Source organism: Dermacentor silvarum, chromosome 9 (assembly GCF_013339745.2).
Source record: "Dermacentor silvarum isolate Dsil-2018 chromosome 9, BIME_Dsil_1.4, whole genome shotgun sequence".
Lineage (NCBI taxonomy): Eukaryota > Metazoa > Arthropoda > Arachnida > Ixodida > Ixodidae > Dermacentor > Dermacentor silvarum.
The window spans coordinates 36,688,228-36,758,032 of NC_051162.1; the positions used below are offsets into that span (position 1 = coordinate 36,688,228).

The 69,805-nt window shown below is 46.8% G+C and overlaps 1 protein-coding gene across 1 annotated transcript; it reads left to right on the top strand.

Annotated features, from left to right (window-relative positions):
• Positions 1-17,644: 17,644 nt before the first annotated feature.
• LOC119463533 (solute carrier family 22 member 7) lies at positions 17,645-43,249 on the top strand. The gene is made up of 6 exons (XM_037724369.1): positions 17,645-17,923; positions 23,492-23,909; positions 31,341-31,648; positions 34,116-34,438; positions 39,308-39,632; positions 43,004-43,249. Exons 1-6 carry the CDS (start codon positions 17,645-17,647, stop codon positions 43,247-43,249), a joined length of 1,899 nt encoding a protein of 632 aa, XP_037580297.1.
• Positions 43,250-69,805: the final 26,556 nt, after the last annotated feature.

The following is a 69,805-nucleotide window of genomic DNA, read 5'->3' on the forward strand; positions in this document are numbered from 1 at the left end:
ACTACAACCTCGACCGGCATCTCTTCTAGGTAGCGTAGCGCTGCCGGCAGGCTGTAGGCGTCCGGTAGATCATGGCGACCAGGCAGGGCGAGACGATTTTAAGTGCGAAACTTGCACGGTTTATTTCATGTTGAAGGATTGCAAAGAAGAGAATGAATGAATAAAATACATGGCGGGGCCGCTTAAATGGGCCCTCTAACAATGAGGCGGGGTTTCGCTCCAGTCACGTGACAGGCAATTCCAGTTGGGGGGGTGCGGCAGCATCTCCCTCTCGCCTAGGTGACGTTTCCCTGGCTTGTCCCCGCTGGTGGCAACCCGAAGTTCCCGAAGAACGTCATTCGCGGAAGGTGGACAGCTCCCCTAGGCGACGTTTCCCGGGCTTGCCTCCGCTGGCGGCAACCCGAGGCTCCAGGAAGACGTTATTCGTGGAAGGCGGGCCTATTCGCCTCCCACGCACATGCACACAAAAGGATCTACAACTCGGGCGTCCCAGTCCCCGTACCTGTACACAAAGGGATCAGACTACTGCGTTCCAGATGCTCCGGAAGAACGTTTCGTAGAAGGCGGGCTTAATCTCCTCCCCGCACCTGCGCACAAAAGGATCGGGACGTCCCGCCTGCGACAACCAAGCACGATGGGGAGACCTCCTCCGTTAATCCTTTTAAACGGGCTGTCGTACGTCAACCGTAACATGGTACGGACGAGAGAGAAAAAGAGCGCACGTTGGGAACGAACGCCATTGTGCACCGCGGCGCCCCTATCTATACTCGGCGACAGCTTTTCTTGACATTGGAGCGAAGGCTACGGAGGCGGGGCCTTCGCACATTTGTGTTACTACGCAAGTAGTCCGGCAGCTTGCAGCCGATTTCAGTTCCAGTTTCGGTTTTCGCTAGCTCGCAGCTCTAGTGTGTTTAGCAAAACATATGCATGCAAAATGGGAACGTTAGAGGTAAACTTTGATGAGTGTGCATACATGCAGCTAATTATTGTCCTGTATATATACTGGTACACAGAAAACTTTCCGCTGTACAGAAGGTTTTCCCAGCATTATTCAACCTTCATAACAGTGAAGCTTAGGTTCCGTGTTCAGTCAACAAAAAGTGTGGCAGCCCAGGATATACGGGTAAGCGCCACACGTGATCGAATGTTAACGTTTACAGTATTAAGCCCTGGTACCGGTGAGAAGGACGGCCGGTTGCGGCACGATCCTGCCACGCGCGTGTCTTGTTTCAGTTTTGCTGTATTCGGTTTACGCCCACAAAAATTGTCAGCAATGATCGGCGCAAACTGCGCCTCAGTGTTCGAGAAGCTTCACAAGTGTAGTACATCGTTTTGTTAAGATTGCGCGCAAGACGCGAACAGTCAAGCTTATTTCAGAGTTTGCGTGACCACCAGTAATAAGGCTGGAAAGTTCGATGCGTGATGTATAAAATACGGCGCGTCCCAACGATGATCAGCTTTTCCACGACCGATGCTGTACTCGCCGCTATCAGTGCCAGTGTGTATTGCTGTAATCTGACTTTCCGTTTACCGGCCGACTGCTGCCTTCGTCAGCGTCACGACCCCGTGACAATATAATAGCTATGCAAACTATGAAAGGTGACGAATGTCGCAAAGCACACACCGCAGCTAAAATACGCAAGTACCATGATGCCGCTGAATTGGAAGATTTTAAGAGAGTGTACGATTAATTGAATAGAGACTGATACAGATTCTTTTATCGAGCTTCGCTGGTCAAGCACCTTCATGTGTGTGATGGCCGTCGATGTTTTTTCCATCCCTGTGCATGCAGTATGTAACAGGTATTGTCCATAATACCAATTGTTATTAGTAGAAAAAAATAATGCATAAAAACAGTTCATATCTTTTATTGCATCACAGCTATACGCGAAAATTTTCCAGGCCCGTGTATTTAGATTTAGGTGCACGTTAAAAAAACCCAGGTGGTCAAAATTTCTGGAGCCCTTCACTACGACCTCTCTCATAATTATATCGTGGTTTTGGGACGGTAAACCCCATCAATTATTATTAACACAACATTTCGCACTTGTGGCACAGAACGTGATAGCCATAACTTTTTGCTGGCACTCTATGTCAACATAACATTTTTGTACTTGTGGCACAGAATGTGATACCCATAACTCGTTGCTAGCATTGCTTGCCATAAGAACCATTTATAATAAACAAATTAAAATCGGTAAGAGCAGGAACACATTGATAACGAAGAATGAGATGGTAGAATACATTAGGAAATGAGTAAATGAAAAACAAAACAATGACAAGAAGCGGTATCACACTTTCGGGTCCCATTGAGACAGCAATGAAACAAGGCATCAAAAACAATTGCCATGAGATCACACAGAAAAATGAACACAATTTTTAACACTTCAATGCTCAACTAAGAAATGTGCTTCTCGCTGATGCAGCGTATAATGTAATAATAACGGCTGCGATACATCATCACATCACAGCCGCCGTGACAGTACAGTGCACAGTACACGGCCGCTGACACAAAAAGCACAGGTTTGAGTCTGTCTCATTTCAATGGATCAGAAATGCCAGACGCCCGTGTACATATGTTTCGGTGCATGTTAAACAACACCTGGTGGTCAAAACTTGTGCAACCCTCTAGCACGGCATGTCGCATAATCACATCGTCGTTTTGGCACACAATATCCCAACAATTATTATCACATCACATCACAGTAACGTAACCAGAACATAAACGAAGTGTAACGAAACATAGAGAGATCAGCAGATTAAATTAAAATGAACTCAATAAGCAATAAAAGTGTAAATAAATAGCAGTGACTGACGCACCTCAAGAGCAATATCACAGTTTCTGGTTAAGCACGCGTGTAATCGTTTGCTCATGGCAGTTCATCAATTCGCTCATGTCAGAGCTGCTCGACTCATCAGAAGTACTCGAATCTGTGCCCAAAGAAATTATGAGACTTTCTCTTTGGCTGTCTATAATGCCATCCCGCTCCCATGCCTCATACTCAAGCCTTATCAAATGAGTGTAGTCTCGGAACCAGTTCTGCGGGGTCACACCTGCGATTCCTTCCAGCAGCAGCTTCTCGACTGAATCGATCTTGAAGTCAGTGTTCTTCGAAGCAACATAGCTTTTGACCTGGCTCCACACGAGCTCTATTGGATTGAGCTCGCAGTGGTAAGGAGGCAAGCGCACAACCTCATGACCGGCAGCGCTGGCAAGTGTGTCAATCTGGTAAGCAAGGAACATGTGCTTATGCTGCTTAAAGAGCTGCAGCAGTGCGCTCTTCAGTTCGTCATCCGAAAAAGGGATACTTTTCGATTTCAACCAGCACTGGATGCCGGCTTTTCTTGATGATGAACTTCGCACCTTTTAAACTTGAGCACTGTGATACGACGCATTATCCATCACAATCACACTGCGTGGCTTGATGCTCGGTAGCAACTGTTCAACAAACCATTTTTGAAAACGCGGGGCATCCATTTCTGTGTGGTAATCATCAGCGCCCTTCTTGGCACAAAACACTAGGGCGGCTCCATCAACAAAGCCTTCCGCACTGCCGGTCTCTTAGTGTGGCCAGCGTTTACCCAGGTCTCATCAAGGTAGTATATAGTAGAGCACTGCACGGGCTCGGGCTTACCCGAAAGCCCGAGCCCGGCCCGGCCCGTGGGCCGGGCCGGGCCGGGTAGAGGAGTTTTTTCACGGGCTCGGGCCGGGCTCGGGCATGGCGTGTGCTTTTTGACCCGGGCCCGGGCCGGGCTCGAGTTTTTTGACGCGGGCCCGGGCCGGGCTCGGGCTTTCTGCGAGTTATTCTCGGGCTTCTCAACTCTGAAAAACCTGTATTTTTCTGTCTCGGGCCGGGTTCGAGCCGGTTTCGAGTCGGGCTTGGGCCGGGCTCGGGCTTAAGGTAAAGGGGTGGCGGGCCGGGCCGGGCGGGTAACGTAGATTATTTCCGGGCCCGGGCCGGGCCCGGGTCTCGCCATAAATGTTTTGATCGGGCTCGGGCGGGCCGCCCAATGTAAAAACGGGCCCGGGCCGGGCCCGGGCCGCAAAAATCGGCCCGTGCAGTGCTCTAGTATATAGTCCTGTAAAAGAAAAGAAATCGGTCGTATAGTTAAGAGCTTACCTTTACTGGCAACAGCCCATTAATAAACCAGCGGCCTTGATTCAAAGTTGTGCCTGTGTTACAGCGCGAAGAATCCACTGACAAAACCCATGTGAATACATATAACGAAGATGAGCAGGCAAAACTTCCCCTGAGAAAAACTGAAGCGCATGTTTAAAAAAACAAGTTTCAGGCTGCTCATAAAAGCTAATGAAACCACATCCCCAATTATGTGCACAGCATATTCGCTGAATAAAATTAGCTATTCTTTTCTTCAAGTCATTTAGACTCCTTGCTCCTACGCGGAAAAAAAGCAGTAAATCTTCCCAAACAATGCGACGAGAAATTCTGCAATAGCGAAACGCTCAGTTACATCTTCGGCACAGATCATCGCATCCTCGGCTGATAATATTTTCCACCGTGCAAGCGCAAACATGAAGAGCTACCTTATTTTTACTGCGGAATTTCGATGCGACTTAAGTTAGGACTATGTAAGGCTTTCGATCACTCGCGTAAACAGCACACGTTTGGCGATCACTGATGCAAAGCATACCTCTCGTTTTCGCTCACCGTTAGGTGCACACGCATGCTCAACATTCGCGTCTACACTTTTACCAACAAGCACGCGCAACGAAAGTTTGCAGAAATTAAAAGAACGCAAGAACTTACCGCTGCTGCCTCCGCATTTCTGGGATAGTTCGGAGGTACTTTCGACGCCAAGCAACGATGTCGTCTCTTTCGAGCAATGCGGAATTCCTTTTTCTCTTTCGGTAGACGAACCCCAAGTCGTTCAGCATTCATTGCATCGTGCGAGTGCTGATCGTCGGCATGTCCATGTCAGGGTCGTTGATTACCTCCTTGCGTAGCTTCTCGGACGTTGGCATTTCATGCGCATGAAATGGTGCGCATGCTGTGCATGAAATGCGCATGCTGTGCACTTTGCGCGGCAATGCTGCCAACGCAAACGTGTCCTAACGCAGCAGCCTCGTCTTAGCGGTCATGCGCTTCCCAGCTTCGCCCGAGAAATCTATTTTCTTACGCTTTGGAGAGGAGAGTGGGGCCCGCAGAGCTTCAGCCTTAATTCGAGTTACCGTTCGTAACTCACTCTGGTGAGCTCCGCGACAGTCCGGCACACAGAATTCGTCGACAGCTCGGGCTGACGGCGCTTTACTCCAGCGTAGACATTGCAGATAACCTGGTTGGTCTGTTTGGAGACACACTTCTTGTCACATTTAGAGTATAGCCTCCTCGGAGAACAAAAAGGAGAGTTTGCGGCCACACACGGTACCGCCGGCACCGGGGACGCCATGTTTACTCTGAGAGCAACCAGCAGGCGGCGCGAAAAACGTGGTGCCGTCCAAGAAATAAAAAAGAAAAAAAAATTAATGCGCACGATAACTTTTCTTTCATGAACAGCTTCCCATACTCGTTCTATATTTATAATTAGGAAAGTTTTATTTATTCGGGCCAAGTAACTCTAAGAATCAGAAAATAAAATAGGTACTATTTCGTGGCACGCGCGCATGCAGGCGGTTCGGCTCTGTAGCTTCCACAGTGCTACAGTGGCTAGAATAGGGAAGTGTGACGAAGGCCCCGCCGCTCGCGTGAGCGTTTGAGATGCAGCCGCAACGCGGCGCTCACGCTTGCATTCACGTCGCCCGTCCAGGCCCGACGATCGACTAGCCGGATAAGCGCCTCGATTCGCGATGCAAATTTCCTTTCTTTACCTCGAATGGTACATCTTGCTCAGCCGCTCGTGTTCGCGAAGATCACAGCAGCATAATAGCGACATATGCGCCCTATATATTCGCCTGTAACACGTTTTTTGCTCGCGAGATCTTGGCCGTCTTGGCTTGTTTACCACGGAGGCCGCGCAGACGCACCTCGAGTTTTGCTTCACTGCGGTCTTATTTTACGCGCAACTTACTGTCTATAAACGCACGCTTGAACGAAAACAACTGTTATTGCTTGAAAATATGAATTTAGTCCCCGAGTTGTTCGTTAAAGAAAGATGCAATTGGATTTCACTTAATATATGTAACTGCCCTTACTTGGAATGCACCGATAATTATGTTACATAGAAAGTTGCCTTGACTCGCTCAATATTTTCACGTTTACACGATTTCTTGGAAACTTGGATGTTATAAGCGAAATATGGTGCAATTATTGATAATTTTTATCAATCACTGTGTTGCCGTGTACTCTAAAGTGTCGCTTCAATAAATGTTACGAGTTAACATAATTAGTTTCGAGCTCGTCGCTCATAACAAACTTTTAATTTCAATGCGTTTCGAACAAACAGAACTCCATATACTTGACAAGAATAAAAAAAATGTGGTTGATCCCTCTTATATAGGAATCGGTATAGAACACGAAAGTGAAACGTGTCTTCACAGAAGTAGTGTAATGTTTATTGCACATTGATATATAATGTCTATTGGTGTTTTGTGGCTAAAGCGCCCTTAGGCGTTGATGCACCCACGCTGACGCCTGGTGGCACGTCTCCTCCATCACGACTACCAACGTCGATGACCATGAGCAACCGTCGTGCATATGGAAGCTGCACTACGCTGCACACGCTAGGACAACGCGAAAGACGAAGCACGTAACTGACACACTAATACAACGCGCAAGACAAAGCACGTAACTGAATCGTCACCGAGTCAAATCAGCGCGTACAGCGCGTCGTAATTGCAGCCTCCGCGATCAACTTCAGAAACATTTTCAGAGCTAATTGCGGAGGCCACGATCCGCTGTGCTGAGTACGGTGAACGCCGCCACCTAGGTGGCGTTGGTAGTGCTTCTTGATGCTAGCGTCCCTTCGAATGCTGGCATCGAGGCGTCGTAGTGCTGAGACCACCGAAGCGTTCACTGTCGGTGCGCGTTAGTGTCATAATGCAGTACTTCTCTTTTCTGCTCGTAGGCGGCGGCACCGCCCCGAGCAAGAGCGCGGGTACACGGAGGAGTGTTAGATATATAAGGCGCGTCTGTGTAGCTCTCTGCAAATGCGTTTGTGGCGCAATGGGTTAAACGCTCGGCGATCTATCGTCGCGGACCGAGAGGTCGTGGGTTCGATTTCCAAATTTTGCATGTTTGTGGAACTTTTTCTTCTGGTTTCTTTCTTTGTATTATGTTCTATGACGTATTTCCGTGACGGAAATACGTCAGTGAAGTCTTGGTGGACCCCGGCATAAAACACTTTCGTGTTAAAAAAACAGGTTAGGTTAAAGGAACATAAATAAACAAAACACATTTGACGAAATCACCGACAAAGGCTGATGGTGCGTTTAAAATAATGATGAGAACATTAGAATTCTTGTTTCCTTTGCTTGCCCAGTTTCAATGGGGATAACACAGGAACAAAAATTAAGCTAGTTATGGGGTTTTACGTGCCAAAACTACGATCAGATTATGAGGCCCGCCGTAGTGGGGGACTTCGGAAATTTGGACCACCTGGGGTTCTTTAACGTGTACCTAAATCTAAGTACACGGGTGTTTTCGCATGTCGCCCCCGTCGAAATGCGGCCGCCGTGGCCGGGATTCGATCCCGCGACCAGGGACAAAAATTAAGTGCTCAAGTTAATAGGTTCTTGCCCCATGCAAAGCAGCAGCATGGGGCATCAACAAATAATACAGACAAAATTACTGCAGCCCTCATATAATGGTAATGCGCATGAAGCAAAGGTAGAAATACCAGTTTCGACGCAGCGCATACACAAAAGAGAACCAATAATTAACAACTGTGCACAACCGAGAGAAAACATGAGTGAAGAACCAAGAATAAAATATTTTAAGCAACATTCTTGCAACGCAAGGAAAGCAATCATAGTAAGTCGATTAACACACTTAAAACTACTAAAATCAAAAAAAGGATGGCTGACTAATGGAGTAGCACACGAGGAATAAGGATTATAAACAGGGATAAGGTGCCTCAGAAAGGCTGGCCAACGTTTCGATAGGAGGACCTATCTTCGTCAAAGGCGGCCTCGTCATCCTCGGCGGGTTAGTTTTAAAGGGTTAGTGGAGTGACGTCACGTCGATGTCCGCTGTGGCTGTCTGTAAAGGGAGAGACTGAAAAGAAAATGAGCGCCGGCGCTTGACTGGCTAGGCGCGGTTTCTAAGACGAGGGGACAAGAGCGGGAGAGCGAGAAAGTGGCAAAAAAATTATATAAAAAAAAACCATCAGAGGGGGTTGGGGGAGCGAGAGGCGAGTGAGCGTTCGGAGGAGTCGTGGTCGGCGTGCGTTTGGGGTCCTTGAAGAGCCGGTCAGTGTGCAGGTCACAATACGAGTTGAAAGCATGACTTGAGTAGCGTAGCACCAAGGCATCGGGTAATTTTGTGGTTGACAGGGAGCAGCTTGGCCCGTCAAGGGACGTTAGCTTCACTAGTTCGCCCTAGGCGTCGTCGCGGCGGTATACAGAATTGGCGAGACCTAGTGTGGTCAAGGCGCCGAAAAAGGTATCCTGGCGTCTGGGATTTTGGACTGTCTCGGTGTGGATCTCGTGTGGAGAAGAAAAAAAAGAAAAAAAAAGAAAACGCGCGTTTGAGGGAAAAAAAAACCCCAGCGCAGGAGGGTGACAGTGTAGAAAAAATATAATTAGAAATTTAAACCTGGGGGGGAGACAGGTGTACCTGGAAAAGCGCTCGTATGGTTGATCAATGCGTAAAAGCATGGAGAACGATAATCAATTGAGTGGTAGGGGAGATGCAGGGAAGAACTGGAAATGGAAGAATAGGTGAGGTTGAGGGAAAAAAAAAAGAAAAAAAAGAAAAAAAACCGGCACAGGTGAGGGACTACGGAAGAAATATAACTTGAAACATGAACACTGAGGGGACAGGTGTACCTGGAAAAGCGTTCGTATGGTTTATCAATGAGTAAAAGCATGGAGGAGGATAATAAATTGAGTGGTAGGGGAGATACAGTGAAGAACTGGAAATGGAAGAATAGGTGAGGTTGAGCATCGAGATTAGCTGGAGGTTTAACTTGTTTTGCGCCTTGTTAATGGTATAACAATTTAAGGTTTATGTTACTGCTTTTAGCGATTCTAAGTTGCCACGCGATAAATTCATCCCGTGGGGTGCAGGCATTTAAACTTGTGTATGAGGTATGATTCTGTATATTTTCTCTCGCGAGGTGAACGAAAATTTGTTTGTAGTATATAGAGTCTTGCTTCATCAAATATATGGCCGTGCTCATTGAAGTGGCTGGCTACTGCTTTAGGTAAATTGTGTTTTGTATCTGCGCGATGGCCGTTGAGTCTCGTGTGCATTTCTTGTCCAGTCTCACCTATGTATTGCTTGTTACAAGTGGCACATTCTAGACAGTAGACTACGTTGCTTGACGTGCAGGTGAAATTCGCAGTTACCTTGTGAATGTAATCTGACGCTGTACTTTTTACTGTAGTAGTAGATTGAATATGTTTGCATGTGGAACACCTGGAGCGGCCACAGGGACCGGATTTTGGCTTCGTCTTTGTCCTTAGTTGGGCGTGTACAAGAATGTCCTTGAAATTACTGTTCCGTCTGTAGGCTACTCTGGGCGGGTCGGGAAAGATCTTATTAAGTTTCTGGTTGCTGGTGAGAATTGGGTGGTATTTCCTGAGGATATTGTTCACGTTGGGGAGTGCGTTTGAGAATTTAGTAGTAAGAAGAGGCGTTGTTGTCCTTGTGAGCTTAGGGCGGGGTTGAGGACAAGGTCCTCAAACCCCTCAGGAAATATCCTCAGGAAATACCACCCAATTCTCACCAGCAACCAGAAACTTAATAAGATCTTTCCCGACCCGCCCAGAGTAGCCTACAGACGGAACAGTAATTTCAAGGACATTCTTGTACACGCCCAACTAAGGACAAAGACGAAGCCAGAATCCGGTCCCTGTGGCCGCTCCAGGTGTTCCACATGCAAACATATTCAATCTACTACTACAGTAAAAAGTACAGCGTCAGATTACATTCACAAGGTAACTGCGAATTTCACCTGCACGTCAAGCAACGTAGTCTACTGTCTAGAATGTGCCACTTGTAACAAGCAATACATAGGTGAGACTGGACAAGAAATGCACACGAGACTCAACGGCCATCGCGCAGATACAAAACACAATTTACCTAAAGCAGTAGCCAGCCACTTCAATGAGCACGGCCATATATTTGATGAAGCAAGACTCTATATACTACAAACAAATTTTCGTTCACCTCGCGAGAGAAAATATACAGAATCATACCTCATACACAAGTTTAAATGCCTGCACCCCACGGGGATGAATTTATCGCGTGGCAACTTAGAATCGCTAAAAGCAGTAACATAAACCTTAAATTGTTATACCATTAACAAAGGCGCAAAACAAGTTAAACCTCCAGCTAATCTCGATGCTCAACCTCACCTATTCTTCCATTTCCAGTTCTTCACTGTATCTCCCCTACCACTCAATTTATTATCCTCCTCCATGCTTTTACTCATTGATAAACCATACGAACGCTTTTCCAGGTACACCTGTCCCCTCAGTGTTCATGTTTCAAGTTATATTTCTTCCGCAGTCACTCACCTGTGCCGGTTTTTTTTTTCTTTTTTTTTCTTTTTTTCCCTCAACCTCACCTATTCTTCCATTTCCAGTTCTTCCCTGCATCTCCCCTACCACTCAATTGATTATCGTTCTCCATGCTTTTACGCATTGATCAACCATACGAGCGCTTTTCCAGGTACACCTGTCTCCCCCCCAGGTTTAAATTTCTAATTATATTTTTTCTACACTGTCACCCTCCTGCGCTGGGGTTTTTCTTTTCCCCCTCAAACGCGCGTTTTCTTTTTTTTTTCTTTTTTTTCTTCTCCACACGAGATCCACACCGAGACAGTCCAAAATCCCAGACGCCAGGATACCTTTTTCGGCGCCTTGACCACACTAGGTCTCGCCAATTCTGTATACCGCCGCGACGACGCCTAGGGCGAACTAGTGAAGCTAACGTCCCTTGACGGGCCAAGCTGCTCCCTGTCAACCACAAAATTACCCGATGCCTTGGTGCTACGCTACTCAAGTCATGCTTTCAACTCGTATTGTGACCTGCACACTGACCGGCTCTTCAGGGACCCCAAACGCACGCCGACCACGACTCCTCCGAACGCTCACTCGCCTCTCGCTCCCCCAACCCCCTCTGATGGTTTTTTTTATATATATAATTTTTTTGCCACTTTCTCGCTCTCCCGCTCTTTTCCTCTCGTCTTAGAAACCGCGCCTAGCCAGTCAAGCGCCGGCGCTCATTTTCTTTTCAGTCTCTCCCTTTACAGACAGCCACAGCGGACATCGACGTGACGTCACTCCACTAACCCTTTAAAACTAACCCGCCGAGGATGACGAGGCCGCCTTTGACGAAGATAGGTCCTCCTATCGAAACGTTGGCCAGCTTTTCTGAGGCACCTTATCCCTGTTTATAATCCTTAAAACTACTAAAGCCACTGTATTTAATATTTACCATGATGGGGTGTAACTGAACACAATGCACATTCACTTTCATGGTTCTCATGATCGTCCTGCGAAGTTTCAAGTGCTTTTTTTCCTCTCTCTTTTTTGGATGCTCGCTGTTCGTTTTGCACGATTTGTAACCATGTAGTCATACAGCCAAGCACGAAACAGTGACTTTGACGGCGGCTCATCCCTGAGCACTTGTCAGCACCGCACGAAACATCACTTCGCACAAGAATTTCCAACGAAAAGCGAGAGGAACTCGCGTATCGGGCGCTCAGCTCGACGTATAAACGAGTGCGAGCGCCCCCCGGCGGATGCATCACAAGACGGCGACGGCAGTTGCCATAGCAGCCGCCGGGCGGTTATCACACTTCCCCTATTCTAGCCACTGTAACAGTGCTGTCAAGAAAAGCTGTCGCCGAGTATAGCTACGGACGAGAGAGAGAGAGCGCGCGCGCGTCGGGAACGAGAGAGAAGGAGAAAGAGAAACGAACGCCCTTGTACACAGCAACGCCCCTAGCTACGGACGAGAAAGAGAGAGCGAGTGTCGGGAACGAGAGAGAAAGAGAGCACAGCTACGCCTCTAGCGGGAGCGGCGAAGACTAGCGTGGCTACGACGGCGCGACGAGCGAGAAGGATCGACCCTAAGAAGCTTCGCCCCTAAAGCATTTTGTGAGAAAAGGGAGATCGCGAGGTACCTTTCTCGTTATGTTCCTACTCCGCGTAGAAGAAAGGATAATGAACGCAGTGAAAATTTCGTTTGGTTTAGTGCCTATGGGGTGTAGCTCAACGCACTACGGGGGATCGGCGATGAATCGGGCGGTGGTAGTGTTGTATAGGAAAGAAGATGAGGATGGTTGCGGGGGACAAGAAATAAAGAAGATGATGTTCAGGCATCGGATGGAGCCATTTATAATTTTATTTGTGACAGAAAAAATTGCCTTATTATTATTTTTACATTTTTGTATGATTGATTTATTTATCCTTCAATAAATTATTGATTGAGCAAATTCAAAAAGTAGTCAGAAAACGACAATTATATTATTATTAATATTATTATTATTCAAAATCTACGTATTTCCTTTGCTGTATTTTCTTGTTGAATTCATATCACTATTCCTATTCAGGCAAGGCTGACTAACTTTTTATAGACTACTTAATTCTTTTATTATTGCTTTATTTCTCATTTTCAATTAGTCATTTATTTTCATTTTTATACTTATGTATTTTAAATTAATTTATTTTAAGTTTCTATCATAATACCGCCCGGTTCATGGCCTATCCCCCTCAGTGGGTTGTGCCAAGTGTTGAGGCATCATCATCATCATCATCGTTCCTCTGTGTTCTAAATACAACATATTGGCGACGAGATTCCAACCCATGCAAGAGCAAGAGTCCTGGTGATTTCTGCTGCATCACCACAATGAGCATTCCGGGATTGCAACCAACACCGCCTTTCCTGCCTTCGCCTGGTCCTCCGGCTGTCCCATGAGACCAGTGGAAGCAGGGCTTTCAGACGTACATGGTGGCTTCTGGAGGTTCAGAGCTTCCAGCCGAACGGCGAAAAGCTATCCTGCTCACATGTCTTGGTATGGAGGGGCAGCGGATCTACTCTACACTGAAGCCAGCGGACTTGCAGTCTGGCTCTGCTGTCGCTACTAGTGCTTCGAGCACAGGTGACACCGGATCGACGAATGACGCGTATGACTCTGCAATCGCCCTGCTTTCGGATCATTTCAAGCGTTCAGTCAACGTCATCGTGGCTCGACAACGGTTCAGTCACTGTGCTCAGCATGTAGGTGAGACAGCGGAAGAATACGTCTCTGCTTTATGGATCTGCTTTACAAATCCTCATTGCAGACTGTAATTTTGGAAGCCTCGCTGATGAGATGCTACGTGATCAGTTTGTCTCGAAAACGACGAATCATCATTTACGTGAGCGGTTACTTTTGAGGGCTCATCACTAACGCTCTCACGAGCTATAACAATTGATAATCAGTACGAAGAAGCCGTGAATCATGCTAAGGAATTTTTCGACGATGCTTCAGTTCGTCACGTTAAAACAGCGCAAGCTCTTCTCGGTCTTCTCGGTCAACCAAATGAATGCACAACTTGTAATAAGTGCAAAGCCAAAGCATCTGAGGATCCCGTACAAGGTACCACGAACCTTCGAGCTTGCTTTCGTTGTGGAGCGACTGATCATCTTGCAAATAGTCCTGCATGTAAGGCCCGCAAGCGCAGATGTCGCTGCGAGAAGATTGGCTACTTAGATTTTATCTGTACGTCGTCTGGATATTCAGCTAAACTTCGACAAGTTGATGACGACGACGACGCAAGCTCCCCGAGAGTAGCGGAAAAACAGTTTGTGTTGTCAATGGAAACAAGCATGGCATTTACGCATCCGTCGCTGTGGAAGGTCGCCCTATCTCATTTCTAGTTGATACGGGATCGTCTGTCACTATCTGGCTGAAGAACTCAATCCTCAGTTTTTTTGCAAGTACATACCCTTTGAAACCTACCTCATTGCAGCTTTTCGACTACTGCAAGTCAAAGATAAGAGTTCGAGGATGTTTTGTCGCTTGAGCTGCGTTCCAAGACAGAACTGCTTGTATTCTTCTGTATGTTGTATCTGAAGGCACCACTGTACTGGGCTTAGACGCCATTGCGGCAATACAAAGGAATATTGAAGGTAAATCGTTTCAGTGTCTTGCATTGGCCTCCAGCATTCCTACATTGCCAGCTGAGCTACGTTCAGAGTATGAACACCTCTTTGACAAACAGCCCTGACTTGCCAAAGGATTCAAACACAAAGTTAAGGTTCGTGATTCCGTTCCACCCGTTGCCAGCAAGCTCCGATGGCTGCCGTTTACCCTTCGTGAACAAGTGTCGGCTGAGCTGCAGAAACTGAAAGCCCAACACATAATCGAGCGCGTTGATGCCTCTCAGTGGGTTTCACCTATAGTGGTTGTTCGCAAGCAGGATGGTTCAATACGAATGTGTGTTGATCTGCGAGAGCCCAATAAAGCTATAATTGTTGACAGCTTTCCACTACCACAGACAGACGAGCTGCTGCACAGCTTAGCTGGCGCCAAGCGATTCTCGAAGCTGGATGTGGCGTCTGCCTACCATCAACTAGAGCTCGATCCTGAGAGTCGTGATCTGACAACCTTCATCACGCACGACGGGCTTTTTCGTTTTAAGAGAGTATGTTTCGGCTTGGCTTCAGCCCGGTCAGCATTTCAGAAGATGATGCATCTCATACTGAAAGGGTGCAAACGTGTACTTTTGTACATCGACGACATTATCGTATGTGGTCGTTCTCGAGAAGACCATCTTTCAAATCTTCGCATCGTTTTGCAAAGACTTTCTAAAGTGGGCCTGAAACTCAACCAGAAGTGCGTTTTTGACGTCACGGAACTAACGTTTCTGGGACATGTGAACGGCAAAGGACTTTTTCCACTAGCGTCATCTATCCAAGCGATGAAAGAAGCTCCGGCGCCTTCAAACATCAATGAACTTCGTTCTCTGCTTGGTCTGGAGGGATTTTATTCCAAGTTCGTTCCCCATTTTTCGGATGTTGTGGAACCTTAACGGGCATTGCTTCTAGGCAACGAGCCATTTGCTTGGACGCCAGCTGCCGAAGAGAGTTTCTTCCGTTTGAAATCACTGCTGACAACTTGTAAGGTTCTACATTTCTTTGACCCGAACCTAACCGCCATCGCCACGACCGATGCCTCCGGGTATGGACTGGGCGCTACGCTGCAACGACATAACAAGGGAATTCTACAGACGGTTGCCTTTGCCTCCCGTACCTTGAGCCCGAAAGAGAGGAAGTACACTGCAGGCGAATGTGAAGTCTTAGCATGTGTTTGGGCCCGTGAACATTGGCACGTGTACCTTTGGGGTCGCCCCTTTGTCTTGCGAACCGACCACAGTGCTCTTGTCACCTTGCTGTCAACCAAAGGTGTTGAACATCGGCCATTGCGAATTTCACGGTGGTCAGCGCGACTTCTTTGTTACAACTACATTGTAGAGTACCGTAAGGGAATCGATAATGTGGCGGATGATGCGCTCTCTCGACTGCCTTTGCAAGGAGAAACCAATGAGATTGCCGAAGATGAGTTTGTTTGCCTTCTTTCCCCGATGTTAACTATTGCAGAATTACAAGCGGAGAGTGCATCTGACAGTACAATCGCAAAAGTCAGGGACTTTGTTTTGTCCTCTTGGCCTGATACAAAATCTCTGGAAGCGGAGCTAATGCCATATTTTCATGTACGTACAGAACTATCTATTGTACACGACTTGCTTTACCGTGGTGACAGGATCGTAATTCCAAGTATCCTTACTCGTCGTTTGTTGGAAGTCGCACACGAATCATATACGGGGATCAGTCGTACGAAAACCCGTTTGCGAGAGTTCTACTGGTGGCCTCGAATGGATAACCACGTAGAACAACTGGTTAAAACATGTGTTGTTTGCCAGTCATGTGACGAATCAGCACGGCCAACCGTAGCACCGATGCAGCCAGTAGCTTTCCCTGACAACCCTTGGGAGAAGATTGCCATTGATATTATTGGCCCATTTGAGCAAGCTACCATCAAATACCGTTATGCAGTGACGCTTATTGATTATCACAGCAAATGGCCAGAAGTTTTTTTTTTTCAAGACAAGTTTCTACGGCGACGGTCAAGAACTTTCTGCTACAAGGGTTTTCCCGTGAAGGCTACCCGAGTGAAATAGTTTCCAACCACGGACCGCAGTTCAGCTCGGCTGAATTTGAAGAATTCCTTCAGGAACGTGGCATACGCCATTGCTTTTCTTCTGTTTACCACCCGCAAGCAAACGGGCTTGTAGAAAGGTTCAACAGAGTCCTCAAATCTGTTGTCCAGATGGCAGTATACGAGCGGCGTGAATCCGTGTCGCCGTGACAGACTATTTGGGGGTCTACCGGGGCCCACCTCATGCCACAACGGGAGTTGCACCCACCGTTTTGCTGCACGGACGACGGCCAGGAACATGCTTAAGCATTGTTGGATTACCAGATTATTCATTTCACGAAAATCCAGCACAGGCGATTAAATTTCTGCGCCAGCGTGTCAGACAAAACCAAGCTTCTTCCAAACTTTACACAGACTGCCGTCGCGGAGCCCAGACAAGACACTTTGCCATCGGCGACTACGTCCGCGTGAGAAAGTCGTCAGTTCACGGGAATATATCTTCGCGCTTTTCGGAACCGAATCAGATTATTGAGCAACGAGGGCCAGCTTCATTTCATTTAGATGACGGTCGAGTGTCGAACGCCTCCAAATTTCAAGCGATACACCCAGAAGCTGCGGAGAAGTTCACAGGCAATCCACCTTGTATTCTAGAATGGACTCTACCACTACCTAACGAGTCTCTTCAAGTTAGTGCATTTACTGCGAGTGAACAAGATGCTGACTGTCTATCTACGTCACGGCAAGAAATAGCAGCACAAGCCAGCAGAGAATCAAGTACTCGGTCGTCTTCACTGCCGGACAAATTGACCAGCCAACCTCCACGGAAGAGCGCACGAGTTAAAAAAACTCCGTTGAAGCGCAGGGACTATGCGTTACGCAAGCGATAGTTTTTTTTTTATCAACCGGGTAAATGTTGTATAGGAAAGAAGATGAGGATGGTTGCGGGGGACATGAAATAAAGAAGATGATGTTCAGGCCTCGGATGCATCGTTCCTCTGTTTAAATACAACAGGTAGGAGGTAAAAAGGGAAGAAGTTAATAATGTTTTGTGCAATGAGAATGACATAATCAATTAATATTAATCGTTAATATCTATTTTAAGGCGAGTGAGGACAGACTACCGTCGTTTTTGTAGTCATTGTGTGCTGGTGCGCTTACACCCAGCAGCTGAGGAAATTGTCGTAATTATACAGTGAAAGTTTGAACCAGCTGCAACTTTTTATCAGTGGTTAGTTGATTCCATTGAAGCGGCGATGCCTTAACTCATCTTACACATTCTTTCAGTTGCTTCTTTTACATTCCAGCGTCTGTCTACTGAGTAACAAGAAGCTGCACGCACGAAGAAGAAGCAGAAGAAGAACAATCCTCAGTGATGGCGAAGCCCCCTGCAGCTCTTCCCGGGTCAGTTTCCCGATCAACGAAGATGAGCAAAACTGCCGCCAAAAGCGATGTGCCCAAGTCATCAGAGCCAGAATCGGTAGGGCGGAGCCAATGGCCGGGCAGTGCCGGTTCCGTCATCACGTCGTCACGTCTGACTGCGACACGGCTTGCGGACGACACCGGCAACCCGACGCCATCAGAGACCCCGGTGGAGAGCAAGTCCGCGTTTGGGCACGGCCGATTCCAGAAGACGATGCTCCTCTGCGCCCAGGTGAGGCTGGAAGAACGTATTCGAATCTTCCAGAGTAAGCAGGTGTAGGTAGCGGGCAATTGCATTCGCTCCGGAAAAAGCACACCTATATACAAAAACTATTCCCCTTGACCTACCGCATTCAACTGCTAGTCAGGGTATTTGAAATTGAGTCCACTGTTGGGAACGGTTTTCGGCATACGCTGCCCATGTAAGCACAGATGTGTGCTTTCTATGGTGTTTCATACGAACGGCACTCGGCGGAATGCCATGTGTAACCATAAAGGTTCGCTGGCAATGTGCAAGTAGCAATTTCGGAGACTGAATTGAATACAAACAAATAATTGCCAGAAGTGCAGAATGAAGATATAAATGTCCTTGTGAATAAATAGATCTGCTTACCTACACAACCTTACGAAACGTTTCTTACTAATGGGTCACAGTAAAATGGTCAGAAAAGCACATGTCACATTCACTGTCACAAGTGTTCTTTGTTTTCAGATACTTTCTTAACAAAACGTCTTTTTTTTTCATTGGAGCCCAAAACTATCTGGAACGCCAATGGATTTGTCCGCAACGTTTGGGAATTAATATCCCGAAACTGGTGTCATACTGTGAATTCGTTCTAAATAGATCCAACTTCCGATCTTCACGATTGTAAATCTGACATGGGCTATAAGGTAATTAGTTAAAAAAATGTCGCAGTTTCACCCGAAAAGCGAATCATCAATTGCGATAGCAAATTAATAAGGATAGTACTTTTAGCAGCCGTATTAACTTGGGCATATAGCAAAACCAGCAACGCGTAGAACTGTTGTCGACGCCGTCGGAGTTTTTCCCGCGTTCGCAAGGAACGCACGCGGCTTTGCTTACTGTTGCCGGTGCCTCTGACGGCGGCTCGGATGTTTTCGACCAAATCAGAACAGGACACTCGTCGAGCAGCGCTGGAAGTCTTTACCACCTCCTCGCCTCGCAACGTTTTATTGCGATAGCAATTATATGGACACTCAAAAGCAGATTTCTGCCGTCGGCGTCGCCGTCGCCGTGAGGTTCCGTATGACGTCAATGGAGATGAAATCGTCGCCGCGCGCCGCCGAACGCTGTATGTGCGAGTGAAACGGTGCGAGGGGCGCGCGCTTTCACGGGGAGTGAACGCACGGCGGAGAACAAACGCGCGTTCTGCGCCGTGCTCCCTTAAGGGCTGCAGAAGTAGGCGTCTCTTTCCTCCTTTACAATCCCCATATATGTAGAGCAAACGCGCCTTCTTCCGGCGGACGAGCCCCCTGAACTATCTCTCTTCTCTTTTTCTTTATCTCCTACTCCCCCTATCCCCTACGACGCTGCGCCGTGCTCCCTTATGGGCTGCAGAATTAAGCGTTTCTTCCTTATGTATAATAAACACCTCCTCCTTCTTCCGACGCGCGAGAGGCCGTGGGGGAGGGGGGGGGAGGCGGAGGGAAGGGAGGCGACGTTTAGCTGCGGCACCAAGTGCCTATTTATATCAGAGGCTCCGGCAACAGTCACCAACGCCGCACGCATTTTGAGCGAACGCGGGCAAAACGCCGACGGCGTCGACAACAGTTCTGCGAGTTGCCGGTGCTGCTGCATGTCCAAGTTTATACAGCTGATAAAGCTAATATCATTACTCCGTATAGCTCTCTACAAATTTGCTATCGCAATTGATGCTTCGCCTTTCAGGTGAAACTGCGACAACTTTTTTATATAAATGCGCATTTAGTGCCGCAGCTAAACGTGCGTGGTCTATCAAAAGTTGCTGTAACTTCAAACAAAGAAAACTAAATATCCGTCAAGCACTCGCGGCCCTCCGCATGCCCAATGCTAATATGTACCCTCTATCCACAGCATTCCACAAGGCGCCTTTCCATTATATCTCTCGCTCCTCTTTCTCTATGTGGGCGCGACTGAATGCACTAGCGCTTGTGTTCATGTACGGCCAACTTTTTTTAAGTAGGAATAAGGGGACACACCTAATGTTAACCGATGTATACTACATTTTGCCTTTCTGTAGGTAGTTGTAGGAAACTGGTAGTAGCTCCCTGTATGTTTTTCTGGCCACTTTCTCTTGGAATTGTCACCCATGTGGTGTTTGAAATTTCGGCTCAGCTCTCTGGCCTCTGTATAGATGCACACAAGGTTCCCGGTATTTTAGTAGTAGCAGCGCCGTTAGTGCGGTTCTTAAAATGGTGTGTTGGGAAACAGGCATGTTTTTAAGGCACTGAAATCATTTGTCAGCTAAACAATTTCGGAAATGAAACGCGTTTCCTAGAGAGGTGGTCGCCTTCGAGCACTGTTTTGACTGCAGTAGCTGCAGTAGCAGACTGCAGTAGCTGCAATTGAAGTGTATTGTTTGTGAGGTGCGCCTCCGAAATGTGATTTTACCTGCTTGGTGCGTGAAAGCCACGCGTACCTTTCGCAACATTAGGGACTTTGCGGCGTGTCTGTGTCTAACCTCTTTCACCCAGTGACTCTTTCTCTCAACAAATTTGTGCTGCTAGGGATGTGCTGGCTGGTGTCGGGCATAGTAGACAACTTGGGTCACAGCGTAGGTGCCCCTGACTATGTCACTAAACTGGTAAATTCGGTAATCCATACGTGAAATTGGTGTGTGCCCATTTCTGGCCAATTCGCTAGAATTGATTTGGAAAGTTTACACAAGGAGTATGTCGCTGAATTATGGTGAAGTGATAGCACGGCATCCACAACAGACAACACTGTGTCCAGTGCGGCCGCTTGATGAATAACCATTGCATCGAAGTTGCTGCCAGGATATTAGAAATACTATGGAGATGCAAATAGGGTGCAGTGATTAAAACAATATATACTCTGTCGTTGTGTTATTGGCATTTCGGGGCGCAGCCAGATTCTCACATCGAGAATTAGTGGTGGCGATAGGGTGTGTTACTAAATTACTTTAAAGGGACGCTAAAGAGAAACAGGATGACCAGCTGGAATAAAAGAGGGACCTTCAGGAACCCATGCAGTTTTGGTTGGGTGCAAAAATATAATTAGTTATTCACGGAGAAATTTGTAAACAAAGACCAAATATCTCTTCCTCAATTTCTCTCACCCCAGATTGAGCGCTGAAGCAGTGTCGTCACGGATTTCATTGCTCTCAGCGAATCAGAGGGCGCCATGATACGTCACCGCTTGTATAAATGGCCGAGGCGCTCGCCCCATCAAAGGCTGCATGGCCGCTGCGTTTGCGTTCGCTGCGACTTTTGCTCAGGTGTTCTGTGGCCGCGATGGATACCGTTGCTGACGCCGAACCTTGCAACGAAGAGCTCGCCAGGGAAGCAGGACTGCATTTGAGCGACTTCAGTGAAACGAAGCACGAAATGATCCTCCGTGCTCACGCAGTAGGTGTTTTCGCGTACGATGGCGGTGAGCAGCCGAGCGCGCCGACGAAAAGCGAAGCCTCGTTTTCGTCGACGGAAGGTAAGGCGGTCGGTCCGCCAGGCGACGATGTTCCCGACAGAACAAGCGTAGAAAGTTGCGCGCGTACTCGGTATGGTTTTTTCGTGTCTTTTTAGCGACATTCAGCACTCCCCGAGCCGCCAGTTTGCTGCTGCAGGGGCATCAGTAGGGGATTTGATGAAGGCGACATTGACGAAACAGCTGCTCGAGAAAGGATTGGCATCTGGGGCACGCCAATATACTTTCCGAAAGCAGGATTATATACATAATCCGAGGGCGAGAAATGCAGAGAGCACATCATTGGTTTCTCTGGCTTGTTTGCCGCTTTATCATTGGCAGAGCACTGAGCCATTGCGAACGCCGGGGCTCATCGCGCGGCACCACATGTAAGGACACAGTCGGGTCAAAACAGCCGCTGCCACTGAGCAAGCGCCTTGGGTCATTTATACAGCCCTCAACACTACATACACGAGGCATTTTCTGGCTGTTTCCCGCGAAATCGACGTTTTTCGAGCTACGCAACAAGACACTGCAACACTGTAGAGCGGAACAGGCGTGCGCGTTGATGCATAGAGCAAAATCAAAACTACGAAACTATCACTACCAGATGTAGCGCCACGCTATTTTTCTTATTATTTAAATTTGCGCAAATCTTGTACGTCCTCGCTTGAAACTGCTTAGAAAGATGACGAATGGTGTTTATGTACATTTAAGGTGTATTTTATTTTGCGTTTTATTAACAGCGATAAATCGCTCTCGACCAGTCACTGCCGGGCTGCGTTTATGATCTCCGAAGTCACGAACGTGTAGTGCGGGAAATTCGAAGTGGCATCAGCACCTATCCTTCAGTTTTCCCCTTTTTTTCTCGCCTATTAAACCTCTGTTCGCAGTAAGAATGGTATGTCTGTGATCGTGATAGGATAATCTACCATTTAAGTACTACTTCCGGTTTCTCAGTGTCCCTTTCAAGCTTATCTAACTAAGGAGATGGGTGCTAATGGACTTTGTTATTATAAGTCTCATGAGTTCTGGCCATCGCACTCTTTCTGTTAGCTCAGGAGCACCACCAAGAAGTATTGCTAAGGATTCCTATATTTCCTCTCGGCGGTATGTGGTAGGGAGATTTCTGTCCCTCCTATGTGACGCATCTTCAATTAAAAAAAGCTGCGTATCCAACGGTACAATTTGAACATGAGTTCCCCAGCGCATTAGCCCATTGCTCTATCCATTCGGCAACGGACATTATGCGTGGCGCAAGTCCACACCAACCATAACACTTTGTTTCGCTTTTTCAAGCCAGTGACCGTAGACGGCAGCACGTGTGTCACGTTTCACTGAAACAATTTGCCAAAAGAGCGACCAATGCGATGGCGCGACAGTTTCTACATCCTTCTTGTGTGGCCTTTAATACTGTATGCGGCACCGTGTCGCCTTAGAAGTTGGCCTTGTTTATCCAATTCTCAATCTCCTAAATCGGTTCACGTCGTAACGGATCAGCTTGTAATATTTAAAAATAGCATTTCGAAATAAAAGAACGGTTGCTTCGGATCCGACATGCCGTCGGTGGTGTTTACCACGGATTCAGGAGTGACATGTGTTGATTAGTAGCTAATTAACAAAATCTATTAACTTTGAACTTTTAATGTCAGCGGGCTCATCGCAAGTGTGAAATGGAAGCCATCTTTCCACACTAGCCATATGAACTTTCGGAACCAATTGAACAGTGGCACGACGAATTTTGACTATCAGACGGTGCGAAACCGAAGCTCTAAGGCAGCCGCGGTCGCATTACCGCGCCCCTCGATACGACGTATATTCAAGTCGCCCAGCAACGTGCAGCCAACGCGCTGCGACAGCGAGGAGTAGGGAGCCACAACGTACTAGTTGCCCGCTGCCCGGTGTTTGGTGACGTAAGGAGAACGTCAGCTCGAGGGGCGTGGCTCCACGCCCGCTGTGGCCTCCCAGTTTCGGTTTCGCGTTGGGTGATAGCCGAAATTCGTTGTCGCAGTTAAGCGGATGACAATGGCTCCCCCCCCCCCCCCCCCAGAAGAAGTAAGCAAGCCTAACAAGGCTGACACTCCTAATTGTGCGACATTCTCATGCTTCAAGCTTACCACGTATGCTTCAATTCTCGTTTCTTTCTCTACAACGCAGCTGGCAACCATGCTCGCCTACTCCTACAGCTTCGCACTATTCATCGATTTCGAGCCTGTAGAGTACTGGTGCTCTCCTCCGGAGCATTTCGCCAACGTATCTGAGGAACAGTGGAAGAACGCCTCCATACCACGTGACACAAAAGGCGGCTTCAAACAGTGCCAGCGTTACGACCCACTTGTTGCACCTGTTTCCCAACTAGCGACAACGCCGTTTCACTCTGGAAACCACGTGGGGGACCACCTCGAAGCCAGCGCGCAGCCCCCCGTGGCGGCAGACAGAACCAACGCCAGCGAGGTGCCTTGCGAGAGTTTCGTCTACGCACTTGGCACTCCGGGCAGGAACGCTGTGGCCCGCTGGGACATGGTCTGCAACAAGTCGTGGTACAAGACTCTGGTGAAAGCGGCGTACACGGGAGGTGCGCTTCCTTTTATTTACATTCGCTCAGATGAGATAACATTTTCGGGCCGTGTTGAGTGGCCCACCATGTGCTTTCTAGGGCGAAGGCGACGCAAATGTCAACAATTCAGAGGAAGACGATGCGATTGCTAAGGAAATACATATAAAGTGATACGCGAAAAACAACAAAAAATAGGATAAGGGCACTGCGAGCGAACTAGATATTAGCAGTATTCAAGGACTCGGATATTATGGAGGCGCGCGCGCTGCAGCGGGTTCAGTGGGCGGGTGTCTCTGTCCCTAAGGCTGGTATAACGTAAAACTATTTCAATCTGTAAAACTATTTCAATAGGTGCGAGGCCTGAGCCATTTTCACGTACCACGAAGGGCTAATGCCGGATTTGGAATAAAACGTCGCAGTTACGCCCGAAAGGCGAAGCATCTAATGTGGTAGCAAATTAGTAGACAGCTATACAAAATAAGGATAGTAGTGTTATCGGCCATATAAACATGAAAACATTGGCTTACTAACTTCATTAACCAGCATGGTGTCACGCGCGCACAAGCAAACGTGAACACATCTCGCTCGATGACTGAGGAAACTCGCTGTATAAACGCTGGAGTGAGGAAGCGCGGCGGCAGCAGCGAGCGAATTGGCCATTGTTCTGCCTCTCGCTTCAACGCGAACTAAGCGGCGAAAACACAGCGCGCATGAATCTATGAGCACTCGCAATTTGTCTCCATCGCAGACCACTTTCAAGATAGGGCCCACGCGGCATCACCATACCCAGCAGCCGCCGGAGAGCGCCCCCCTCCCTCCCTAAATTCCCCACGTGGTGCCTTGCGCGTGGCAGAAGACTGTGCACTTCCCCCACGCTTTCCTCCCTTCCGCGCGCGAAATTCAGCCGCCATCGTCAGCTCACCTTCGCGCGATTTCACTCGCACATACAGCATACGGCGCGGCGACGATGTTATCGCCCCCTGGAGTTTATACGGAACATCACGCCGACGACGAAGGCACGGATGCGTCTGGAGTGTCCATATGATTGATATCGCAATAAAGACAGATTGGAATAGTTTTAAGTTGTACCAGCGCAGGGTTAATTGCGGTTCTCTGGCTCTGCGGTGACATATCGTCACCCAGAAATTATGTTAGCGCGTCGATTGGACCGCATAATTTGAGAACATTTTCCGCTATCATCTTGAGCATCGGCGCGGGAATATATCGTTCGATAGTAGTTCCACTGATGTTTTCCGCTTTATAGGAAAACATGCGCCTCGACGCTGCTCCACCCACTCTTGCATATTCTATAGTACGCTGTAGCTATAAGCAATACGTGCTTCTACTACGCGCTTTGTCTTGGTTTATTCTCAGTGTCGTCGTGATTTCGCGAAGTGTGCTGCCATGTTCCATTATACCACCAAAATTCAGATTGAGTTTTCAAACAGGCAAAACCGGCAATAGCAAAGTCGCTGAAAAACTCCCTGTGATCTAAAGACAGTGCGCTTTCTGTCAGTTTGTGCCATTTAAAGTTTGCTGCGTCTAGCAGTAAATTATCAGTAATAAAGTGTGTATGTACCCCCTTCCTCTTTTCCCACCACCAAGGTGTACGCTCAGAGCAAACTTAAGAAAATGCCTATTACTCCTCTCTTCCTTTCCGGTGTTGTGTCTGTGGGAATATTACGAATGTTAAATTTCCCAGGTTGGCAGGTATGCTTGCCTGTCTCGTTGTGTTTTTACTTCGATTTGTGTCTTTGCTTTTTTCATACTTGACATCTTGTACAATTTTATCGTAAAATGCCGGATTTTTAGAGCTTCTTTACCATTGTTGTAATGGCACCAATAACCTTAAGATTTTATTGCTTTCGCATCATGCAAGAAAAAGCATGTCCGAAATACTCTAAATGTTTGCTTCCTACTACAGAGGAAGTGATAATTGTTTTGTGGAGAATCTATGTCCCCTGACCAGACGGGAAAATTCGTCACTTTGAGCAAGCAGATGCATTTCGCTTCACTTAGTGCCATTTTGTTGGCTTGGTGCCACATGGAAAGACGGACATTTGAAATAGAGGCAGTGATAGTTGGGTGCTTTAAGAAGCACTTGTAATGAATGAGTGAATTAGTGATTGCAAGCAGTGTCTTATACTTGCTTTTTGTAATATGAAAAACGCATCTTAGTTACAATCGAGACCTCATTGATAATTTTTTATGCTCATAAAATGACTTTGCTTGGTTTAGTACATGAAAAAAAGAGTGCATACAACATGGCATTTTCAAACCTTAACACCTTGCCTGTGGAGAAATCCTCTCGGCACCACTGCTGTCAGCGCTCTTCTTCCGTTGCTGACTGAAGGCAACATCAGTCCATGCTTCTGTTGCTTCAACAGCAGCTCAATTCAGTGGTGAGAAGCACAAAAGAAAAGCACATTAGATTTTTTTTAAACAGACAAGTAACAATGCCAACTGTTGTATTGAATGATGCAAACCATAAAAAGCAACCTTGCTGCAATATCTTGCAATACCACTGGTAGGGAACAATTGAGAAAATATACGGGTGCCATGATAAGCCGGTTAAGGGCAATATCACAAGTATGGAACAATGGAGAAAATATTAGGGTGAAATGATAAGCCAGTTAAGGTAGGCTTCAACCAATTCAACTAGCTGCACACTCGAAACAATCTTCAATAGCTTTGATGGTATCAGTGAATGAGGTAATGTACAGTCAACGTCAGATTTTTTTTACTTCCTAAGGCCGCAAGGACATCCGAAAAATCGGGCAGACCAAAATAATGAATGCAGGCCTTTCACTGCCCCCATGGGCTCAAATCTCCACAGGCATGTCCGAAATAGCTCTGAAGTGCTCGTACTGCGACAGGAGACAGTGCACAGTTACAGGTGCACGCTTGTGTTAAGGTACACATATTGTGCTGCAATGGTTACCCCTTTTCCACTCTTAGTATGCTTCACCGCAATACATCGTGTATGCTTCATCGCAGCGAGGCTGACTTTTGAGAACCAGCATTATGCAACACGCCCTACTTTCCCGTACTCTGAAGTCATCGTCGAGGATTACAAAGGTGCCATTGCCGAGAGCAGCAAATTCTTTCAACTAAAAACACTGGAGCGAATAGTAGGAAGCTTGGTAGCGAACGGCAAAGCAGCCAGGCCTAGCGTTGCTGCAGTGGTGGCTAAGGCTGCCAGTGGATCGGTGTGTGAGAGCCCCGGTTCGAGGCTGCGAGATAAGGAAAATTGCGGCAGTGGTGGCTTCGATTAATGCCATTTCGGACCTGTAGTCACCGCAGAAAAGCTGGAAAATTGGACGGAAAAGCGTTTCTGCAACTAAAATTTCAGATGTTGTTAAACATTGAATCTATGGGTTACGTGGCGGGGCTGCGAAGGTGCTCAAATTGCGGGGCGTGTCCGAAAAATCGGTAGTTGACTGTATCCCAAATTACTGGCACATACCCAAGTTTTGATCAAACTAGTGTAGAGATAGAGAAGATAGGTATAGGGAAGCGAGATATACGACCCGACCGGCTGCTTGGTGAGCAGGCTCCTCAAACTTAACAATGCGGTAATAACTATCAAAGTAGAATCCCAGTTAAACAGGGGAACTACACCAAGTAATAGTTTGCAGTAAGGAGCATCGATTAATCGGTACGATCGAAGAAAAAACGACCCCACGAATGTAAAGAAAGGAAGCCATTTATTGATTGAGTGAATAACCCCACTCAGAATCTGTTATCATCAGCCATTTTAAGCGCTATTAGCACATGAGTATAGTATCACCGTATTTCTCAGACAACGTACATTCAAACGATATCCATATTTTTCGCCTAAATGCCGTAAGTATTATTATTTTTGCGATTGAATACGGCCATAACGCAGAATCACATTGGGGATTTGTTTACAGTCGAAATCGAAATCTAAATGAATGTTCAGCACTAAGCCTCCTTCAGCGTTAAAATTAGGTCACTTTATTCTCGGAACGTCAGACTATCTTGTCCGATAGTTACTTTCCTTGAATGCCGCAGATAAAATAAGTTATTAACGTTTAAAGTTAGCCTGAGGCGTGGACAGATGTAGCTTCATGGGTGCCGCCATTTTGATATAAATACCTCTATGAGAGCATGGACAACTTCTTTCTGAAAGCAAAACTCAGTCACTTTACCCGCTAGATTTGGCGGAGGACCGAAAACTTTTGTTTTTTTATCAAACTTTGAGCCATTTCAAGCGCCTAGCTTGACAATAACGCCGTTTTATAACAAATACTTCAATTTACATCAATTGTGTGCTATTTTAGAGAAGTTGACGCCGGGTTGCTAAGTCATCTAGGGCGATGCGCTGCTGAGCACGAGGTCGCAAGATCGAATCCTGGGCGCGGCGGCCAGATCTCGATGGAGGCGAAATGCGAAAAAAAAAAAAAACGCCCGCGTGCTTGCGTTGTAGTGCACGTTAAAGAACCCCAGCTGGACAAAATTAAGCTGGAACACTCCACTACGGCATGCCTCATAATTAAGAATTGGTTTTGGCACGTAAAAGCCCAGAAATATGACGCGTTGCTGTGACTGACTACCGTAGCCGCTGCCTATCGACACTTAAAATTGCCTGAAACGCTAGAGACGGAAAGGTAACATGGACAGCACGAGTGCAAACTTCCAAATGAAGTTACGAAAAATATATCCGCCCCCTCAGCGTATGGTTGTGCATGCACGAGAAACCATGATTACTGAATTTTTTTTGACCGTAAATGCAGACAAAACACGAGTCTATAATAACAAAAAAATAACAATGACCTGGGTAAAGTAAACATAGAAAGAACCGCGAACGTCACAGAAGGATCGTTTTAAGGCGAACAACCTCTTGCTTCGCGCACACCCATAAAAGCCTATCTGAAAAAGGTTATAAGTTAACAATCGTGTTGCCGGGGTCTTCTTTTCATTCCTTAAGTTTCGTCTTAGTTGAACTTTTTAAGTGATCTAAGAACTAGCCTGTGCATGTCACCTTTCTAAACATAATATTTTATATGCTTTGTAAGTTGTTATCCGTTTGAGTCAGTTTCATTATATGTATCAAAAAGCTTATAATAATCTTTACTAAACCCGCTTTATTAGACTAGTTCTTCTTCTTTCTGGGATTTTATGTGCCAAAGTCAGTTCTGATTATGAGGCACGCCGTAATGGAGGGCTCCGGATGAATTTCAACCACCTGGGGTTCGATCACACGGGCGTTTTTTTGCAATTCGCCTCCATAGAATTTATTGGACAAGTTAACTGCAACGGCGCACTATGGCTCTAGAGAGGAAGCTTCTCTCAACGCTCAATTTTGAGAATAGGTTGCTGTACACAAGCTGCGGTCGCCTACACCTACAGTACACATCCTGAATGTAGGGCTCTCGTTCTCATGTTATTAACTGCTCCTTGTGAACCTTTTCAAGCTCATAAAGTAATGCAATTTTTGATCAATTTACTTGCTTCAATAAATATTGATACGTTGCATTAAATCTACCCTGGGGTATTCACTAACCATAAAAATACGTCCAGCGAAGTGTGCGCTCAAGAATCAAGTCCATCCGTTGTTTGTTGTCTTCACTTTGGCGCCATAGCACAGATACCACCGTGTTGCGAATCCGAGGTAGCCAAAATGAAAAGGACAGCATAAATTGCTCTCGTGACTACTAACGCTCCTGTCGTAAGACAGAATATTTTTTTGTTGCGACAGACAAATCTAGCTTTACGATAGAAGCTGTGATGTCGCGACAGAAGCATTTCTTGTAGAGGCCTCTGAAATCGCCCATTTTATGACCCGACGAAAACAGTTCTGATATCGAAACGGAAGCTTTCTGTCGCGTCAATAAAGAATACTGCCGTTGCGTCAAAACGTTTCTGCCGTGACGTTTCTGTCGGGACGCCGAGCAGACAAGGTGCAGTGGGTACTTTAACAATGAAGCGTGAATATACGCGTATGTCTACATCGAGTATGTGTGTAAGTATCGGCACTTCGACGAGAAATTGATACTCTCTCTAAATAAACACTCATGCACACATGTTCGCGTTGCGAGATTGTCTGGGGCACACAAATGGCAGGCCTGGTCATGATTGAAAATATCAAGATACATGTATGAAACTTGGTATTAACCACCCGTAGAATGTCCATGGTCACCATTGTCGGATGTCTAATATTTCTTACTGAAATTGATATTTTAATTAAAATGAACTTTCCACCACTTCACAGACTACCTTTCAATGATAACAGCATTCTTGCTGTTCCAAAGAGGTGTTAGTGCGTGTTGCGAAGTGAAATCTCAGCTTGGTTTCTATTAATTTCTATTACGCGGCCAACCAAATTGGGCGCGCGATAACGCAGCATACTCGAAGCTACAAGCCATCTCAGCTAATATTAACTATGCACCCGCAACAGGTTATCACAAGTACCGCGCAATGCCGCACTCTGGCGTATCTCACGTAACAACGGCAGGGCTAAAAGAGGAGACGCGCGTTTACCTCCCCCCTTCCATAGCGCGAACAACACGGGACGAGCGGGGGAAACGGCGGCCATCAAAGCACCATCGTTGTCGGCTCATCCTGTCATGATTTCCCGGACACCTACATCATAAGGTACGCGGCATGCGATAGGATCTTCTCGCGGGTGGAATTTACACGGAACTTCACGGCTACAGCGACTAAGACGGCGGACATTCACCTGCAGTGTCCCTGTATTAGAATAAAAATATTTCCGACATAAAGGAAGTCAGCCTACAGACTACAGGTTGTAAAGCTCGGACTACAGGACCTCATACGACGGGACAAATATAGGACAAAAAAGTTTCTTTTCTGCTTTCGACAGGTTTATTCTGCCTAAGGTAAATTGTGCGGGTCCGATTGATGGGTATTCAGCCCGATTATCTGTATAAGTCTAATAAGTAAGGCCAAAGACACGAATGGGGGAAGTGAAGGAAAATATATCGTAGGTCAAGTTCGCCACTTGACTTACGACGCGATACGGAAAACCGTAACGGGGCATACGCTTTTCGCGACCCCTACGATACGTGAATGGCCCTAGAGGAGGGCGAGAGGCCCACAATTGAAGTGAGGAGAGTCTCGACTGGGGCGATAATTGATTGTTTATTGAGTAGCCAGGTAGGCAGATAACTATCATGGGGGATTCTGCTTGGTGTATCGGTGCGGGCGAAGCCGTCACGAACAGAAGGGGAGGTCGAATGTTTACCATTTGGAAGGAACGACCCGACGGGTAGAAGCAGACTGCTGCTATGCAGGAGATAGAAGCGTGAATTACACGTCAGTGTAGTGGTGTGAAGCTTTTAAGCAGAAGTGGCAAAGATAATATAGTTTTAATCACGATCTTCTTCAAAAACATATGAGCATGTTGGCGCGCGTAAAACTGAGGCGGCCGCTGAGCTGATCTCGCTTACTTTTCTGCCATTGCAGCCAGCGTCTTGGCCATACCCTGCGTGGGCATAGCGTCGGACATCTTTGGTCGCCGTCTGGTTCTCCTTACGACCTTGGCAGTGGTGATAGGCTCGGGAGTGGCTACTTGCCTAGCAAGCTCCCTGGTGGCCTACGGAATTTTACGCTGTATATCATCAGCTGCCTGCAGCGCCATAGAAGTGACGTCGTTCATTCTGCTCTTCGAGAGCACACAGCCTGGACCGCGGGGGCCGTACTGCGCCCTGGCAATCTGTTGGCCCACGCTTCTCGCGCCCATATACGTCGCCGGACTAGCCATTCTCAGTAAGGTAGGCATTTTTGCTGACATTTTTCACGCTCCTTCTGACCCTTCTTTTTTTTTGCTTATTTGAGCGATCTTTACCGTTTCCATATAGCAGTTGACTTGTTCGACAGCTTAACCGCGCCATGTCGCATGCACGTATTTTCAATCAGAGAACTGCAATACGGGTTGCAAGAACTGGGGCGCTATAATGTAAAATGATTCCAAACTCCTGCCGTCAGATTTACCTAACCACGGACGCAAGCATCGGGCGGTGACCCGCAGCGTTGTCTGAACAACCCAATCAAACACTCTCCTCGTTTATGGAAGGTCACCTTTGTTCGCATTCAAAACCAATAACATTGCCTACACTATGCGGTTTTTCTTGTCTAATTGGCTGACAAGAGACGAGAAGCACGCTCTAGTGGAGAGGGTTACGATGGGGCCGAGTCAGCACAGTGAAAATAGATAACCGAATGAAGAGGATGGCTGCCGGCTCCTCCGATTGGTCCGCTTCGCCTTACTTAGCTTGCAGTGGCTGGTCGAAAATCGCGGCGGAGTGCAACGTAAGGATAAAATGCCGCTCAAACGATCCTCGGCAAGGAAAAGTTGGCAGAGCGATGTCGTATACGTGCCGAAAGGGCTCGATAACGTTTTACTGCCACGCAAAAAGGTTTATCATGCGCAAATAAATACATAGTCACCGGTAGGTGTGAGTAGCGAGGGCCTGAGTGATCGGCGGGCAGCCATCTTTTATTCCTTTCGGAAAGGGACAGTCTGTGGCTATTCAGAAAAATGTTCGGTATTGTTCGGCATATTATTGCATTTTTTTCACGTACACGTCACTTTGACGTGGTGAGTTTCGCGGTATTGTGAGGTCGCGTGACAGACAGGCGAAGAGGGCGTAGCCAGAAAACATTGGACCAATAGCAGAGGGCTATTGGTGAAAAGGCGTCGGATCAGGAATGATTATTTTTCTTTTGTGTGGCTAGTCATGCATAATCAGCGCGTAAACGGTATATCAGACGGGGAGCTATCGCGGTTTTCGTGACGTGGCTTGACAGACAGGCGAAGTTGGGAGTGGCCCGAAAATGTTTTGACCAATCGTGGAGGCTGATTGCATACATTGGAATCATTTTACGTTATAGCGCCCCTGAACCGCTGTTGAATCAAATAGCTACACTCACCTCTAATGTCTTTTTCTGTGCCCGTCGCGGTGGCTCAGTAAGGTAAGGCGTTGCGCTGCTGAGCACGAGATCGCGGGATCGAATCCCGGCCACGGCGGCAGCATTTCGATGGAGGCGAAATGCAAAAATGCCCGTGTGCTTGCGTTGTAGTGCACGTTAAAGAACTCCAGGTGGTCAAAATTAATCCGGAGCCTTCCACTACGGCCTGCCTCCTTATCAGAACTGGTTTTGGTTTTGGCGCTAAAGCATCCGAGGTGGTCAAAATGAATCGGGAGCCCCTCGCTACGGCGTCCCTCATAATCATATCGTGACTTCGGGTGCAACCGGGTAGATCACTGAAGTTTACTTACTTTGTATTCCTAGCTCTCAGTGCACACTTCGCAGATTTTGGGGGTCCACGGTGTCAGTGATAAGAAAAGTCGAAGACTCTCGGTCGAAGTGGGGGCAGTGATAAATAATTAAGCAGTGATATCTCGAGTATTACAAAGCATTCTTGCGCAAAATGCCACTTGTGAAAGCTATTCGAACCTTCCGCAGGAACAAGCTTCTTGGGAACCAAGCCTTATCTAGATCACTTTTTTCGGAACATATTTTCTAATACAGTGCTCTTAAACTGATTCATGCGTATTATTTTATATCGAAACCGGCTCTCCTGTGAGAAATTTATAACATTAGTGGTCTCGCTTCATTATTGTCTGGAGGGTGAAGTTAGAATGCGAATTCCTCGAAGTAAATATTTTGTTTTATAACTACTGCGGGTGCTTCGTCTTTCTTTAGTGTTCTTCAAATAGTTGCTTTGTCACTTAAGAAGGCACAAAGATTATGGTCAACGACATAAAGTCGCCTATAAAATTTATTAGAGTAGACTCTGTCACTGCGACCATTGAGCTACCTGGGGAATGATGGTTAGTACATGGATTTGTATGATGTGAGTGTATGTTGTGGCGGGCGCTCTCGTGGCTTTTGACTGCTTCAATGTATCTGCTTTTATTAACCCAAAGTTCGCATAACCACTGCGAATTGCGTCATTTGTAACGCAATATTTTGTTGAAAAGGATCAGTTTAGAGAGTCACAAACCCGTTAGAAGCCACAAGGAGAAAGTTCGGGCACATTTATCTGCTAACCAATGTTTTTATTCTGGCTTAAACGCAAGGCTTGCATTTTTCGTAGACGCTAATGCACACAGACTTTCTAGTGATTTTCCTTACAAAACTCTAAGGCCTTTGCCAAGAAGTTTCCTGGTTAGGCACGCGTATTTGGTGTCTAGGCGCTTCCTATACCAGTTAAGCTTTATTCGAACCTCGCAGGGCTGGGTCATCTTCAACTTGTTGATACTGCTGCCGTCGGCATTCCTTCTGGTCACGGCGTGTCTGGTCGAGGAATCGCCCCATTGGCTGCTCGTCAGCCTGCGCTTTGAAGACGCCGAGCGCGTGGCTCTGTACGCGGCGCGATTCAACGACGAGGACACGGACCGGGTGCGCATGCGCATCGACACCATCCGCCACGCAGCCATGCTGAAACGCCCTCCTGGTCGGGCCGCTTCCTTTCTGGAGGCTACCAAGCGCTCGCTTGCAGCCACTTTTATGTTCGGCGGTTTGGCTCGCCGAAGTTTTGTGCTAAGCGTCGCCTGGTGAGTCTTCTGTATAGTGAAACTTGGGGTAACATTACTGAAAAAAAAACCCATCGAAAATGATTGCACGTAGTTATCGACAGACTACGTCCGTAAAGCAAGTTTTACCCAATAAGTGCGAATCAAACAATGATATTCATATTTTACGGCTGCTTTGTTATCACATTTTATTAGAATTTAATTGTACCGAATAATAGCATTACGAGAGAGAAGCGACTGAGTCAAAATGCGCAAGGCACATACACATTTATGTGTGTGCTTATATAGATGCATACATTGACACGCGCACTTGCTTATCCTCTTTCTGGGCGCCGCTTTGCACCCGCTAACAACATACGCTTGCATACATCGGCGCTCTATCGAATGTTATCATTGATTCTATCTGTTCGCTATGTTGCTGCCAAACTATGTGTATTCAAAATGTATGTGCGACGCGATAGTATTATACTTTATTTAGCAAAATACGCGAGCACCAGCAATAAAGCGGGAACCACCTACAGTTAAACTATAAAGCCCAGACCACACGTATGCTTGCGGACGCGCGCAAGCTCGCGTCTGCGCGCCCGCGCATGCGCAGACGGTGCGGCACGGCTCGTACGCGTCGAAACGCGGCGCAATCTCGGTGATCAGCTCCTCTCTGATATTGCGCGCTTGGGGTGCCTCGCGTCGGCGCGCCCGGCTACGCAGCGACGGCGCGGTACATTCAACTCTCCGAGAGCAGCCGGGAGCAGTCCGGACTGCTCTCTCCTGAAAAGCGGAGTACGGAGGAAGTCACGTGACTTAAACCGTCATATCCTGCTCATTTCTTTTTATTTGCTTCAGCCGGCGCGCGCGGCGGCAATGGCGGCAGCCAAGCGTAGTTGGTGTTTTGGTACCGCTGTTTTTGACGTCGGTGATACGAGCGAGCTTCGCAGCGATTTAGCGACAGATCCTGGCATTTCTAGTCCGCCTTGCTTCGCGTTGGATGCGCGGGGCACAGCGGCAGCAAAGCGTGGTCGCCTTGCTGAAGTGCTTGAGACGCTCGACGGTGACAGCAGCGAAAGCTGCTGGAGCTCAACTTCAGATTCAAGTTGCAGTTTCAGATGATCTTCGCAGGCGGACACTTTGTGGGATGCATCGACGCTGCACAAAAGTATGTAGTACGTGGCCGCAAACGGTGACATGATTGCGCCCGACAGATTACAAGACGATCACGCGTGTTTTGCCGCTCTCCTGCAGAGAATGGTGTAAGCAGATTTATACCATGCAAGAAAGTGCTTCTTCTTCACTTTTTGTGCTGATCTAACAGCTCTAAAAATATAACAATTGCATTTATAGATATCGAAGCATTTTGAAACACTGTCGATGACAAAGTATGATGTGGCGTCTGCCAAGGTGTCAACAAGTGAGGACAGTGAGCGCGCGCTGCCGCGCGTATTTGTGGATACGAACCGCCATTCCGCGCTAGGCGCGGCAACCGCAAGGCGCGTAGATGGGAGCTTGCGCGCGTCTGCAAGCGTACGTGTGGTCTGGGCTTACATAGCCGGCGTGTTCGGCACGCAGCTCAGATTTCGACTATCGATGCATGTCCTCGCCACGATGGTTTGCCAAACTGTATCTTGTTTCGTGCGCACAGGTTCGCTGAATAAAGACATAGTTTTGTAGCGTTAGCTACACTGGCCTAGCCAAGCCCGTTTCACGCGGCACATCAAGAGCCGTGCTGCGCATGCGCAAGGATCAGTGATGTCACACGGCTTGCGCACCGGGGCCATCGGAGCCGGCACCTCTCGCGCACTCCGCCGCCGCCGCGCGTGACTCACCGCCGCCGGTCTGCGCATTCCAGAGGAGTGACGTCGTAGCCGTCGTAGACGCACTGGCGCCGGCGCGCGCTCGCTGTGCAGTCGCCGTCTGACACTGCGCTGGAGCCGCTGCGCTTCTGACTGGCATTCGCCAGTGTGGTATAGCCATGAAGAAGGAGAGCGCAAATGCTGCTCAACAGCGCAGAAGAACTGAGAAGCTTGACTCATAAGAATAATCTTATCTTAAGAATAATCTTAAGAATAAGCTAAGAATAATCAGCTGAACCTTTGCTAACGCTACGTATATCCTGGCATAGCCGAGCTAAGCCACTGCAACTTTTTTAGACTCTCCATTGCTCATGGTCTATTTTTTCACAGTCACGCCAACGCGACAATATGTGTGACTGCGTCACTACCAGGCGGGGCTTTAGACAACAGCGTGGCATTTCTGAGGTAACAAGTCCGATAAGCTTGCGCTAAGATTTAAAATCTTCTAAAACGTAGTAGACGGAGCATGAAAAAACAAATTCCTTTGCCATATCAAGCCGACCTCATCAGATATTGTCCAAGCCAATTGCAACTTACGCATCCCGAGCACAATATCCATATGTCACCTTCAAATTAGGGCATATTCGCTTCATCAAAGAAAAGGGAGTAGAGGCATAGGTGTGCTCATTTGGATAAATATAGAGGTACGCGTGACTAAGTTAGATTTTACTTCAATGGATCGTTTGCTACGTTTAACATTTGGTACCCGTGTTTTGGCAGCGCTGTATTATATGGCCGACAATGGACCACAACTCCTTTCTACGTCAGTGCTTATAAACAAGTATAATAGGCTATTGAAGCCAGCTTGTTACGCTATATTATATGTAAACAAATCAAGCGAGGAGCCTCAAAGGCTGACCAAGTATTTGTGGAGAACTCTGCTTTTTTATATCATAGTAATGGGTTGAATATAAGAGAAAGGGAAGGTAATTTTCAGTTTTTGAGTTTAGCGCCGAGCTGCAGAGTAGCACGTGGGTGTGCCGTTATGAATTTACAGTGTATTTACGTATTTAGGCCGTTGTTGCTCACAGAAAATTTAGACTTCCTAAGTTATTTCCTTTGTTACAGACTTTACCCTATAAAGTCTATCTTAAAGATTAAAATTTTGCTAGGCCCACCCAGATGCTTCTGAATTCATGATAACATGGAGCGGCTTGTGCGCGAATATATACCGTATTTACTCGCATAATGGACGCACTTTTTTCCCGAAAGATAGGCATGTGGCGGGTACGTTTATTATGCGGAGTAAAATTTTGAGCGATATTTTCTTTCCGCGGCCACCTCTAAAAACGTCGCAGTTTCGCCTGAAAGGCGAACCATCGATACCCATAGAAATGCATAGAGAGCTGTATGAAGTAAGGATAGTAATTTTATTGGCCGTAAAACCTGCAAAGTAATTTCACCAACATGGTGTCAGCGCGCACAGGCAAACATAGACCAATCACAATCGATGAACGCTCACACTGTCTGTCGAAACGCTGGTGTGAGGAAGCGCGGCTGCAACAGCGAGCGAAGTGGCCTTCGGGCCACGTATCGCTTCAACGGAAACCGAGCGGCGATAACGGAGAGCGCACAAACGTATAAGCCGCCCTCGCACCTAGAATCAGCCCACGATGCAGATCGCTTTTAAGATAGGGCGCGCGGCCTCTCATTGTGCAGCTGCTGCGCAGCCTCCCTCCCTCCCTCCCACCGGCGCCATGCGCGCGACGCAATACGGCGCGTTTCCTCCCCGCTTTCCTCCCTCGACGGCGGGTGTAGAGCCGCGATCGTCCCCGCGGACGGTCGAAATGCGCCTGGAGTGTCGATATGATTGCTATCGCAATAAAAGTAGGAGACACGATACGGTGTTCAATACAATCGTGCTCGCCGGACGCCATTTCGGACGCGGAATTGTACTGTGTCTCTCCTACTTAACCTACCTGTCGGTACCTACGTGGCAGACGCCCACTACGACTTAAGCGCGTCCTGCAGGACCCGAATAAATTTTGTCCAGTCCAGTCTCCTACTTAACGGCAGCAGGTTTAGGATGCGTTTATTATTTGGGAGAAAAATATCCAAATGTTGACAACTAAACTTGGGGGTGCGTTTATTATGGGACTGCGTTCATTACGCGAGTAAATACGGTAGGTAGCGCCACTATCACTATGTCGTTCTTGAGTCATTTCTTGCGGGACAAAAGTGCCTTCGCCGTATCAGCTTACTTTTAGGTAACATAGAAGTTTAAGATACTAATGAAGCTCAAGAAAGTCTCAGTTTCTCCTGAAAGGCAAAGCATCGGTTGCCATAGCAAATTAGTAGACTGCCACACGAAGTAAGGATAGTAGTTTTATCGACCGTGTAGACTGGCAAACATTCGCTTACTAACTAAATTACCAAACATGGTGTCACGGGCACAGAGGCAAAAAATATAAACACATCTCACTCGATGAGCGCGGAGACTCGCTTCCAATACGCTGGCGTGAGAGAGCGCGGCGGCAGAAGTGGGCGAATTGAATTTCATGATGACTCTAGTTTCAACGCGAACTAAGCAGCAATAAAAGAGCAAACACGCAGCTACCAGCCATCGCTGCATCAAGACTGTCTCCAACGCCGATCGCTTTCGCAATAGGGCCCGCGCGGCCGCGCGGCCGCGCACAGCCATGCCATACGAAGCCGACGCCGAAGTAGAACGCCCCTGCGTCCCGTCCCCTCTCCACCGCCCTTTTTTCCCGGTGGCTTGCACGCGATGGAAGACAGCGCCCTTCTTGCTCGCATTGCTCCTATGCCCGAGCGAGATCGAGCCATTATCCTCACCACACCCTCACACGCTTTCTCGTGCCCACACAGCACACGGCCACGAAGTTATCATACTTTCACTTTATACGGAACATCACGATGAAAGCTACGACGGCGAAAATGCGTCTGGGGTGTCCATGTCATTGCTATCGCAACAATACGCGCTCTCTTTATTGTCTGTGTAGGGCGTGTTATAAATCATTGATTGCAGGTGCTTGCGGCGCTTACTCGGGACAACTATAACTTTTTCAAGTTTTGCTCGTCGCAGGTTCACATTGTACCTTGTCAACTACGGCGGAGTGGCAACCGATGACAAGTCTGTGAGCCACCACTACGAGCTTGCCAAATGGCTCGTGGTGGCCGGAAATGCTCCGGCAATGGCGGTCGCCTACTTCCTGGTCAAGTTCTACGACCGCCTGGCCACTACCGTCATGGTGATGTCCACGGTGTCAATAGCCCTAGCGGTCCAGTCTGCACTGGTGGCATTTGACCTGTCGCTGCCACTAGCTGTACTTATCATGTGGATGAAGCTGCTACTGAACATCACCTACGTCGTGCTATGCGTGCACACGGTCGAGATGTTCCCGACAGAAGTGCGGAAAGTTAATCGTACTTTGCTTTTCATACGTCTGCACGAGTGTTTGAATCGTGACTCGGGGTTTACATTAAATAAGGTTAAGCACTCCTTAATCCGTGGCTTACTCCTTTTGATATATGTAGCTTTAATGAAAGGGAATAATAGCGTGTGCAAGATTACCTTGAAGATAAAGTAGGTATGTATTGCCGTTAGTTTCACGAAAGGAAATTTACCCTGCATGTAAGAAATACTAGTACTTCATGACTAACTTAATTAGTGCAATTACAGATAATGGTCCCTAAAGAGTTCTCGGAGAACACCAGATATATTCCGGTGACTAATTCAGGATGTTCTGAGCATGGAGTACATTTGGCCAGTTATTTTAAAAGCTTTAGGATATAGTAATGCTCACCGATTTTATGCGCAACAGTACATTGGTCCTATTAGTTTGTCTCTCTCTCTCTCTATGTATATATATATATATATATATATATATATATATATATGAATTTGTAGGTTGAGGATGCACGTACGCAAAGAACGATACTTTATTTCCAACGTTTCGGCCGGGGTCCGCCCTTCGTCAAAGTTGGAAATAAAGTATCGTTCTGGTCGTACGTGCGTCCTCAACCTACAAGGTCCTCTTCAACTACCGGATCCCGGCAAAACCTCACTTCATATGTATATACAGGGTGTCCCAGCTATCACGCAGCACGATTTAACAAAAGAGGAACGGCGTTACACTGACCAGACCTAGGGCATATTGTTTCCGGTACCGTGAAGCAGCCGCCAGTAATTTTCTCGTTACTGTGATTTAATTAGGTAATTGTTTTAATTATATAACTCGAGAAGTACGTACTGTCCTAATTATTAAAGTGCCAATGCGAAAATTGTAGAGCAACATAAAAAACTCCCGATACAGGTTTCTGTTGCTCAGTACGTGCTACATAAATTTTCTTTTCCGAGTGTGAAAAGAGCCCGCGAATACACGCAGAATTGCCGCGCGACTCGCCGCTAGAGGCACTTTGCCTGTATTCCGGGCTTCTTTAACGCTCGGAAAAGCACATTTATGTCGCACGTATTGAGTAACAGAAAGCTGCTATAAGCTTGCTCTATAATTTTTACACTGATACTTTGATAATTAGGACAGTACTTCTCGAGTTAGATAATTAAATACAAAACCAAATTAAATCTCAGCATCGTAAAAATTACTGGCGGCTACTCCACGGTACTGGAAACAATACGCACTAGGTTTGCTTCGCGTAACGCCGTTCCTCTTTTAATTTTTTTAAATCGTTCTGCGTGATAGCGGGGACACCCTGTATATTAGAGCGGAATGTAATGCAACAAAACAATTATTCATGCTAATGAGTCGGACGATGCCATTTTTAGCCGTTATTTGTCGTCTGCGTTTTCGCCGTCTAGCTCACTCACTGTTTTGCATTACCTGTTGAAATAGACCACATGCCGGAAGTCACCATTTGTTTCGATGGTATTTCTAAATTAAAAGATATGAACGAGAATAAGGCATGCGGCCATGATGACGTTCCTGCCGCTATCATAAGGAATTGTGCGGACGCGTTATGCTTTTATTTCACGTGGTTGTTACAGAAGTCCCTCAATGAAATCGACATGCCTGATTATTGAAAGCTAGCTCTACAGTCGTGCCCATACATAACAGCGGTGTGCGAAACTGCGTTCAGAACTACAGACCCGTTTCATCAGCTAGTATAACCTGCAAAGTTATCGAGCATGAAATATATTGTTTATTTGCGTTATGACCCATTTAACCAAAGATAATCTCCTAAGCCCCAGCCAATATGGTTTCAGCAGTTGTTTATCTTGCTATACACAGTTGGTCGAGTTTATTCACTATTTAGACTCGGCAATTGATAAGCAATAAGTTGTGGACTACGTTTTCTTAGATTTCCGTAAAGCGTTTGATGTAGTCGCACAGAGTCTTCTATTCTACAATTTAAAAGCTTGCTACTTGGATGATAAAACAATAGAGTGGATTGTCGAACATTTGCAATTGCGGAAACAGGCTGTTGTTCTGAACGGTATATCTTCACAATATTCACCAGTTACGTCGCGAGCTCCCAAAGTGAGCGCTCAGTGTTGGGACTACTATTGTTTTTCTTGTATATGAATGATATATTTCAATTTGTATAGAGTCTTCATTTAGGATGTTTGCCGAAGATTGCGTGTCTATAGAGTGGTAGATGCCATTTATAATTCGCAAATCCAGCAAGCTGATTTAAATACGACAGTTGACTTGTGCGTATTGACGTATGTAATGATATATAAATAAGACTGTTTAATCCACCTTCAGAAGAAACCGCGCTAATCATCCATATAGGTATAGAATTCATGACTTCACTCTAAAATTAGGCAAGGAATTTAAATATTTAGGCGTATTTTTTTTATTTCTGACTTACGTTGGAACAAGCATTTTAACTATATTGGAAATAAGGCAGCGTAAATTTTGGGATTCTTGCGGCTCAATTTTAGTAATTTATCGAGTAACCTAAAACACAGCTGTACTTCAGTCATGTACGCTGAAAACATGAATATGGATGTGTTTGTTGGGACAAACATACATCTGAGCTTATAAATAAATTTGAAAAAAATCCAGAATAGGGCAGTTAGATTTGTTCATGGTAACTATAGCCGGCTAGAGCTAAAGAATCGTAGAAGGCATGTCGGACTAGAATTTTCCACGATATTTATTATTCTAAACAAGAATACACCGTGAACACTATATCCAAGCATCATATTATATATATAAGCGACTGGACCACTGCTTGAAGGTCAGGGAGTTTTCTTGTAGGGGTGACTTCTTGCGTTATTCCATTTTTGTTTGAAATGTTCGAGATTGGAACAGTTTGCCACAGACCATTGTACGAGTATATATGACACCAACTGATGCTTTTTTCCACACATTGAAATAATTTGTCCGTGTATCTATTTAAGTCCGTAACCTGCCTGCTGTAATGCCCTACCGGGCAATGTAGGTAACTTATTGATAAAAATGAGTAAATAATCAATATAATAATTATGTCAACAATAAATGGATACAAAAGCAACAGACTTTAATTTTCTCATAATATTTCACTGACTGCCCGCATCCTGTTCAGCCGCTGTAAAATATCACTTTCACTGACGGATGCGTTAGAAAATTGCTTGCTTCAACAAATTATTGCAACAATTCCGGGAAAAAATAAATATAATATAGAAAAATTCGACGTGTGACAGGAAAACTACAGTCCGGGCTTTGTTGTTTTCTGATTACTCCAGATGAAAAGTTTCATGGTAGGATTTTAAGGTGTAGACCATTTAGTAACAATCAGTGCAGTGCTATAGATTTGGTCTCCATCAATATTCCAGGTCCGTAGTGTCGGCTTCTCCGGTGCCTACATGTGGGGTCGGCTGGGTGCCACTTCTGCCAGCGCCCTTAAGGAAATCGAGGACCAGCTAATCGGAAGTTTCAAGGCCCTCCCGCTCGCGCTATCAGCTCTGGCTTTGGCTGTAGCCTCCCTGTTCCTGGTGACACTTGGTGATGAGACGCCCCCTGAGGCGTCAATGATGACGATGATGTGGCAAGACGACTCACAAAAAGAACCAAAACGCTGACGCCACCATATGCCCGTAGGCGCTCGTGAATGACATTTGAGGCGCACGCGTGCCTATCGAGCACTGTTCACTGTGTGCCTGTGTTTAGTGTAACTGTTTACCGTATGCTTGCTATCGTTACACCGTTATAGAGAGATTACAAATCAATCCTAGAATATAAAGATAACTACAAGAAGCATTTATTGCTACTTTTACCTGACGATGTCGTCACTTTTTATCTGTCCATGTTACTCAAAGGGAAAAACCCCCATGCATCGGAATGCAGCACGAAGCTACAAAGGAAATCCATACGGCTTCCTCAGAAAGAAAGCTTCCCAGTTGAGGAAAAATAGTGACCTTTATGAGAAACCTGCATAGATTTTCTACGTAGCTTCGTGCTGCATTCGGGTGGATGACGATTTTCCCCTTTCATGATATTTCCTTGACCTTAAGATTCCGCAGAACTGATTGGACGCTTCCTATGTGAGTGACAAACCTTGTTCTTTTTTTGGCGTTTAGTCAATATTTCATGTCACGGGAGATAACTTTGCTGCCCCATCAATACATTATTTTGCCCTATATCCCCCATTACCCTATAGGGGCAGAGCCGATGGTACATAGCACTTCAAGTTTAGACTAGCGAAACTAGACCAAATTTTATACCGCTTGGTTCCCCGCCCCATACATCTATAGTCCACTCGTCACCGAGTGGTTTTGAGGACGGTTCGCAAGTACACGAATCACCGAACCTGTTCGACGACCGTGGTCCGCCGGCTATTCAAGCATGAGCCTCGCCTAAACCGACTTTATTTTTCCACAGCTGAAGATGTTTGCTCCTCTCCCTAAAAACAACATACAAATAAACGCAACAGACAAGATGGTCAAAATAGGTTAGCAATCGTACACCGCGCTAAGCAACAGAGCCCAACACAATTAACGCAATAAAATAATAATAAGCAGGAAGCACCTGCGAACTAAGGCAGCAGGGTGATTGACATATGCCGTGTCGCCCCTTGCTATACACTGGTACCTACGTACGACCTTCGTAGGCCATAAGTAAACGAACGCTGTCAATGCGACACTTTAGGCTCGCGTACACTTGCCGTGGGTGGTGGCGTGGAGCAGAGGTAAAATACCCGGCCTCAAATCTGAAGGCCGTAAGTTCAAATCCTACTCCAGTCCACCACATTTTCAGGCATGGAGTGGTGCCTGACACCGGCAAGAAAAAAATATATCGCCGAGAGCTAGTGGGGCTATACTAGTTCAGGTGCAACCAAACTAGGAAGGCCCACTAAGCTTCATCTAAATCACTCCCTCACCAGAACAGGAATTGGCCTTATAGGTACAGTATTCGGCCTCTACCACCCTCACGACTTCGACAATTAACCCATGGCCCTCAGTCCCCAGCGGCTGCGGAGCACCTGACCAAGGCGGTGGTCGGAGCTGCTACGCGGCAGAGGGTGCTAAGAATCTCTGGGTCCGGACAGGCCGCCAATGGAAACTTAATCTGGCAACGTTTAACAGGCGCACCATCTCGAGTGAGGCTAGCTTAGCAGGACTACTTGAAGAATTATCAGGCATTGCCTGGGATATTATTGGCCTTAGTGAGGTTAGAAGAACTGGTGAGGCTTACACAGTGCTGACCAATGGCCACGTCCTCTGCTACAGTGGTCTTCCAGATAAGAGAGAATCCGGGGCAGGACTTCTAGTCCATAACAACATAGCTGAATTCTACAGCATTATTCAGAGGGTAGCAGTCGTCGTATTAAAGCTGAATAAGAGGTACAAAATGAAGGTAGTACAAGCCTACGCCCCAACCTCTAGTCACGATGATGAAGAAATTGAAGTTTTATAAGGATGTTGAATTAGCAATGAGAAAGGTGCAAACTCAGTATACTTTAGTCATGGGCGACTTCAATGCAAAAGTGGGGAAAAAGCAGCTTGGTGAGGAAGCAATTGACAACTACGGCGTCGATTCTAGGAATGCAAGAGGAGAGATGTTAGTAGAATTCGCGGAAAGAAATAGGCTTCGAATAATGAATACCTTCTTGAGGAAGCGCAGCAACAGGAAGTGGACCTGGAAAAGCCCTAATGGAGAAACAAGGAATAAAATAGATTTCATACTCTCTGCCGACCCAAGCATAGTACAGGATGTAGAAGTGTTAGGTAAGGTAAAGTGCCGTGACCATAGATGAGTGAGGTCTAGGATTTCTCTCAATTTGAAGAGAGAAAGAGTCAGACAGACAGACAAAGAACTTTATTTGTGGTCCTGAGGAACCGCTTTAGGGTACCTCCCTTTTCAGGGAGTCCCCGTAGCCGTAGCGGGCCGCACCTACGTCGGGGTCGGAAGATCGTGGTCCTCCGCCCTGTCGCAGGCCCTCTGGACAGCCCGTAGTTGCTCTGAGAGGTCGCCGCTCTTAAGGGCTGCCTCCCAGTCAGTTAGAGTGGTAAGCGATGAGCTGCGTAACGCAGGGCATTGCCAGAGCATGTGAGATAAAGAGCAGTACGCCTCCCCACAGTCTGGACAGTGGGGATCTACATTAGGCGCGAAGTGACTAAATCGGCCCCTGGAGGGGAACGACCCCGTTTGGAGTATGCGAAAGGCCGACGATTGTGGTCTAGTGAATTTAGGATGTGGTAGCGGAAAGGCCCGCCGAACAAGTTGATAATGTGCCAAGATTTCATGGAAGGTGAAGAGTGAATCCCTGTACAGTCCTAAGTCGCCGCCCGTGAGTCTACCGTAACCACCGCGGTGTGTTATTCCTCGCGCGCAGTCATGGGCTAACTCATTGGCGTTAACAACCTCAGAGTGCATATTGATTCACATATGGGCCGGGAACCATTTTATGATAAAAAAACCAGCAGCCCTCTCGGTGCCGAGGATGACCTTTGAGATCGAGCCGGAGGCGAACGCTCGGGCTGCAGACCTAGAGTCTCTAAAGATATGGGGAAGTAGAGGGGCCTTCAGTGCTATAGCTACAGCAACCTGCTCGGCTACTGTTGCAGAAACCTTCCGCACGGATGCTGAGTTAATGAGAGTGCCATTGGAATCAACCGAAACTACGACATAGTGATCAGAGCGCCCGTACTGGGCGGCGTCCACGAAACATGCAGAGAAAGAGTGAAATTAGTCAAGAGGAAACAGGCCAACCTAGAGGCCGTAAGGGTAAAAGCAGACCAATTCAGGCTGTTGCTCGCAAACAAATATGCAGCTTTAGAAAAGGAAGATAAAGACAACATAGAGGTAATGCATGAAACCGTAACTAGGTTGATCTCAGAAGCAGCAATTGAAGTAGGAGGTAAGCCACCAAGGCAACCAGTAGGTAAGCTCTCCCAAGAAACAAAGGACATAATAAAGAAACGACTAAATATGACTGTGTTCAACTCAAGAGATCAGATAGAATTCGCTGAACTGTCAAAACTGATCAACAAGAGCGAAAGTACGGCATATTCGAAATTATAACCTGGGAGACATTGAGGAAGCCATAAAATATAGACGCAGCTTTAAATCAGTAACAACAAAACTTGGCGTAAGACAAGGCAAGATGTATGCACCGAAAGATAAGCATGGTAATATCATCAGCAATATCGATGACGTAGTAAAAGCAGCGGAAGAATTCTATACTGACCTGCACAGTGCCCAAAAAACCAAGCTGCTTTCATTCGAAATAGTGATGAACCGGATACAGACGCTCCTTCTATATCTCGCGATCAAGTTAGAAGGACCTTGAAAGACATGACCAGGGGAAAGGCTGCTGGAGAAGATGGAATAACAGTAGATGTAATCAAAAATGGAGGAGATATCATGCTTGAAAAGCTTGCGGCCCTTTATCCGCAATGCCTCACAACTTCAAGTGTACCAGAGAGCTGGAAGAACGCCAACATTATACTAATCCATAAGAAGGGAGACGTTAAAGAATTGAAGAATTATAGACTCATTAGCTTGCTCTCAGTATTGTATAAGATATTCACCAACATAATTTCCAATAGAATCAGGGCAACACTTGACTTAAGCCAACTAAAAGAACAGCCTGGCTTCAGGAAGGGATATTCTACGATGGATCATATCCATGTCATCAATCAGGTAGTCGAGAAAGTTGCGGAGTACAATCAGCCTCTCTATATGGCTTTCATAGATTATGAAGAGGCATTTGATTCAGTAGAGATACCAGCAGTCACAGAGGCATTGCGTAATCAAGAAGTACAGGAGGCATACGTGAATATCTTAGCAAATATCTACAAGGATTCCACAGCTACCTTGGTTCTCCACAAGAAAAGTAGAAAGTTACATATCAGGAGAGGGGTAAGGCAAGGAGACGCAATGTCTCCAATGTCTCCACTGCATGCTTAGAAGAAGTATTAAAGCTCTTAGACTGGGAAGGCTTAGGAATGAGGATCTACGGCGAATATCTCAGCAACCTTCGGTTTGCAGATGACATTGTCCTATTGATCAACAATGGAGACGAATTACAGCAAATGATTGAGGATCTTAATCGAGAATGTGTAAGAATTGGGTTGAAGATGAATATACAGAAGGCAAAGATAATCTTCAATAGCCTGGCAAGGGAACAAGAATTCAGGATCACCAGTCAGCCTCTAGAGTCTGTAAAGGAGTACGTTTATCTAGGCCAATTACTCACAGGGGACCCTGATCATGAGAAAAGAAATTTACAGAAGAATAAAATTGTGTTGGAGTGCATACGGCAGGCATTGCCAAATCCTGACTGGCAGCTTACCACTGTCGTTGAAAAGAAAAGTGTACAATCATTACATTCTACCGGTGCTAACATATGGGGCAGAAACTTGGAGGTTAACAAAGAAGCTCGAGAACAAGTTAAGGACCGCACAAAGAGCGATGGAACGACAAATCTTGGGACTAATGTTAAGAGACGGGAAGAGAGCGGTGTGGATCAGAGAACAAACGGGATAGCCTATATTCTAGTTGACATTAAGAGCAAGAAATGGAGCTGGGCTGGCCATGTAATGCGTAGGATGGATAACCGGTGTACCATTAGGGTTACGTAATGGATACCAAGAGAAGGGAAGTGCAGTCGAGGTCGGCAGAAAACCAGATGGGGTGATGAAGTTAGGAAATTTGCAGGCGCAAGTTGCAGTACCCTAGCGCAAGACAAGGGTAATTGGAGATCGCAGGGAGAGGCCTTCGTCCTGCAGTGGACATAAAATATAGGCTGATGATGATGATGACACTTGCGCAGTAAACACTTTCTAAAGAAGGTGTTTCCCCGACTGTCAATTTGCCACGGCCTCAGAAAGGGGTTTCCACAACGGTCACAATGGGCGCAGTGCGCGCAATGAATGATGGCTACGGTGTTCACGCATTCCGTGCCAATGAGACGCCTAGCTCGAGCACGTCAGGAGGCATCGGCGGACACGTTGCAACGCCACTTTGCGTATCGTGTGTAGTGGCGGGCGTCTTGAGCCGCGCGGCTGTCTCATTTGGGCGCCGTCACGCAACCTACAGTCAGCCGTCTCTTTACGATTTCTTTACAGACGTTCCGTTCGACGGGACCAAATGGAAGGGAAACGGTGATCTCGAGCTTCTCAAGCTAAAACAAAAGAAACAAATCCCGCCTTTCCCGCCACAGGCTTACAAGTACCTTATCCAGGAGTATCGAAATCTTACTCCCTGGTGGTGAATTATATTGCTTGCAGTCTTACGCGACCTAGAAGAATGGCATATTCTATCAAAAGTGCGTTCGAGACAAAGAAGCTGCCACACCCGGCACGCTGCTGCTTCCACAATCAAACATGTTTGCCCAGAACAACGAACCCCTTTCACGCCGACATGCGTCGCTGTAGGTGCGGGATTGGGTACCGCTGACTGTGAGCATTGGTTACATGCCACTGGGTCTGTGCTGGTCTTCAGTGAACACCTCTGATGCAAGTTTGGGTCACTGGGTGGGTATATGCCACTATGTTTGTGCTGCTCTTCAATGAACGTTTTTGACGCCAACTATGGTATCTAGGTATATGCCACTGGAAATGTGCCACTCTAAATGACGAAGATAGCTTCAATTTCTTCGACGCTCGGCGGAATCGAAGCTGCGCCAAAAATACACAGGGTATGTGCCGTTTTTTTAAAGTACGCCTTTCACCCCAACTCTTTAACGAACTGCGCCATGAATGCACTGGACTTCTGCCACTGAGTGCGCGGCAAGCGAGGGAACAATTTTCAGCGTTTGGAGGCAACGGTGCGCAACGTTTCTCGTCTTGGAGGCGACGCGTTGTTTTGCCAGGAACCTCTTTCACTCACAATACATGTCAACGATATATCATCTTTGTGCGTTTTTGCAGTAAAGAACACACTTAAACAGTTTTCCCTACATTTCTGGACACCATTAGTGAGCTTCTGTAGTCCAAGGTCTTCACACAAAGATATGGCGTGGCTCTTTTCCTTACGTGTACTTGGCTTTAGTTTCGTTAACTTGAAATTCCTCTGGATGGCTTGTAAAGCTTTTTTCATTAAACATGCCCGACGGCATGGCCACAAACCCTCCTTCCTTGTCGCCTGCAGGAGTCGAAGGTTACTATCATTGGAAAAATTCACGATACGTTGTGTGGGGGTTCTCGGACCAGTTCCTTTTTTAGGCGCCGTTTTAGCCAGGCTGTCAACTCGGTCCAGCAAACACCTTTCCTTGTCCTGTGGTGCAGCTTTGTTGGAAATCCGCAAATAAGCTCATGTACCGGGATCCTCGGCTCGGAGCTGAACTTGGGGCCTTTCTTGAGGACGTCAGCGATGTCTTCCGGGATGAAGGCTCCCCCGAAAACTTGCAGCACTGTGCTGCTGGCTTTGTTTGCTTCACCTCCTTTTGGAAGAATGGGTAGGGTCTTATGCCATAAAAATGCCGTGTTCTGAGCTGCAAGCTTCCGAAGGGACTGCAGCTTGGTACTTGCCATATTCACTGGATCCAGCGAAAAGCATACCAGGTGAAGCCAATCGTACAGCAGGCGGACCTGTCACCGTATCTCCGAACGTAGAACCCGGCACATTCTTTTCACATGGCTAACCGACGATCTAACGAAACCGAACAAAGTGGTGAATTCTGTCGGCACAAGTCCCTTCCTCATGCAGTATCCTAGGATTTTCGCTCGGCACGTCGCGAGGGTGATATGGCAGACCGCCACCGAAGGATTCGGCGCACTGGAAGGCACACATAGAAAGGTGCCCACTGTAGAAGAAAGGTATTACAGTAAAATGCGTTGAGGGGCTAGTTGGTGCATAGCTTTCAAAAGATGAAGCGCCAACAGTGACGGCACACAAGAAGGAACACAGACCGGACAAGGCGCTACTTGCAACTGTTTATTGAAGTCAAAGGTGGCTGATTATATGACCATGGGGAGAGGGGGGAGAAAAAATAGGAACACTGATTAGGTGAATGCGCATGCGCGAGAACACTGAAGATATATAGGAAGGGAATCGCGAATCTAGAAATTATCAAAAAACATGCTTTCATTTGTGCAAATATTCAGAGACGGGGTGCTGACAAGGCACATCGTTGCAATTGCCCGTTTAACAGTCTTGGGGTGAGTGGACTCATACGACAACAATTCCTTGCCGGCACGGGGTCGGTACATCCAGCTGCAACCTTCGTTAGTAAGGGTTATGTCAAGATCTGAAAACTGCAAGCTGTTATTCTTGGCTAGTTCAAAAGTAAAATTTAAGCATTTGCCTTGATGTATAAATTCAGATAAAGTTCCCTACACAGTATGCTAGTAAGTCATGGGAGATCGTTCCGTCAGTAAAATTTAAAAAATAATTAAAGCGGGCATCGACAGAGCACTATCTAAGGTGTTTGACGGAGGCAAAGTGCTCAACGTTTTTGGATATGTTGATGGATGGATGGATGGATGTAAAGCCTTAATGAACGTCCTGAGGTACGCGACTCAACGCGCAGCGGGCCAGTATGTTGATGATTTTTTAAAATTTTACTGCCGGAACAATCTCCCATGACTTACTCGCTGACTGTGCAGGGGATTTTATGTGAATTTAAACAGCAAGGCAAACGCTTAGATTTCACTTTGGAACCAGCCAAGGATAACAGCTTGCAGTTTTTAGATCTTGACATAAACCTTACTGACGAAGGTTCCTGCGGGATGTACCGGCGCCGTGACCGCAAGGAATTGTTGCCGTATGAGTCTACTCACCCCAAGACTGTTAAACTTGCGATTGCCACTATGTGCCTTGAATCCGCCCTTAAAAAATCGTGCTGTCATAAGGCACAAGGAAGCTTTGACGAACAGATTTGGAAGGCTGGCTTTCCTTGTTTGGTTTTAAGCGCACTTTCAGAGGCGGTATGGAAAAAAGGTGAAAAAAAAAAGAAACGAAATGAAGCAGTGAAAAAGGTCAAACAGTCGAAAGGAAAGCTAAACCAGTGGTGATTCCGTATTCTCACAAAGTGGCGCACAATCTAAAACATGTCGCCGTGAAATACAAAATTCCTGTGTTTTCCCCACCCCTAAAACTTGCTACTTTGTGCCACCTGATAGGTTCTGATGACTCTAAGAAAGTAGGGCGTTCTATTAAACATACAAACCCTTTTCTGAAGTGTGAAGAAGGGGTCGTATACCGCATACCGCTGAAGTGTGGGAAAGAGAACGTTGGCCAACCGGGCTGCTGTATTAATGAACGCCTGCGGGACCATAAGCTTTCACTGAAAAACGGTTGTGGTTCAAACTGGCCTCATCATTGCAAGGCCTGCGGGAATGAGAATAAACAAGTGGGTGAAGGAAGACTTCATGATACAACAATCATGTTTAAAAGTAAAGATTCTGTGGCGCGTGAATTGTTGGAGGCCAAACAGATTAAGAAGATGTGTCAATACAGAGGTGTCAGTAGCCCGTCTCGGAATATTTATAAAAATGAAAGCATGTTTTTTAAATAAGTTCTCGATTCGCGATTCCCTTCATAAATATCATATATATCTTCAGGGTTCTTGCGCGTGCGCATTCACATAATCAATGTTCCTCTTTCTCGCCCCCCCCCTTTCCCCATGGCTATATAATCAGCCACCTTTGACTTGCAAGTAGCGCCTTGTCCTGTCTGTGTTCCTTCTTGTGTGCCGTCACTGTTGGCGCTTCATTTTTTGAGCAGGGAACAAAGCAGACTGGAGAGATCCGAGTTTGTGCTGTGAACTAGGTAAGAGTACTTAGGTCGGCGGCATATCCCATAAGCATCTGTCGCCAATCATGTATACTGATTTCCATCCAATAGCTGGAAACATGCGGGTTATGTTCCCTAAAAATTTTGAGGTTTGGAATGTATTTTCATGCTTGTCACAATTCATTTATGCCCTCTCCCTGACTACAAGTGTTAACTTTTACAAACAAGCGAAAATTCGAAAGCGTTGAAATAGGAATCATATCAAAATCCGTCCATGGAAAACAACCGGACGATTCACGTAAGAGGTACAGAACTCCGCATGTTCAGCATCTTTAATACTATAGCCGGTGCACTATAAGAAAAACAGATAGGAAAGGTCACTCGCATGAATGCTGTCGACTTTACAATGCTCGAATAATCCATGCTTCCGGGGTGGTGTCTTATATCGACACGCTAGTTTCAGTACAGCAAAATCTAGCGGCAGTTTCGACGTCTGCAATAAAGTAAATGCGATATAATTCCTTCAAGCGTTTCGTGTACAGTTCTACCCCTCCTAACGTCCTTACTGCCTAAGCATGTCTGGAAAGTATGGTCTCGTCTTAAACGTTTCGCATATGCCTTGCCAAATAATTTTTGTTGCTTATTTGGAAAATACAGTAGTGTTCACAAAGTAATTTAGAGAAATGAGTAGACTATAGATGCTTTGGTCATTACTGTCGTCGCCAGTTGTTCATATAGTGGAGCGTCTGTAGTAGTTTATGACCTTAAAAATATAATAATAAAAGAGTTGATGCATTCTCTATTTGCAGGCTTAACAGAACAGCTCAAAACACTGAAGATATGATTCGAAACATTGTACATACATAAGATTCGGCTTTGACGCTGACCTTTTTTACATATCCTGAATGGATAGTCATAGCGTTAAAATATTACAACACAGAATTTTGAACAAAGGTACGAACAAAGAGACTGTCTTGATCAGGGGCCATTATTTGTCCTGATCGGTGGGCAATTGTTGTTTGCAGACCGCCAGCGCCGAGTGCACTCTCGATTCTGTTATCGCCATCGCTCTTCACAGGCGCGTCGCTCCTCGGGAGTCCGGACTATACGCGGCATCCCCATTGCGACGACAGAAGAGAAGTGAAATTCAAAATGGTGAACGGCAACTTGTCTTTCCGGTATCTTTATATACCGCCACCACGAGAACGCGGAAGAAAAGGAAACTAGATACGCAATTGCTTCGAACGCCGACAAAGAGAGGGCGGGGCGAGCTTAGACATGGCCGACGCGGGTCGCACAGATAAAAATCTACCCAAAATGTATATTCGAGAGATGCCGACGAGTCGGCTGTGGAAGAAGATGACCACGAACGCGCGAGCAGTGGCACGAGCGCATTCACGTTGGACCTGAGCTTTTTCTTATGTACACGAAAAATCCACGGAACCCTAGCCATAAACAGCTTCACTGTAAAAAATGATTTGCATTAAATTTAACGCTTAAGCCGATTCGCAGTTAAACGCTCGTGGGTAGGAATTAGTTTTGCTCTAACACGGTATAATCGCGTCCGAGGACAACACGACGCGTAGAACAACAATTTTCGGCCGCGGATATATGCTGTTATGATTTGGTTTTCCTAGGTATATGAGGGGTTGTTTGCCCAGGAGTGTATTTCCACTGGCATGATTCGAACTATTGTGGCCACCACTGAGACTAATCGCAGTGGGGAAAAGAAACAACGAAGCCGATTATTATATAGACATGAACATATAATTAACACAAACATAACACAGATAACACACACAAACCAACTTAGCAAGAGGCCAAACCTAATCGAAACATTCATGCAGTTCTAGATGTTCTCACACAATAAACAATTAGGTACGTAAGATAGCCAAGTTCGTAGCCGGTCACAATTACTTGGCATGCGTCGGTGTAGCTGCACTGGGCGGTATTGCGACGGCCAGTCAGGATAAGACGCTGCTTGCTTCTTGAGGATCATCCGCATCTCGGCTAAGGACTCGCAGCAGGACTCGCAGCATCTTGCCTTCAGCAGCATGTCACCAAGACCCACGAACACCAAAGGCTAGAGGGAGGACACAGGCCGGATCGTCGCTGAAGTCATGAAACTCAGACCCGCAGCCTGACAGCTTGGCTTCTCCGCCCGGTGCTCTTGAAGTTGTTGTTGCCTCCACACCTGGCTCGTAGACAGACTTTATTGGTCACATAACAAAATACCAAAGGGGGGTAAAAACAAACATTTAACACGAAGCAATAGTCCACTCACTGCCAACAGATATTTTGAGAGGGCTTATTCATAAATTCAGCAGTGACACTAGCAGTGAAGTCTTTCTGAAGCTTCAATAAAGGTGTGGATAACAGTGATCATACACCCATAGGTTGTGCTTAATTGACGCGCACCAAAGGACAAAATGTTTGGTGTAGTAAGCGCTAACCCCATACTTACTTGTAGGAAATATGAGGAACATTCTGCGAAAGGAGGAGAAGCGCCGACAATAAATAAATAAATGGTCCATAGTTTCTACATCAGTTTGAAAAGAGCACAGGTTAGTTAAGGATAAACCAGATCTATGAAGCTAAAGTGTAGGCGTGGAACTCTACAACGGAAGCTTGATAAAGTCACCTCGAATTGTCGTGACGGGCATTTGCTCGTGTCCCACCGGAAATTTAGCTGTCGAAAATCATCTGCGCAAGTGGGGATGATTTCTTACACTTTAGAAATAAAAGGCGTTTGAATCTAGGTCCTCTCATAAAAGCGAAATCAGGAAGAATATTTAAGACAGGACCATTTAGTGACGATAATGCAAGCGAGTCAGCTGAGTGATTTAAAAAAAATGTCTTGAGGCTCGTATCCGCAGCCCGACAACCTCGCTTCGTACACTCCACACACCGGCCTTTCTTCTTCCAGAACGCCGCCTTTCTATTTTCTTCTCTTCTGCTCCATTCTCAAGCACTCGGGTGTCTTCGTGATTGGCTCTTGGCCGAGGTGCCGCGTCAGGTGAGCTCGCGCCAAAACCCACCCCTCTCTTTCTTCTTTTATAGTAACTGGCCGTCCACCGCACTAAACATGTGCACATTAGTCTTTACACATGACATATACCAATATTGGCATGGAAATTTACGAATGTATGAATACCATGGCATGGAATACGAATGTATGAATAATTTACGAATAATGAATACCTTCTTCAGGAAGCGCAACAGGAAGTGCACCTGGAAAAAGCCCTAATGGAGAAACAAGGAATGAAATAGATTTCATACTCTCTGCCGATCAAAGCACAGTGCCGGATGTAGAAGTGTTAGGTAGAGTAAAGTGCAGTGAACATAGGTTAGTAAGGTCTAGGATTTCTCTCAATTTGAACAGAGAAAGAATAAAATTAGTCAAGAAGAAACAGGCCAACCTAGACGTAGTAAGGGTAAAAGCACACCAATTCAGGGTGGTGCTCGCGAACAAATATGCAGCTTTGAAACAGGAAGATGAAGACAACATAGAGGTAATGAATGAAACCGCAACTAGGCTGATCTCAGACGCAGCAATTGAAGTGGGAGGTAAGGCACCAAGGCAAATAGTAGGTGAGCTCTCCCAGGCAACAAAGGACCTAATAAAGAAACGGCAAAACATGAAAGTGTTAAACAGGAGAGATAAGATAGAATTCGCTGAACTGTCGAAACTGATCAGTAAAAAGAAAGTAAGGGATATCCGAAATTGTAACGTGTAAAAGATTGAGGAAGCAATAAAATATGGACGCAGCACGAAATCAGTGGAAAGAAAACTTGGCATAGGACAAGGCAATATGTATGCACTGAAGGATAAGCAGGGTAATATCATCAAAAATTTCGATGGCATAGTAAAAGCAGCGGAAGAATGCTATACTGTCCTCCACAGTGCCCAAAACAGCCAAGCTAGTTTCATTCGAAGTAGTGATAAATAGGATACAGAGGCACCTTCTATACCTAGCGATGAAGCGATGAAGGCCTTGCAAGACATGACCAGGGGAAAAGCTGCTGGAGAAGATGAAATAACAGTCGATTTAATAAAAGATGGAGGAGATATCATGCTTGAAAAGCTTGCGGCCCGTTATACGCAATGCCTCACGACTTCAAGTGTACCAGAAAGATTGAAGAACGCCAACATTCATAAGAATATAGACGGTAAAGAATTGAAGAATTATAGACCCATTAGCTTGTTTTCAGTATTGTATAAAATATTCACGATGATAATTTCCAATAGAATCAGGGCAACACTTGACTTCAGCCAACGCAGAGAACAGGCTGGCTTCAGGAAGGGATAATCTACGATGGATCATATTCACGTCATAAATCAGGCAATAAAGAAATTGCGGAGTACAATCAACCTCTTTATATAGCTTTCATAGAACATGAAAAAGCATTTGATTCAGTAGAGATACCAGCAGTCATCGAGGCATTGCGTAATCAAGGAGTGCATGAGGTATACGTGAATATCTTGGCAAAGGTCTACAAGGATTGCACAGCAACTTTGGTTCTCTACAAGAAAAATAGAAAGTTACCTATCAAGAGAAGGCGTCAGGCAAGGAGACAAAATGTCTATAATGCTATTGACTGCATGCTTAGAAGAAGTATACAAGCTCTTAGACTGGGAAGGCTTAGGAGTGAGGATCAACGGCGAATACATCAGCAACCTCTGGTTTGCAGATGACATTGTCCTATTCAACAATAACGGGGACTAATTACAGCAAGTGATTGATGACCTTAACCTAGAAAGTGTAAGAGTGGGGTTGAAGATTAATATGCAGAAGACAAAAATAATGTTCGATAGCCTGGCAGGGGAACAAGAATTCAGAATTGCCAGTCGGTCTCTTAAGTACGTTTATCTAGGTCAATTACTTACAGGGGACCCTGATCATGAAAAAAAATTACAGAAGAATAAAATTGGGTTGGAGTGCATAGGGTAGGCATGGTCAAATCCTGACTGGAAGCTTACCACTGTCGTTGAAAAGAAAAGTGTACAATCATTGCATTCTAGTGGTGATAACATATGGGGCAGAAACTTGGAGGTTAACAAAGAAGCTGGAAGCACAAAGAGCGATGGAACGAAAAACATTAGGCCTAACGTTAAGAGAGAGGAAGAGAGCGGTGTGGATCAGAGGGCAAAGCGGATAGCCGATATTCTAGCTGACATTAAGAGAAAGAAATGGAGCTGGCTAGGCGATGCAATGCGAAGGGTAGATAACCGATGGACCATACGAGTTACAGAATGAACACCAAGAGAAGGGAAGCGCAGTCGGGTATGGCTGAAAATTAGGTGGTGTGATGAAGTAAAGAAATTTGCAGGCGCATGTTGGAATCAACTGGCGCGAGACAGGGGTAATTGGAGATCGCAGGGAGAGGCCTTCGTCCTGCAGTGAACATAAATATAGGCTGATTATGATGATAATGGTGCAGTGAGTATGTGCCACCCTTCTGGAGCTGGTCTTGAATGAACCTCTCTGATGCCACCTCGACCCACTGTGTATGTGCCAGTATGTGTGTGATGCTGTGGAACGGGAGAGAAAGCTTCGGCTCCAGAGAAGATTCCGACGTGAGAGAAGCCGAGAACGAACGATACCGATCAGCTCCGCTGTGTGTTTAGCCTTGCGCCACTAGTGCAAGGTACTCCGATTTTTTTACAGCGAAGCTGTTAAGGGCTCTCTTCGATGGTCGCGTCTGGCAATAGAAAAAAAAATCTGTCAGTCGCGTTTGCTCCCCGCACGGCGGAGAGCAAACGCGACTTCCCAGTGGAAGGGGAGTGGTGGGCGAGGAGGGCATCGAGGCACCCTAGACCAAGGTGGAAGAATATTTAGGTGTTGACAGTGCGCGCGAGCGAGCGTCCAGATTATGTTCGGCCGCGCGCGGGCGCACCGAGTAGCTCTGCTGCGAGCAGATAGAGGGCGCCGCGGCTAGCGGTCCCAGCTTAGCGGCGCCGGCGGCTTGGCATTCCTCTGCCTCCGCTAAATTTTCGTTCGCAGTGGAGTGAGTAAATCTCAAAGCGCGAAAAAAAATCGTTATTTCACATTAAAGTGACAAGTGTACCAGGCTTCGCTAACATGCAGGTTCCTTGTGCAGGGCATGGATGACGTGAACACGGATCAATCGGGCAGCACTCAAAGCCCACTGAAGTTACCCTCGCGCGCGCAATTTGTTTCGTCCGGTCTTGCCGTTCATCCAAGCATAAAAAAATGAAAGTTTACCCACGTTGAAAGTTTACCTTGATCAGAAGAAAATAGTGACTGCACCAGAAAATGTATTTCATGCTTATCGCCGCTTCCATTCACACTCAGAAAACCGTTCAATCATCGTTGCGCGAATTCAATTTGGCCGCGATATAAATTAAGAAATGAAACGGCGCAAGCTTCCGATATGCAATGCACTAGAGCAAAGTGACTGTTCATGGCTAGAACTTAAGATGAGAATGCACATCAGCCATGTAAAAACTCTTTCAAATGGGAATTTATTAGGCGGGACGAAGGTAGGCGTCTATCTTGAATTAGAGCATCACTACCACAGTTTACTGATGAAAGCCTGAGCAAATGCCTTTTTTATTCCAATACCACTTAACATATGCCGTGTATATTATTCATTGGGCTTTCGTCCATTGAGGACTGAGTGACACTTGCAGGATCTAAAAAAGAAGAGGTGACTTTTCTTTTTTCTTAAATTGCATATGAAAATGTGCCAATGTAAGCGTGTTTGACAATGCATGCTACAGCCTGTCCACAAATACACTTACACCCACCACACAATAATCCCGTAGACCTTTTTTTCATAGACACAATACGAAAAAACTTGTGCATGAAGCAGCTCGATAATTTTAATAGGTGATAACCATCCCAGAAGCTTGCGGTCTCATACACTCCCACAATGGAAAAAATGTATAAGAACATGCAAGCGTGTAATATACACCGCACGCGCGTTGTAAATAAAAATTCAGTAGCCAGGATGGAACAAATTTGAAAATCAGGCACACATCTGCACAGAAAACAGCAGTATTTCACAGGGTGCACAAATATTTCAAAATATGCAAATGTCACGTAGCTGGACAGAACCATAGTAATGTTGTTGCCGTCCCTTGGAGATACTCAGTTATTTTTTACATTTTGCCTAATTAGATAATTAGTCGTACTTATTGATCAACTTCTCAATTTTTATAATTACATTAAAAGTGTCAATGAGAAAATTGTAGAGCAACATCAAAGACTCCCGATACAACTTTGTATTGCTCAATACGCGCTACGTAGAAGTGTTTTTCCGAGCAAAGTGCCACGCAAAGTGCCTCGACCGGCCAATCGCGCGGCAATTTTGCGTGTAGTCGCGGGTTTCTTTCACGCTCGGAAAGCACTTTTATGTATCTCGTATTGAGCAACAGAAAGTTATATTGGGAGTTTTCCACGCTGTTGTACAATTCTCTTGTTCATACTTTTTATCCTATTATAGGATTAAAAGAGTTGATTAATCAATTATGAAAATAATTATGTAATTAAGCGGAATAAAAATAATCTGAGTATCTCCAGGCGACGGCAGACAACATTAACTTGGTTCTGTCCAGCTACGTGACATTTACATATTTTCCAATCTGGGTGCATGATAGTAAACCACCCAGTATATATCTTTTACATGCAGCAAAATTTGCACAAACTATACTGAGGCACACAGGAGGTTCTCTCTTCCGCAGCGGCTTTCGAGGTTTATTTGACCGTGTGAGGTTCTTTGGAAAGTTTGGAAATAAGGTGGGAATCCTGCTATCGAGCGCTCCACCTAATAGTGCCACGTGTCTACACTCTAAGAAGAAAAGGAGGAAATGGGGTATTGAGGTTACTCCTTTAGGGGAGGAACTGATCTGCCACAACCATTCCTCCCTTTAGGGGGTAAGTGAGAGGGGATGAACTGTTACTCCCCATGTGGAGGACTAACAGTTGCTCTTTTCCGATGCTCCTCAAGGGAGTAACGGTTATTCTTTCCGATGCTCCTCGAAGATGGAATTAATTAAATTAGCCATTTATTCGCTAATAAAAAAATTACTGGGCGAAAAAAAAAAACGCACCGGCAAGTAGGATTCGAACTCACGCCCTCTCGCTTACAAGTCGGGTACCCTAACCACTCCACCATGGCAGCTCGGTTGACAGGTCAGGTTACCGAGTCGAGGTTAACCAGCTTAACGCAGGTGCGGCAATAACAGAAGAGACTCGGCATTTGGTGTATGCTATGCCGGGAGAGTCTAACGTTGCGCATACTTACAAATCTAAGCGACTACATAAAGAACGCTGCCCGATTATTCTTACGGTGATTTAAACTGAGACATTACGTGATCTTCGTGTAGCGAGCGCAAACGGGGCACGCAAGACGACAGAGAAGGACAACTTCTCTATCGCTTAGCGTGCCCTTTTATTGCGATAGCAATTATATGGACACTTGAACCGGATTTCTGCCGTCGGCGTCGTCGTCGCCGTCGCCGTCGCCGTGAGGTTCCCTATAGATAAAATCTTCGCCGCGCGCCGTATGCCCGAGAGGAAGCGTGCGGAGACGCGCGCTATCACGGAGAGCGAACGCACTCAATCTCCCACGCGCAAGCAAGGAAGCAGGAAGCCAGCGCCGGAGGGAGCAAGGGGGGGGGGGGGGGCGCACTTCTCTGCCAACAACCGCGCTCGTCGCTCGCTCGCACCGTCTCTTATCTCCACACGGCTCTGACCTTTAAGTGCATTCGCCGCTCAGTTTCCGTTGAAGCGATAGACCGCACGTACCTTCGCCCGCTGCGGCGTATGCTTGCTGCCAGCGTTTTGACAGTCGTTGTCTGCTGTCATTCAGTGTGATCTCTTCGTGTTTGTGCGCGCTCACACCACGCTTGTTCATTCAGTTCGTAATAGTCGGGCCACATTTTCCAACGCACGCTACACACGCAATGCTGCCCGGATCGGCAGTGCAGCGCTACAGGTGTGTCCCTTCGCACGCGCTGCCCACGGGAAGCGCTTCTCATCAACACCACCGTTTCACACGCGCCTTCTCGTGGTCATCGAGTCTCTCTTCATGTCGGTCTACTTACGCCGCAGCACACCTGCTTACTTAATCAGCTCATGTTTACTACAATTCATATTGCTACCAAAGCCGCTCACCTTACTTCGTATGACATTGCTGTGTTGCTATCGCATTCATTGCTTCGCCCTTAGGGCGAAACTGTGACATTTTTTTGAGCTACACATCGCTTCAGTTAAGTTTATAATCTCCTTGGAACGAAAGAAACTCCTTAGGTACTACTGGCCAAGAAAATCTGGCAGTCCATTTATGACTTGCGCGCTTAATGCGTATCGTTCACTTATGGTGTGCACGCACACGAAGTGCACGGCTCTTCAGATTCCACCTTTTAAATTTCAGGCAATTTTCTCACGAAGATGCAAAGTGCTGCTTTACATCTAGTTCAGATAGACAGTACACGAACTTCCAACTATTCATGATATATAGACAATACCACGTTCGCCGCATCACTCCACGAGACGAACGAAAACAGCAAAGTGCATGGGGAGTAACTGTTGCAGTTCGTCCTCGCCGTTGCTCTCTTTCGGACCGGGGATCGTACACTCACTCTCCAAAATTTGCACACGCCACGCACACTCCTGCAGTTACTCCCTTGAGGGACGAAAGTGCCGTTTTATGGACTAACTGTGCAGTTACTCCCGTTTTCCCCGGAATACTTCTTAGAGTGTAGCGCGGCGATGACGACGGCATAAGACACATCGGCACTTATGAAAAACATAGCAAGAAGAAGCAGTGACCAGCGCCCGCTATTTTAAAACCGTCCGTTCTTGTTACTGAATCTGCCGAAAAGTGCGTTTCGCTTGTCCCTCGAGCTTTCGACGTCGTGACAATATGCCATCGATATCGTATCCTCTGAAAAATGGCTGGTGCAGACATGGTCGGTAGGCGTTAGAGTTCGGTCTGCCCTCAGATTTGTACGGCGCCACTGCTCTAGACGACCGCTGTCGGACGGCGCTTTGAATAAAGGCACACGCTCCGCACAAATCAGGTATCCAGAATTGCAGTTCGGAACGAAGCACTTTCTAGCCATTTCAAACGCCCCTCAGAAGGCCGCTACCACCTTCGTCGAGGGCCCGTGGCGACAATAACCAAGCACAAGCTCATGAAACGAACGCGAACAAAAATCGTGCCTTCAAAACAGCGCAACCGCACATGCAAGCAGGAAGACGAAGCAGCGGCAGCTTGCCGCCGAGGCTGGGACCGCATACCGCAGCGCCCTCTACGACGGCGCCGAACCAGCTGCAACCAAGCCGAACATAATCTGGACGCGAGCGAGCGGCGCTTTCGCGCGCGTTGGGGGGAGTGTGTCAGCACCTCTCCTTATTCTTACACCGTGCCCTAGACTGTGCGTGTGCATTCCCGCTCTCCCCCTGCGGCGCATGCGCGCAGCCTCGCCGTCCTCTACCACCTGTGCCGCCGACTCTCCCTAGGCTCTCGCCCGCCTCTCCTCTAAAGGGAAAGATATAGTCCGGCGAAATAAAGCCTTTACGGCGAGACGCGCGCGCGCGGCCACGCGCGGCGCGGTTAAGCAACGCCGGTGAAAAGTGCACAATCTACAGTCCGGCGTCACGGCGTAGCCGGCGTGCCCAGCTGCGACTGGCGCGCTCAGTGCCGCCGGCGCGGAGATAGAACATGTTCTATTTCACGCGGCTGCCGCTAGACCAGAATGCACTGCGCGCTGTAGGGGCAGTGGGCAGAAAGCAAAATGGCGGCTTGCGGCGTTCGTAGTGAAAGCGCGACTGTGGCTTTCGCAACGTCCGTGGACGATGGCAACGCAAGTAAGGATGTATGCACATGTTTCGCTTCCGCTTTTGACGTAGCCGACACACTAGCACTAGGACTGTGATCTTCTCTGGCTGTCAGGACAAGTTAACGCCATGCCGTGAAGGCAGTCAAACAGCACACGGAGCGAGACCTGTGTATAAGGTATTTTTTGTGTTTGCGTATGTAAAAAATGACGATGTGCTTTCTTGTCGAACTTATGTTTATATTTTATGCATGACTGGCCCCTAGGTAACTATGTATGTTGGTTGTCTGAAATAAAGTGTATTCTCTTGTCAAAAAAAAGCGCGCAACTCGGAAGGCGCTGGCACATTCTGTCAGAAAGTGAGAATGCGCATGCGTCATGGATCGCACGGCCGTGAAGTTGCGCTCCCACTCACAGAGATGGCGCTAGCCTCGCGCGGCGTGCGCGCCGAACTGTAGAGGAGGCAAATTTCTTCCACAGGCTGGCGTGGCTGGCGTACCGTATCCAACTTCGCCTGTCGCGGCAGGCGCGCCGAAAACGCTGGACTATATCTTGGCCTTAACAGTGTCGACAACGGCGTTTAGCCGTTCATTTACGTAGCCAGCGTTTTCACAGTGGTTGTGTGCGCTCACACAAACAACGCGCACAACTGTTGTCGACGGCGGGGGCATTTTGCCCGCGTTCGCACCGAACGCGCGCGGCGTTGGTGACGTGTTTATGAAGAACGTGCCCACCTTTTCCGTACACCCAAAGGCGGTCTACCGTAGTGACCATAAGACCATGGTCTCTGTGGTCACTGAATAAATGAAAACCACCGGATCATATATATTTCTCATCCTTTAATAGTTCAAATATCCAAATTACACCATCATATCTTAATAGTCATAATTGGAAATACATAATTCCAACCATAGTACAGCTTCACTGGTGTTCCATCTCCACAGTGGAAGGACTGAAAATTTTGCCTGTCAGTATAATGTTACCGAGCACTTTCGGCACGTATATAACATGGCTCTGCCAACTATTATTCTTTGCCGAGGATCCGTTCTGACGGCAATTTTCACCTTCCGTTGCACGCCGTCGCGATCATGGACTGCCACTAAAAGCTAAGTAAGGGGAAGCGGACCAATCACAGAAGCTGGCACATCCCTCTTTATCCGGTTATCTACTTTCGCTGCGCGGGCTTGGCCGCCGCATCGAAACACTCTCCAATTGAGCGCGTTCCTTGCGTCTTGTCAGCCAATTCTATAAGAAAAGCTGCTAAACGTAGGTAATGCTAATCGCTTCGAAAGCAAAAAAAAAGTAGCCTCCTATAAACGAGGAGCGCGTTTGCTTGGGCTTTCGAAACAACCCGTCTGGTTACCGCCCGATGCTTGTGTCGGCGTTTGCGTAAATTTGACGTCAGAGATTGGAATAAAAACAGAATTGAATAGTTTTACGTTATACGGCCCCAGATATGTTAGCTGGCTGCCATTTATGCTCTGTTTCCAGTGTGCCGCTCTTTCGTTCTCAATTTCACTGTACAGCGCGGGCCGTCAGCACCACGCTCTTCGATATTATTTCACGGAGCCAATGCAGGGCCCCTCTGTTGTAATGTTCGATTTCATTTCCAATTTTTTTATCAGGCAACGTGCCGTGAGGCAGGGAGTCATGGAGTCGTATGAAAACGCCGGGTTGGCGGCGTTTTGAAACTTCCGATTGTAAAAAAGTGTGTATTTTATCGAAGGTGTCGCCGGATCTTACGTTTGCCTCTTAATTACGTGACGTAGGTCACCCTGGCGACTACGTGAGCGTGTTAGCGCTTGTGTGCGCGCGGCGATTTGCGTAGCCGTCTTTAATAAAAGGCTGTGACGGTGCGGTGATCGCGACTTTGTATGTTCCCCCTGCAACGCCTACGAAAGACATCGAAACGTTCATGATAGACATGTTCGGTAGGGTGATGCCCAACGGCGATACGCCCATTGTTATAGTGGGGCAATATTCACTACAGCAGACCCACCACAGTCACAGCTTCGCTGGCTTCCACCTTCACAGTAGTGGAAGGGCTCTCAATTTTTATTTTGTTTCTTTTTTTATGTAGGCACCTTACGACCGATAACTCCCCAGCGCCATCTCCTATACGCTGCAGGAAACACGCCTCTTCTCATCATGTGCGACGTTATCGTCGATTACCCGGGCTGGTTCAGGTTGCAGGATTTGTCCATAAAATAACCTCCTCCGTAGTTTACTACTTCTCGTATCTCAAACAGAATAAGCAATGTATCGTTCATGGTCCAAACATAAATGTCGCAGTCCCACAGGGATTGTAATAAATGGATTGAAAATTGGAGAATACAGAAACGCGTAATCCAATTTTCATGAGCAGTAAGATGTATTGCAAGCACACGTTATATAGTAGTCATTGTAGGCACCTGTATATATATATATATATATATATATATATATATATATATATATATATATATAACTTAACTGTTCAATGAGCCACGCGTAGATCACAAAATGAGAAGCACAACTTCGCGGTTGTCTTACGTTTATTTAGCCAAAAGTTTCCGTCGGTGGACCGACCTTTGATAAAGGTCGGTCCACCGACCGATAACCGCGAAGTTGTGCTTCTCATTTTTCTATACATGTATATATATATATATACATAACACTGGTGTAGGAATAGCTATGGATGAATACATTTTCTTGTATTCATGACACTTGGAAGGTAATTCCCGACACGTGTCACCGCTAGGTGGCGCCACTGTGGTTTGCGCCACTTTCGCGCGACGGCACGCCATTGAACATCTGTATAAGCGTACGCGAGGCAATGCCGCGACAGCACTGCCGACAACATGTCGATACATACACACTCACCGTCGCGGCAAGCATACGTATTACACGTAATGTTGCGCTTGCTATGGCTGTAATTACACCTCGCGTGCTTGCTATGGCTGTAATTACATCGCCCTTCGAGCGAACTTACAAATAATAAAACAGCCTTCACATTTGTGAACTTGTGTTTCTGAATGTGCAACGAAGCTATCATTTTTTTACAATACATGTCTTACTTTCGTATTATGACCAATTGCTCTGGAAAAGGGATCTTTGGCATAATTGAGCGTGCCATTGCGAAAACGCTGGGCTGGTGGTGACTAGCCTGCTGTTGGGATCGGTGGTATTATAAACGCATCACTGTTTTGATGATCCAAATATAATCTCACTATCAGGGAGGGAGCAGTCTACCTGACTGGAGCAGTATTTTTTTATTTGGGGTGTTGCTACGCTGCGCTCCGCAACACCCCAACGACCGCCGCTTCGCGTCGGCGCCCGGTACCACGGCTGCCGCCGTGGCACCGGGGTTCAAACGACCACGCTGGCAAACAGTGAGGAAAAAAAAGAAAAGCGTGATATTAAGAAAATAAAATTCTAGCCCGGGTGGGATTCGAACCAGCGTACGCACGATCCCAAAGCGCTCGCCGTAGCCACCGAGCCATACAGTAACGCTTCCAAGGGTTGCATTCATGCGAACCATATGATTGCCTTCGAGTGCCCTCGGCGAAAGAAACCACCTAGAAACGCGGTACGTGCGAGCGGCGCAGCGTGGCGCCAGCGGTCAAACGCTGTGCCTACTAGCAAATGTAGTGTTGCGTCCCCCGGAGCGCGGGAACGGCTCCCTTTCACAGCGACCTAGCGGAAGGAGGAGGAGGAGAAAATAAACTTTATTGAGAACAAGGCGAGGGGGAGGGGGAGCGGAGATCAGGCACAGGGGGCTAGGGTGGCGTCCACCTGGCCGCGACCTTCGCCACTCAGTCCGCCAGCTCAACTTGGGTTTGAAGGTTAGTAGATTTTAGTTTGGAGTCCCACGCCTCCTGTGAGGGAGCTTGCCGCAGGAAATTTCTTGGGGGAGGCTTATTCCTGCAATGCCATAGAATATGATGCTGATCGGCTGGATCTGTGTCGCATTATTTACATTTTGAATTATAGTCGCCTTTGGATATATAGGATAGAATTTTGGGGGACATAACAGTTCCTGTTTGCGCCCTGAGGAGATCCGTGGCTTGCATTCTACTAATGGAAGAATCCGATGGCGGATATATGCGCCGGTCCTCCCTGTAAGCGGTGACAATTTCATTGTTGCTGTGACGGGGTGTCGTTCCACCTGGTAGCGGTCCCGGACATGTCTCCACGTCCCGGATAATTAATTATCCGGCAGCACGGTTGGTCATTTCGTTCCCGCCATTCCCAGAGTGGGCCGGCATCCAAATAAGCGTAACGTTGCCAGCCCCTTCGCTCATTATTTAGGAGGCTCGTGGGCCTACCGACCCTTGCATGTAACTTCTAATAGCTGCCATGGAGTCTCATATTATGAAGTTGTATCGCGTTGCTGCTATACCAAACGCGGCTTTCTCGGCTTGATGGGTGGAGCCTGCGCTTATTTTACGTGAGCTCACTGTCTGGCCTTCGTGAATTGCCGCAATTGTGAACGTGGCAGTGCTCTCCTGTGCAGCGTCCACGTATATAGCTGGCTTGCTGCTAAGGCGGCGGCCGAGTCCCTCGGCCCGAGTCTACCTCCTTCCTACATTGTTTTCTTCCGTGTTTTGGGGAGGGGGGGATAATTTTTTTCCTGATGCTGCTGGGAATACGAATTCTATACGTTACGCCGGCATCGGGGCGGAGATTCATGGCTTCTAGAATTTTGTGTCCTTGAGCAGAACATGAGAGGCACCACAGTTGAGCATCCTTATGTGCTTTAATGATTTCTTCTATAGTGTTATGCACTCCGAGGTCTAGGAGACGCAGGCTACTGGTGCCTTTAGGGATCCCCAACGCCGTTTTTTAGACGGTCCTGATCATGGTATTAAGTATTTTCAAGTCAGATTTTCGGAGTTAGAGATATGGGCACTTGTAGGCCAGCATTTCAATGAAGAAGGCTTTGACCAGTCTGTATGCCTCATTTTCTTTCACTCCTTGGTTTGGATTTGTCACCCTTCTGAGCATATTACTGAGCTCTTGAACTGTAGTTCGTAGCTTGCTTAAGGTCACTGAATTCTGGGCCTTTTCTTGGATGTAGAAACCGACTACTCGGATAGTTGGCACGATTGGTACCTGCGCACCGTCGATTAGAATTTTATACTTGGATCTATGGTGTTAGGGAGCTTCCTGTACATTAAGAAGAGTTCCGACTTTGCCCGAGAGCACTCGAGCTCGTTCTTAAGAGCATGTCATTGGACTTCATCTGCAGCCCTCTGCAGCGCTCCCACCACCTCATCTGCAGATCCAGTACGCGTCCATATGGTCAAGTCATCCGCATAGGGGGCGTGTCTTATCTGCGGAATTGCCGTTTAGGTCCTTGCAAGTGGATACATGGTAACGTTAAACAGAAAGGGAGAAAGGGAAGCCCCTTGAGGAGTGACGCAAGTCCCTAGGGAGATTTTGTCGCGACAGGCATTGCCAAAATGAAGTGTTGCCGTTCGGTCGGGCAGGAAAACCTTGATGTGGATTTGGGTTCTGTCGCCAACCCCTAGAGCTCAGAAACCCTCAAGAATAGCTCGATGTGCCACATTATCAAAGACTTTCTTAATGTCGAGTCCCAGGATTGTTCTGGTTACTCCAGGGATCCCGGGATCTAAAATATCTCTCTGCAGTTACCACAAAATATCCCTGGGCCTGAGACGTTGGGGCGGAATCCGACCATGTTGGAGGAAAGAGCTGCCTCGTCTCCATGAACTCGACAAGTCAACTCAAGACCACATGTTCCATCGCTTTTCCCGAGCATGGTGTGACTAAAATGGGGCGATTGAAATAGGCCCTAGCGGAATATTTCCAATTGTGAGGCTGTGGCGCCCTCTCTTGAATAGTTTCGGCATCAGCTTGGCATTTTTCAGACTGTGCTCCCGGTCCCGACTCCTCCACTCCCACTCCTCCATTCACCTACTTCTTTCCTACACCGCCATTGGTTGGCGCACTTCATGCACTCTTCTCCAACGCGAGTATTGGACGGCGCGACTTCTTACGTCAACCCCTAGTCCCGTTCTCATTGTCATTTGCTCCCTGTCGCAGCATTCTCACTGGGAGAAAGGGGTCACTCCAGCCCCTTTTCCCCTGTTGAGCTCTTCTTTTCCTTTCCTCTCCCGCTAGGTCACGTGGCTCCTTTTTTTAGCGAAGTCCGACAACGACAGCACAGGGTCCGCATAATGTGCTTCGCTGTAGAAATTGGTTGATCTCTTTTTTCAGAGCAATTGGTCGTAACACGAAAGTGAAACGTGTATTCTGAGAAGCAATGTCAGCTTCGTTGAGCATTCACAAATAAATTTCCATAAATGTGGACGATGTTTTATTGTTTGTAGTTTCGCTCGAAGAGCGAAGTAATTACAGCCATAGCAAGCACGCGAGGTCTGCGCTGCTGCTGAGCAACGTAAACATCACTACGGACACAATCACATGTAATAGGTATACTCGGCGTGATGGTGAGCGTGTATGTAGCGAAATCGTGTCGCTAGTGCTCTTACGGCATCGCCGCGCGTACGCTCACACAGATGTTCAAATCTTTGACGACGACTATATGACTATAGGGGCGTGAGAATACACGAAGACGACTGCATGACGGCGATGGCTTGAAGATGTCGGCGTGATGACGACGACGTGGCGAGAAACAGAC

Coding starts and splice junctions, on each gene's coding strand:
- LOC119463533 (XM_037724369.1), top strand. CDS start 17,645: ATGGCGAAGCCCCCTGCAGCTCTTCCCGGGTCAGTTTCCCGATCAACG. Junction 23,910..31,340: donor GAAAGCGGCGTACACGGGAG/GTGCGCTTCCTT, acceptor CTGCCATTGCAG/CCAGCGTCTTGGCCATACCC. Junction 34,439..39,307: donor TTTGTGCTAAGCGTCGCCTG/GTGAGTCTTCTG, acceptor TGCTCGTCGCAG/GTTCACATTGTACCTTGTCA.